Source organism: Sceloporus occidentalis, unplaced genomic scaffold (genome assembly GCF_023333645.1).
Source record: "Sceloporus occidentalis isolate IW3139 unplaced genomic scaffold, rSceOcc1.0.p SCAF_126, whole genome shotgun sequence".
Taxonomy (NCBI): Eukaryota; Metazoa; Chordata; class Lepidosauria; order Squamata; family Phrynosomatidae; genus Sceloporus; species Sceloporus occidentalis.
In genome coordinates this window covers 2272897-2333844 of record NW_028317106.1, presented here as the reverse complement: position 1 = coordinate 2333844, position 60948 = coordinate 2272897, and the positions used below count along the sequence as shown (strand labels likewise).

At 43.0% G+C, this 60948-nt stretch overlaps 4 protein-coding genes across 4 annotated transcripts; all 4 read right to left on the bottom strand.

Moving 5' to 3' along the window:
* Positions 1–3707: 3707 nt before the first annotated feature.
* Positions 3708–8166, bottom strand: LOC149281957 (bMERB domain-containing protein 1-like). Its single transcript, XM_089498763.1, has 6 exons — positions 8088–8166; positions 6036–6156; positions 4846–4919; positions 4378–4492; positions 4094–4167; positions 3708–3832 (listed from the first exon to the last, which is right to left on the bottom strand). The coding sequence occupies exons 1-6, from the start codon at positions 8164–8166 to the stop codon at positions 3708–3710; spliced, it is 588 nt and encodes a 195-aa protein (XP_089354889.1).
* Positions 8167–10099: 1933 nt separating this feature from the next.
* Positions 10100–11257, bottom strand: LOC149281956 (major facilitator superfamily domain-containing protein 6-like protein B). The gene has a single exon (XM_089498850.1). The coding sequence runs from the start codon at positions 11255–11257 to the stop codon at positions 10100–10102; it is 1158 nt and encodes a 385-aa protein (XP_089354976.1).
* Positions 11258–14673: 3416 nt separating this feature from the next.
* Positions 14674–20451, bottom strand: LOC149281955 (phosphoinositide 3-kinase regulatory subunit 6-like). Its single transcript, XM_089498849.1, has 14 exons — positions 20382–20451; positions 19961–20144; positions 19361–19508; positions 18973–19056; positions 18318–18729; positions 17924–18023; positions 17666–17788; positions 17360–17470; positions 16969–17053; positions 16746–16816; positions 16337–16427; positions 15863–15933; positions 15618–15730; positions 14674–14830 (listed from the first exon to the last, which is right to left on the bottom strand). The coding sequence occupies exons 1-14, from the start codon at positions 20432–20434 to the stop codon at positions 14674–14676; spliced, it is 1803 nt and encodes a 600-aa protein (XP_089354975.1). The 5' UTR covers positions 20435–20451.
* Positions 20452–33111: 12660 nt separating this feature from the next.
* On the bottom strand, positions 33112–43870 carry LOC149281954 (phosphoinositide 3-kinase regulatory subunit 5-like). Its single transcript, XM_089498848.1, has 18 exons — positions 43771–43870; positions 41991–42091; positions 40370–40438; positions 39690–39828; positions 38976–39045; positions 38114–38288; positions 37334–37490; positions 36737–36820; positions 35857–36607; positions 35497–35653; positions 35253–35372; positions 34952–35068; positions 34671–34764; positions 34203–34279; positions 33851–33944; positions 33628–33710; positions 33369–33481; positions 33112–33253 (listed from the first exon to the last, which is right to left on the bottom strand). The coding sequence occupies exons 1-18, from the start codon at positions 43868–43870 to the stop codon at positions 33112–33114; spliced, it is 2643 nt and encodes an 880-aa protein (XP_089354974.1).
* Between the last annotated feature and the right edge of the window lie 17078 nt (positions 43871–60948).

Sequence of the window (60948 nt, the reverse complement as noted above, 5' to 3'; positions counted from 1 at the left end):
GCATATATGTATTTCTTTCTGAACTTCCCCATCGTTGTGGTTGGAGAATTCGAGGCGTCTCAGTGGCATTCACAGAAAATATTCCAAACGGAATCAGAATTCACATTTTTTCTGTAAGCCTCTTTTTTTTTTTTATGCAGGAATTTGGCTTCAAGATAACGGCTATTAATATCCTTGTGGACTATGATTTATGGCGTATTTGTTCTGGATGAAAATTCTGCTAATCTAGGATTGTTTCCCAATCGTTTGTCCGTATAGCTTTTTTTTTTTTTCTTTGCGAGTGGCGGAGCTTTCACGGCTGGCCATATATGGCAAAATTAGGAATGTGTCGAAATGCCTAAATTCCGCCTCATTAGGTGGGAGAAATCCCAGAAAAATGTAATTTACATTTCTACAAAATAAGACAAATTCACTGAAAACGTTAGCGACGCTGTATATTATCTGCTCACTGGGGAGAACTGGCACCTTCTGGCCCCGGGGTGGCAGATAATGCCAAGTCACCTTCTTGGCCCATTGCTCCCCCCCCCCCCCATTAACTACCATACACAGTGGCACATATATTTATACACACGGTACCATACAGACTCACACTAACACACTCACTCATGCTAACACACACTAACGCTAACACATACACACTCATGCTAACACACACTAACGCTAATATATACACACTCATGCTAACACTTACAAACTTATACACTAACATACATACATGCATACTCCGGGCACGTCTAAAATATACGTCATGTATGATGGCATCGATAATAACTTGTATGTTCTCATAGGGATTGCAGGTCCGCCAACGCGCACATTGGGCGCCACCTGCAGGCACAACAGAGACATTACACGCCAGTAGCACCCATCTCCCCTTATCTCATTGGCATTTAGAAAGGGTACATTGTGGGTTTATATTTCCAGTTTTTATTTTTCCAGAAATATGAAATCTCTTATTTAGTGAATATTTTACTTTAAAAGAGCCTTATGTTGTGAAGTGTTGTACCGTGAGTGGCAAATCCTGTAGAACAAAAGCGTGCTACAGAACTTACTGCACTTTATAAATAAAGAAATATAAGAAATATAGAATATAAACAGAACTGAAATCAGCGGTTCTACCAAAAAAAATAGTATTTTGTGCTATGACATCCTCACTGGTTGCACCAAAACTGACCACAAGAGGGCGGTGACAGTCAAATGCATCAGGACACACGGGGTGTGGTATTAGAGGGGTTAATACAAAGACGCAAGCAATAGCTACATTTTCAATGTTGGACTACAGCTCTCATCAGCCTCAGCAGTACATGAAGCAGCGTGCTACTCACCTCCTGATACCTAAAGGGTTAATATGGCTTTCCTTTTTTCGTTTGGTTGTTATCGTGGGCTCTCAAATTGCAAAAAAAAAATAAAAATACATTTTGGGGCCTTTTGCTTCTGGATTCACATGATTGAAACCCCTTTCCTGTAAAAATAGATCATTTGTGCTCTTCATTTTCCTGGCAGAGCATAATGGGAGTCTTTAAACCTCTGCAGCCAAGCTGTCTGTTCTCGGCCCCTCTTCTGAATATCTCAGAAAGCAGATTAGAGCCCGATTCCCCCGACTGCCTCCTATCCTGCGCCTCTCTGCCTCCCACTCAATCTGCTGATTATTTACAGTTTATAGAAAATCAAACACAAAAGTGTGACCTCATTTTACAACATGAAAAAAAACACGTAAACGGGCGAATGTAACAATGTAACCAATAAAAATAAAAGCTGATTGGATGGGTCTTTTATTCTCATAGACCCGGTCGGTGAAAGCTCTGCTCACATTTGGTGCATTTTCTTACCAAGGAAGATGCTGTACTTGCTCTTATTGTCACCATGGCAACAGCATCACTGTGATACAAATGACGGTTTCTCTGGGTACCGGTCCTTGGTATGTGAGGCTGGGGGGGGTCTCTATGACTCATTCCGTGTCATGGACATTGCGGTACGCTGGTTAACTATTTGAAGGAAGAATAATAAAAGCTAGACTCGGGTCTCCGTTTTATAGATAAAAAGGAAAATACATAATGAATTTTAGGGCGATTAGGAATAAGGCTTCTCTCGGCTACCCGGTGTGAGGAAGGACATTGGAATCAGGGCTGGGGCAAGAGGGGGCATCTGCCCCAGATGGTGCAAGGCAGGGGGGGCCACCTGCATCCAGACATAGATGTAATATCATCATGGATTGGGACCTCTGACCCTACGCCAAGAGCCCAAGTTACTGAAATCCAGTACATATTCTACCAAGAGACACTGATACCAGGCAAAGCCTTCAGAAATTTGGGGGATCCAACACCCCTGTATGTTAAGTCTACCTGAAAACGTACTGCTCTATTATTTAGTGCATAGTTCCCTTTAGATTGTAAGCTCTTGTGAACAGGGACCTTGTTCTGTATTATCGCATCAACTTTCTTCTCGCCCCCTACTAAACTGTACAGCACTGTAGAAGACGTCTGCATTTTATAAAAACGTTCAAAGGGTTAACACACACATTTGTGTTTTTATGAGTGTTGCTCACTGGTCCAGCATGCAAGAGGTTAAATGGAAGCAGTGTGCCGGCAGCCCCCCGTCTCCCGTGGCGTGATGCGGGACGGGACAGATCTCGCCATTAATATTCACAGGAGGACACGGGTATGACTCACCCGCAGATCCTTTCTCCGAGACGGTCTGGGGCATCTAATTCCGTGTCAGAGGAAGATTAAAGCTTCTGCTTCAATTACGATTACCCCCTCTCACCTGCTGTGGGTCTCGCAGGAAGCTGCAGCGCAAAGCTCAGTATCAAAAGTTAATTATACACCCGAGAGAACCTGTTACCGATCACGGCTGAGATGCAACGGAAAGAGGTCCAGAGCAGAGGAACCGTGCCCTGGCTAGAACTATAGCTCGCCAAGCTGGCGTTGGCTCATACGCTTGTTTCACCCTAGGAGCGGACGGGTCTCTCTCCCTTCTGTATTTGGAATTATTTCTATCTGCAGAGGAGTTGGGTTTAGCTCACAGCCCCCCCCCCCCAAAAAGATGTCGGCATCTGAAGATAACAGCCAAAGATCCCCAGCCGTAATCCCAGTCCTGCTTTGTGCCGGTTTAACACTCTAACACACGCTAATCAACGAGACGACACAAGAGAGGGTATATCCAATAACACCAATCAGCCAATGGAACAATTACATTTGGTTTATTTCATCACAACCGGAGAACATCGCAAGCAACAGAAGAAGAGCGAAGAAACGCCATATCGGAAAACAGATTTTCACCAGAGGTCATGTTACACGACGCAACGCACAACTACCACGCACTTTGTATGCACTTTCGTTTGCTGCTTAAGTTGTAGAATGTCTGAGGAGGCCTTTAACCCATCGTCCTGGAAGATTCTTCCATACGCTAATTGTATGGTTGAGCTACACCATATGTGGCATCGAAGCTATTGGGGGGGAAAAAAATATACAATTGACCATGTTTAGTGGAAGAAATAGCCAATGATCCATCAAAGCAGGACTGTGACATGTAGCTTTAAGATATGCCACGGACACTTTGGCTGTAGAAAGGTTCCACCACATGATACTAGAATGGTGATAGAAGTGAAGGTCATTTTGGTGTCATTTTGGTGTCTTGGTTGTGGCAGTGGTGGAGGTAAATCACATCCAAGCCCCGAAGAGCCTTCATATTGGTGTTATTGGCCAGCGGTGCTACATGATGGAACAGGTGAACCCACAACACTCTTTTAAAAGTGTAAGTCCCGTCTTCGTAACGTAAGGGGTGGAAGTCTGCTGGGCACGGGAGGTGGTGGTCGATGTCTTCTCTTTCCTGGGGACTGAGAGAGACAATCAGTATTTGGGAATGATTGGGACAAAACACCTAAACAACCATGGTACTGATGGTCCATCACAATCTAGGCCTTCTTTGGAATTATCGTCTATTTTTGGAAGGAATACCTCCGGAGCCCAGTTACAGACCCCTATCTGGTGTTAAAAATAAGATAATTTTGCTTTTAAAGGAATTCTTTTTTTCCGATCCTTTGTCTCATAGGGAATTCAGTCAAGGAAGCACACGCTTCTCTTGGTTTGTTCCTCACCTGCTTTCTTCAGGTAACTTTTGGACAATTTGCTCTGCAGGAACTCATCCATTTCCTTGTCTTCTTCTCTCTCCCTGAGAAAAAAGAACCGCAATAATCTAAAAATCGTCAAGGCTTGGATTGGTTAAAGTTATAGGGAGATATTAGGGGAGGAATTATAGAGGACCGGTTACAGAGGGTGTTAGTTTAGGAAAAGTTTTTTGGAACCATATATCCTGCAGTTATTTGTCTAGAAAAAAAGAAATCAGTAAATGGTGTCAAACCTTTAAGACGTACGCGTTTACCTCAATCTCTCGAACTCCACATCGTCGACAAGGAAATCCCGGGTTTCCACTAATTTGTGAATACGTTGGAGGAGATCCTCCTCTCGCTGACGATCCTCGCTGGACTTCTCCTTCTCTGAACAGAATTAGAGGATACTAAATTAACCATATGAATGGTACCTTCACCCCACTAGCTCTCAGGATGTTCCTTCTTCGGTCCGCCATATTCCTCCTAACCATCTCCCTTACATTTTGAATTCATCTTTTCTTTTTCATCTTTATTCTGCTTCTAGGTTCTGTGTTACCATCTACAATCATCTCCTACGAGGAGTTTCACTTCATTTTTATAGATGTATCAATAAGGTTTCAACCGTGTGACACATACTGTTACTTTCTGGTCGCCAGGTGATCGTCATTGGAATTGGGGCTTCCTTTTTGGTCGGCCACCCCAGGTACTGAGGTCATTTAGACCTTTCATCGGAGGCTTACCGGGTATGGAGACCAGCTGCTGTAGCTCCTTTTTAAGCCTCGTTATCTCTTTACAAAGTTGAAAATCATCCATCCTGTCCAAACAAACAGAATACGAGGTGTAAGGCGAAGAAGCTAACATTCTATCCCCTCGGTAAACGTATCAAACCAAAAATGTTCGGTCAATTGCTAATATAAGGCGAATTCTACATCTGGGTCAACTTTCTGATGTCACAATTAATTTGTTTATTAATGGCAACATTGGCTGCTCTCGTATATTTTTTACCGTCGGTTCTTTTTTCGTTTATCCTACATTCTCGCTTCCCTGGCTTAAGTGTGAATGGAGCTAAACAAATACATTAATAATTATAATATTGAGATGGAAACCTAAAGGATTATCGGTTTGTGAGATTGGTCTTTAACGTAGAACCACGACTCGCCGGAATGCGGGTTAACATTTTTTAGTTTTATTTTAGTTTTTTACCCATATTTATAAAAAGTAAATTTGATACTGTTACACTGGGACGCGAGGATAGTCTCCCCCCCCCCCACAGCATTGTGTGGAGCGGTCTAACCCTAATCCCTTGAATTCGAGGATGGACAGCCGAGTCGAGGATGCCCATGGCTTGTCCGCGTTGCCTTGCATCCCGCCTCGTTGCTAAGCAGCCTTTCGAGAGGGACCAGCAGTGACTCATCTTTCACTGACTCAGACGCGTTGACAGCAAGGAGACCGGGATGCTTTAACCCTTTCTCTGCCACGGACTCTTTAGATGCAGCACTCTGAGGATCTACCTGTGGCCCCCCCCCGATAGATTGTAAGCACAGTTGGCCGCACTGCGTGCTTCTGTGTGTTTGCAGACTCTATAATTCCAAGAAATGGAATGTTGGTCACTGATTTTCAGGTGAATTGCTGTTAATTTAAACTTTGAACATAAGTCAGAACCACACAGGCGGTTCCAGACTGAAGGAAACATGTCTCGGCGCTTGGTAGGAGAAGGTCCATTTGGTAGGACTACTTTCTCCAGTAGACAAAGTGATCTGTATCCCAGACCAGAAGGGTTTGGAGATTACAAACTTGAAACCCATCATAAAAAACTGCAATCTGTGTTCCCCTGCGGCCCTTCTATTATCTTCTACGTGTTCCCAAACTAATTCACCTCTACCTGCTTCTCCTGAAGAACGATCTATGTATCCATCACTTTTATACTTACATGTACCGGAGCTCGGACTCTCTCCTCACTAGGATCTCCCGGATTCGTTCAATTTTAAATAACTCATCTTCAATATCATCCACTGTCGTCGTAGAATCTGCCATGGAGATGACATCTTCACCTGGAGAAGAATAATGGATATGACAAAGTGGCCTCCACAAATGTCACAAAGTTTAACCAAGGAGAGCAGAGGCCCCTAATCCATCATTCAGAAAATTTGCTTTCAAATGGACACATTTTTATTTGCCACCATTCCAATAGTCTAATTTATTGGTTATGACCCCAGTTTCTTCATGTACTAAACTCCACACAGACCCCTCTCAAGCCCATAACCCCACCAGGGACCATCATCTACAGAAGCACAAATGGCCAACTCTCCAACAAAACAAATATGGTGCCCTTCCAGCATGAAACCACCGCTTTCACCCGCTTCCCGACCCTCCTTTACTGCGTTGCCTTCTATCCCTGGAGACCCTTGGACCGGCAATGACACTTTCTACCAGATACATATGTTTTAAGGTAAAAAAGTCATATGTGATAGACGTTCATGTAAGTCGCATTGCCTTATAAGATGCCAAAGTAGGGTTAATGAAAAGTGTGATCAAAACTAAGGCTTTTGATGAGTTGTTTTTTTTTTTCCCCTCCGAGCTGAAAGACAATTATTTCAAGCAATTATTCCGAGCCGCATTGAGAAGAAGCATGTGCTGCTTTGAAACCTCTAATTGTTTCTTGTTCTGAAGCATGAGTTTAAATGCATTGATTCTGACTTCATCGAAAAGACCTGAAAAAGACTAATGTAATGTGCGAATTCTACCGACGACTTTCTTCTAATACAACCTTTGTGTTGAGGATTCCGCTAGCTTATTATTTTAGAACAACCAAACGAAAATATGTATCTCTGCATAGAATCTGCTCCTCGATCCGGTAATATGGTTGGTCTTGTTGACTTCTTCTTTACGGTTACCTGTTTACAGACCGAGTCGTGTTGACAGAAGTCGTCCCGATGGTGTGTGTAATTAAAGGCTGCCGAGTGACATTGCTTGAACCGCTTACCGGCCCAAATGGATGATGTATAAAGATAATTTGTCACCGATTGTTCCACAACCCATCTGTAAACTACAACTCCCAGCATGCTGACCATTTGGGTGTCCTGTGATATCAAGCCAGGCATTCATTTCCATTGGCCCCATCACCCATAGACGTTTCTGAAATAGAATTCTAGAGCTTTGGTGCCTGTAATTTACCTTAAGACTTTAAGGACCGGGCTATATTGTTATAGAGTAGGCGCGGCAAACTAATGGTGTCGTAACGTAGTCCTCGACCAGAATGTTTTCATAAGGCATAGTAGACTGCTTACCTGTATTTGGGGGACGTAAGCCCTACATTTTTTTTGTGCAGCACAGCACAAGACCATCGAATTGCTATGTTTTAATCGGCCACTAAACTCTCTAATTTGACCATAGAACTGACCAGAGGTTCTCCCGTCTCCGGCTGCTTTTAATGGCTCTTGGTTGACAATGATAACATCCCGACCGTGAGAGGCCCACGTTAGAATTCCTCCACTCTGCTTTTCCTCATTCATGCCAGAGCTCAGCCGTCCACGCACGTGATTCCGAGAGATCTGTGTACTCAGATTTTATGAATGAACGCAGTCGCGTTGAGTTTGAGATGGCTTCGAAAGCAGATTACCAGTCGGCAGACCAGGAGGACATTCTCTCTGTGCACCCACCACTCATGCTTACACATAGCAAGACCAAAACAGTAATTATTCCTGCTGCTATGTAACCCAGAGGACACGATATCATAATAGAGCTACTGTTACATCAGAGGAGGATCAATCATATTGATCTGTTGCAAAGAAAAACTGAATTAGCCATTTAATAGCCCCCTAAATCCTCTGTATGATTGAGGGTAAACAGACTCTTGTCTAGAGCACTGAGGACCTACCGCCTGTGTTAAACCAGAGGTGGTCTCAGCATGGTTCATGTATGAGGTCTCACTAGAAATCTTACGATAGGCAATAGCTGATGACACATGGACGCTGGCACCTACCTGTAGCTTTCTCCGAATGCTTCCACTTAGTGGTTTCGAGGGAACCGTACTGATTGGAAGCTCTGCGTTCCTTCTCCATTGTAAACAGACCGGCGTCCCCAGGAGGATTTATCTACGGGTCCTCGGCAGCCAGAGTTTTCCTGGATGGATCATTGCTATGGGGGTGGAGGGGAATGGCAACTTATGTCTGAATGGAAGGCATCAGGGGGAAGACGAAGGGCAGTGGAAGGAAGGGAAGGCAGTGCCAAATGAGCGGAGATTTATCAGCTCTGAGATGGTGAAGCGTGTGAAGGAACACTGGCGGCTGGAAGGGGATGCTGTCTGCTGGAGGGTCTGTTAGGCTCCCCCAAGTGGCTCTGTACGGTACAGGCATGCAGAGGTGCTAACGCAGAATAGGTACTGGAAAATGAAGAGTTAACTCTACTGCAGTAGCTTAAAAGTCAGTATATATATATATATATATATATATATATATATATATATTATATGCCTTTGAAAGCTGGGGGTCCGAAGAACTGAAAGGGTTCAGTAATGGTAATAAAATAGTAAGCTTCTAATATTTTATCATACATGTCTTTTTTTTCCCAAGCTGGTCATAATGCTGTCTAAAAGCTTTTGAACATGGGGTCTGCCCTTCTCTCTTTCCTCACTTCACCAACACACCCTGCCCTCCTCTTTCTCCTCCACTTTACTCAAACACCCTGCTCTTTTGCCTCTACATCACTCCCAAGTCCTGCCCTTCTCTCTCTCCTTCTCATCATCCACACAGCCTGCCCTTCTCTCTCTCTCCCATCACCCACACAGCATGCCCTTCTCTCTCTCTCTCTCTCTCTCCCATCACCCACACAGCCTGCCCTTCTCTCTCTCTCATCACCCACACAGCCTGCCCTTCTCTCTCTCTCCCATCACCCACACAGCCTGCCCTTCTCTCTCTCTCTCTCTCCCATCACCCACACAGCCTGCCCTTCTCTCTCTCTCTCTCTCCCATCACCCACACAGCCTGCCATTCTCTCTCCCATCACCCACACATCCTGCCCTTCTCTCTCTCTCTCTATCCTTCGGATCACCCACATATTCTGCACTTCTCTCACTCCCATACTTCACAGAATTCCCACCTCCATTTAACTCCTCCCAGGTTTATTTTTCCTGATGATTTTAAATAAATGTTACGGTTTCTGTTATACTTCTGCAGTCCATGCATTTATTACCCTTTCAACAATAAAAGGGGTTCATGTCTGCAGCAGCCGAATTCCGAGCCCGAGCGTAATTAGTGCTAATTAGGATAATTAACTAGGCGCAGAGATGCGTTCTGCCGATGGGAGCAGCTGTTATGCAAATTTTTGGTTCTTACAACAAGAACAAAAATAATAAAAAGTTACAAGAATTAGTGGAATCTGCAGGCATTTCAGCCCCGGGACCTCCAAAAGTGTTTTTTCAACCAAGTATCCTCAACATCAACCTTCTTATTCAGCAGGTGATCCCTACGGAAAACCAGAATGAAAGTGGGACAGATGTTGGAGAACTTGTAGTGCTTTTACATGATGTGCGTATGAAATTGTATGGTTTAGTTTGCTAGTGATAGAACCTATTGTATTGGGGTAAACCACCATAGTATTGGGGTACTGCATTGAATTTTCAACCTTATAATTTTTTGAGGGGGTATTAGGGTAATTGGAAATATTGTGTCTCTCAAGAGATGTGCCCTTAAGAGCTGACGGGTCCTATACACCAAATCGGTAGCCCCTGTTTAATTCTGCATTCGCATCAATAAACCGACTTTTCACCTTGATGTAAAAGATATTTCAGTATTCGCCAATTTATGTTACACTAACAAACTTTGGTAGAATTTTTTTTTATAAAAAATAAAAAGGACACAGAAAATAAAACATAGTAAAATACACTTTTATCCGTTGGCAGGCAATATAATTTACATCTCACAAGACAGTCCAAAAGCAGCAGATTTGTAAACTCCTTGCAGTGATTATTGCAATTTGACTTGGACATCCTGTTAATTACCACTTCCTAAATTTCGTCTCCTCTTTCATGGCTTCTACTAGCCAGTCCTTATCCTGGTCCTCATCTGAATCGCTCATGTCGCTCTGATCGGCGGCGAGAAGCCGGGAATAGTTGATTTTCTTAACATGGGGAAGCCTGGGCTGAACCACTAAGAATAGGAGGGCCCACAGAAATAAGGCTACGGCGCAAGCCTGGTACAGCGCCGCGAGGCTGAAGCTTCTGATGATGAAGCCGCTGGCAAAGCTCCCTATGCTGGCTCCGCACCCGTAGGAGAGACAGCGGAGGACCATCTGTAGGGATCTTTCTGTACCAGGGGTGGCAACATCATCTACTACTGATAATACTGACCACCACATGGCTCCGTTACTGAGAGCGCTCAGTAGCTGGATGGGCAACACAGCCCAGGAAGTCCACAGAAAGGAATAATACAAGAACTGAATGGCCAGACAAATCAAGCTCACAGCTACGGTCCACCTAAAGGTCAGAGCCTTCAGCAGCTTCGTTTTAAAGATGTACAATGCAATTTCAGAGAGCAGGGCAACTGTGATAGAGAGGCCCATGTAGAGCTCGGTGCTGCCTACGTCCTGCATCTTCCAAAAAAGAAAATTCTGAGCCGTGGAACCTACAGCTCCAATCAAGAAGACCGTGATGGTCATAAGGATGACCCGTCCGTCATTTCGGATGAGGCTCAGCGCTTTCATTGTTTTGTTAGCGTGTTCTGTCTTCTTGGAGACATGGATGGGGTACCAGGGACTAATCAGTAAAGTTATTATCATGAATGCAGAGTAGCCATAGAAATGCAGAGAGAACGGACGGATGTTTGCGGTGAAGAAACAGCTGAGGTTGTCTACCACCAAGGTGATGAAACTAGAGCCTGCGCAAGCTCCCATGTAGCAGAAGATCCAAAGCTTTCCATGCCGGTCGGTAGCGTCCACAAAATCAAGGTATTCGTAAAGGTTGTTGTCAGCGGTCCATTCCACAGGGGCAGCGAAGACTTCCCAAAGGAGTAGCACACCCAAGACAATCAAGAACGTCTTGTGTTCCTCAAAAAACAAATAGCTCTGGTGGGGAATATCGGAGTTCGCATGCCTGGATTTTATCTTATGAGCAGATTTATGAAGGGTGTGAGGAGAAGACGTAGTATGGGCCGCCATGTGGTGAATGTTTCTTCTGTCACCACCAAGGGCTTTCTCCGTCGACCTGTCCACTTCTGTGTGTATATTTAACACACTAGTGCTTATGCCAGTTGTGTCCGCATTCTCCCTACCAGTGACATATGGAGATGTAGGATTTTGGGGTAGACTTGGAATGGATTGTTCAAGGTTGGTGGATGGTCTGGAATGATGAGAAGTGACAATACTGGTTGCTAGACTCTCTGTGGTCCTTATGGGACTTTGTGTCATTTCCACAGGAGTAGTGGAGGCGAGGACCTCTGTGTAACCACTTGTAAGCAAAGTGGACACTGCAGGGGTGGTTTGAGGACTTTCGAGGACTATAAAACTCCAGTTCCTATCCTTCTGCTCCAATCCATTCAGGTCCATGGTCCCCGCCGTCGTTAATCTGTTTCTCCAGGAATGGGTGTCGTTGCAGCGTCTTAAAACAATGTCCTTATCCGCCGGTGGATAAAATGTGAAGGTCAACCCAGCTCCTGCTGACAAGACCAGGGACATCATAATCAGTACCCGTCTCTTTCTTTTCGTCTTGACCAAGAAAGAGGACCCAGGAGTCCAGAAAACTGAAACCAGATGTTTAATTCCTATTATGATGCCAACGAGAGGGGCGCTCAGTCCAAGGTGTCGGAAGTAAATAGTTAGGAAGGGTATTGCGCAGAACTTTCCGATATTATGGAAAAGGTGGAACGCGCTGGCTATGGCGAGAGCTTTGCTGATATCCCATTGCTTGGAGGAGCTCATGCTTGCAGGTCGTAACCGATGCCTTCAGGAGACCTGTGAGGACAACACGACGCAAAGTGAGATCATTAAAATTAAAGCACACCCCCCAAAAAATAACTTTAAAAAAAAATGATGTTTATACAGCAGATTTCTTGTAACTCTTTGTTCATTTTAGATAGAAGAAAAGACAAAATACACGGAATTGCTGTTAAAAGTTTGCTTTTCACATGTTAAAGCACCCAGAATTGATGGGAACAAAACTAATATTGAACAAGCACTCGACGGGTTAACAAAAAACAAAAAAAAAGAATTTCAACAGCAAATATTCGGAGTTGGCAAAGTAAATATTACTAGAGAGCGATTGTCTTAAGAGAGGGATGTTTACAGCTCGGAGCGCGACTTCCTGGTGCGATAAAAAGCGAGGCTCGCGCTGCCATAAAAAAATATTATTTTTATTATTTGTGCCGAAAAAATACGCATTTTTTGGGGGGTCAATGCAAAGATAAAGGCAGCCTAAGACTACATTGAACTATGGACTCTCTACGGATCCCTGTAATCTCTGTGGATCTGCCCCTTCCCCCTGAGGCTTGGGGTAAATCCTAAGAGTTCCCAGGTATGATTATAACAGACCCATAAGCGAGTATTTAGGGGCTATTTTAACCAAACTGCATTACCCTCGTATGCAAATCAATACAAAAAACCCTTTAAATAGGAGGAAGAGGCAGTTCATAGAATTAACACCGTGCTGGACAGGTTGTGCGAGTCTTTCGACCTCCCGAAGAAGCCCAACTGCACAAGTAACCCGAAACTACCTTCCGGGAAGGGCCTGATCTGTAACACAAGATACACGAGATGAATTCTTCAGCAGCCAATCCTGCTACGGAATATTAATTAACTCTCTATTACTGTAAGAATTTAAATAAATAGCTAGATTGATAAGACGGTAAGGGAAGGCAAGGCGGTTATTCCCCTGCAGTACTTATATTGTTCAATCGAGCTACCCAGGTTTAATCTGCGTTAAGTATTTTAACCGGATTCCTTGAGTTTGCGATGAATGTTTTTATCGTTTTGTTGGAATTTTGGAAAGTTATCTGAGGGGTTATTTGTAGCGATCGAGAATTACGACTGACGGCGAGTTGTGGGACGTATGGATAACGTATAGGTAGCGATGTATAACGCTTAGCATGCAGCGGCGACGGATATTCTTTGACTGGGGCCCCTGGGACAAAAATCTTACGAGTGACAGTGATGTATAAGGGGTGGGTGTATTATCTGTGACAATAATGCATGGGTGGGTGTGCGGCGAGTGACAGCGATGTGAAATGGGTGGGTATATGGCAAGTGACAGCGATGTGAAAGGAGTGGGTATATCAGATGTGTCAGAAATCATCGGTAAATTGGAGTGATTGTAACAGAGGGGTTTGTATAACAAGAGACAGCGATACGCAGGGAATAAACATGAGTGGGTATCGTCTCAGTGACAGTAATACACTCTGGGTGGATATGTAATGAGTGGGTATATGCGAGTGTCATTGCAGTACAGTGTGTGTGTGAGTGGTGGTGGGGTATATGAGTGCCCCAGGTCCACAGTGGGTGCAGATTTAATGAGTGGGTTCCTGCTCAGTAATGTCTCTCTGTGGATGTCCCCGTCCCACTCAATGAGGGAAAGCCCCACGCGGCCCACTCACCTGGGTCACGCAGGGAATCCCTGCTCGGTGAGGGGGCTTCTCTCCAGCTCCTCTCAGGACATCCCGGAGCCTCTTGCACCTGCTGGCCGCACCCGCCCACCGAGGCACCTGGCCGGGGAGGGCAGACACGTCAGCCGGCCTCCCGGACCCGCCTACTGTCACAGGTAGGCCCCGGGGCTGGGTCACACGGTTGCTAGGATACAAGTAGCAGCATCGAGATACCATAGGGACGAAGCAGGCAGTAGACAATCCCTGCGGTCGAGCAACCTATCTGCTGCCACCTACAGGAGACTAAGCTAACTGCTCCTCTAGCGGAGATTCAGAGCTGCGAGGCGCGTCAATCACTTACCCAATCCGTTAATATAATTTGCGTTATCACACCTAACCACGCCTCTGACCACACCCCCTTAAATAAACCCGCTCCTGTTTGGCCATTTGATGTTTTGAGGGGTAAGGGGACATCCGGGGAGAAAAAAAAGGAGCAAAAGGACATGCAACCCCCAGTGGGTAGACTGACATGAAGAGAGAGACATATTATGTGTGTGATTTCCACATTGTGTGAGTACCTTGTATCATGTTTTCCGAGCCTTAGTCAAAGTTAGTCTCAAATAAGAGCGTAACCACGGGGAAAAATAATATTTATCGTTTACTGAACCCTAACCGTCAGAGCTGACGATCTACCATTATCAAAACAGGAATTTTGGAAAGTAAAAGTCAGTGAATAAAATTAGTTACTTCAATGATTCTATTTAGAGCTTCAATAAATAAGATACTTAATATCCAGTTTTCTATATACATAAAACGACAATCATATTGTTCATGTAAATGCTATTGAGACGGGGGGTTCCGGATGTCTGCGGAGGTCCTCGGACCCGTTACGCGTCAGGTGGGACTTTGACTGCTCTCCAGAAGATCATTAGGGTGTCCCATGTTCCACGAGGTCTGGATACATTAGAATGAGGAGCGGGGAATATAATCTTTGGTCCCGGGCTACTGGATGATTCCAGCAAACGTGTTGATTGGCAGCAGGAGGGACTTCGTCATGTATTTGCTCAGCCCGGTGTCTTCCTTTCCATCCATGACGTTACGAGATGCCCTCATCTTCTGCAAGCTATATCCAGGCTCCTGACACGGTGTCACCTCTAAGCTGCCAAAATAAATTCATGTGAAAGGGTTAGACGGTTGGTTATCTGCCAATTATGATATAACATTCCCCAAATAAGCCCTTGTCAGTGCCAAGTTTGTCCCCACACAGCTTGCCTGTGCCAACTTTATCCCAAAGCAGCTTCTCTGAGCCACCCTCATCCCCAAACAGCTTGCCTGTGCCATCTTAGCCCTCAAACAGCCTATCTGTGCTATCTTAGCCCCTAAACTGCTTGCCTTGGTCATCTTAGCTTCCCAACAACTTGCCTGTGTCTCTCAGACTGATCCAGCATGGAGGAAATGTATGAGACGTCACCTCCCGGGGCAGGCAGCAAGCAGAGAAAGCGTGTAAGAGATGATGCCGCTAACTGCAGGGGTGGTCTGCGCCCCCTAAAGTGGCGAGTCCTTTGCGGCCCTTGTAACCATGATTTTTATGCCTCTGCTATAAAGTCCTATCTGCTATACTTTTCTAGTAGAGTAAAGCCATCACCGCTCAACCCAAGCCTTGTGTTTCATGGTGTAATCCAAGTTTGGCTTAAACCTGGAACCCCTGAATATGTATACTTAGTTTTGTTCATAGGGGCCTCAACCTCTTACTCTTTATTTATTAAACCCGTGGCTTAAAGAGATGAATACTGTAGCAGGTGCTCATGAAAAGAAATATCGGGGAGTATAATGAATCGTTCTTTCGTGCTCCGATTGGGTTTACTGTTCTTTTATTGTAAATACCGGTAGTTGGTGTCCAGTAATTGATTTTGTGATTTTTCTCTTAAAACGTAGGCTGCGATTACCTGGAAACATTGGTGTACACTCTGCGGCTGTCTTTGTCAAGCTGGAGACTCAAGGTCCTGAGTTCGAGGCTCCTCATCTCAACGGTGGACGCCCTCAGCACGTTCTTCTTGCACTGCAACCAAGAGCAAACGTGTCTCTTCAGCGGGTAAGAGCTTCACCATCAAAATGTGTATACTTTGCAGAATTTCTTAAGGTCCAACTGCCAGCAAAGCCACTAATAAGATACGTCCACTCACATACTCACCGACGGAGAGCGTCCGGTTAGGTTGGTGGACTTTGTGAGCTCATCGATGTAGACATTCAAACACACAAGGTCTGGGTGAAAAAGTGCAATAGGTGTCACAGGAACGGTAGGTCACATCCGTGAGACCTCTTCAGATACTAAAGAGTATTGTCTCACCCAAAATCCCCAAATCCCTGTTATCCCCAGATGAGACCCATTTAACCCGTCTAGTCGCCTGCTGTAAAGACTCAAACCTTAATCAGTCGTTGGCCTCGTCTTAGGTTCAGGAGCCGTATGCCTATCCCATGCATGTTTAAACTTCTTTACTGTATCACCCTCTACCACTTCTGGGTGGATGTTCCACTTATCTCCCACCCTCTAACAGAGGCCTCCATTCTCCCTTTGCCCTACAAACCTCTCCCCAGCTTTTTTAAGCTCTGTCTTATTAAACACATTTTCCATTTCCGGCTCCAATCTCAAAGAGAATTATTTTACCTTCAGCTTCTTCATTGGGTATTGTTTTTATAATGACCCCGGAGGTTTTCAAGATAAGATTTCCTTCCTTTTCTCTGTTGCTGGCCAAAGCCTAAGAAACACAAACAGAAACGTCACCAGCATACACTTTCTATGCAGCCATCAGACTCTTCTCCACCTTCCTAATCTATCTTGTCCTCTACCTTCTCCCGTTGCTGCGGGGTTTTTTTTAAAACCCCATTAGAATAAACACCCCTTTCTCTTTTTTCCCTGTGGATTTCCATACTATCACCTTTTAAATTGTTGGCAGGAGGGGTGAATATTATTATCTACTTCAAAAAGAACTTGCTTATCTAACCCTGCTGTTTATAGTACATATACAATAAAATATTCTCTAAACCCCCATGTCCCCCACTGCAAATGAATGTACCTTTTTGTAATGAACCTGGATTCCAGCCCCTCGTACATCTGTTACAGTTTTCTTCTTACTCAAGTTATTCACTAGACACAGAGATGGTGGTTACTGGTGTCAGAAGGTAGAGTAAGGTATGGCATGTTGAGATCTTTTTGGGTTCGTCATAAAGTTTTAGTAAATGTTGCTTTAGTGGGGCAGCAGGTGATACCCTAAACTTGGACGTTCTACGGAAACTCACTTTTAGCGAGGTCTTGGAACTCAACCTTAAGCTCGGTCAGGAACACGTCTTCTACGGGCTCCAGAGTAGTGTCCCTAAAGTGCATCTGAAAGTAAACGTGGAGGTTAGAAGAGGAAGATCGTTGCCACCAAGCCTCTACCCTACTTTTAATTCAGTCAATTTTAGTAGAAAAAATGTTTCTTTAAATGCCCACGTGAGGGCGCTCGTGACACACAAAGGATACTTTCTTTCTCCTTTTTACCCCCAGAGACTAGACAGCAGTACATAAGAGAACAGGCAGGGGCATCTAAGAAGCACATTGGTCTGGAATATAGTCACGTATGGTAGGGATGAAATGCCCTGGAGCACTAATAGATTTCGGTTTTTGGAGAGGGTCGGTGAAGACTCTGACCTTCACGCTGTAAATCTGAAAGTACACCGGCTGTAGTCCAAAGCGCAGGTAATAGGCGGCGACGTCCAGAATGAAAGGGTCTGAGGTGGCGTCCCGTGTGGGACAAGGCGGCTGCAAAACACGGATCGTAAAGGTTTACATTGTATCTGACCTACGTGTTATATATTACCTTAAACAGAAACATTTATTTTATAAACACTTCTTCCTGAACTATTTGAAAGGACAAACATTTGCAGAACAAATTAAGGCTCAATGAACAAAAACAAAGAATCACCGTTTTGGGCTTGGTTGTCCATGAACCCTTACCATGACTGCCAGTTTGGGGATCATGTCATACAGGGTGTTGATGTTGCTGTCATACCATGGATCCACGCGGCCGAGGTACATGCTGAGTTCACAGGTCTCGCTTATGGTAGGAGGGGGGTCTTCCTAGAACACGGAACGTGATCACATTTAATTTAGAATTCCAAGTGACTGAATTCATAAATGCAGAGAATAGATCGGCGTACAAGGATCTTAAAGCACATCTCGATGCTCCTCAAGACGTGAACGTAGCACACTGACCTTGTCTTGTGCGTTATCCACCTGCTCCTCTCGGACCGGGATACAGTAAAATTGCAGGTTGGCCTTCAGTGTCCTGTGAGGTCTTCTGGCTTCTCTCTTCCTACAATGAAGAGCGGACAACTTTATGACCAGACCACATCTGATCCATGAGAGCGACACAAAACTATCTTGGATTTCCCGGCTAATCCCGGATAATTATCATTATTTCAGTCTTAAAGGTTCGGAACAAAGACTAGCGCTGACCATTGAATAGGAAGTTCCATGTGTCCCATGTGAGTTTAAATCTTACTTTGATCTTCACATTCAGGGCTTACAGTCAATGTTTTCTGATGAAAACTGGTAAAAGTCACAGAAAATACTAAAACTGAACATTCGTCGCTGATCTTGCTAGTACCTGAACGAGTAATAGGATTTGGCCAGCCTCCCCAATGCTCTGTCGTCCCCCAGAATCACAATCCGAGCAGTAGGTTGGTTTTCGGAAGCAGACGGAATCTCCGTGCTCATCCCTGAAAGTCTCTGGAGAGTCCCAACGCGGCTCCCCCTGGGCGCTTTGGTCAAATTTTGGAGCACAATTGCGGAATCCAGGTCAGGACCTCTCTTTTTGATGCAGGGTTTTCTCTGTAACCTGGTCATCTCCTTTTCTTCCATCCCAGGCAGGTCCTTCTCGATTCCGCTGTCATTGGACCACACGGATATTCGGTTCTGCTCTCCGTCCTCCATATCCGAGGGCAACTCCGCGATCCTGAAGGTGTCAGCTTCAGGGTCAGCGCTCTGCGTCTCTCTAGTGAACAAGACAAGTTCCTTCCCTGACATACAAAAAAAAAAAAGGCCTCATTAGTGTTTAGATGTTTAGAATCAGACTGAAAAGTATAACCGCTTGCATAAATATAAATGCGAATGAGTGAGAGCGGGTAACAAATAATGAAGTAGCCTGCTCATGTTCTGATGGACTACATGAGATATACCATACTAATGAGGCCCTGACTGCTCACGCGAATAAGAATCCAAATCAACAGCAAGAAATAAATTGGACGATAGAACTTAATTACATAGTTGGTCTTCGTCGGACCAGAGGTGGACACTGATACTTGGGCTTGGAAGAGGAATCATCTGCAGTCGGATGGTTGAACCCTCTGTAAGAGAAAAAGATTTGTATCATGCGTGCGTCCCTGTGTCGTATAGGGCAAAATAAATCCAGGGTTATCACTTAACAGATTTTTGGTTCTTGTTACATTAAAATGATTACGATTACAGATGGACCCTGAATTGCGTACCACCTACATACTAAACGTACATCTGGAGCTGCGTTAGGGACATGTCTCGGGGTTTAGTAAAACCCATCTTCTAAACGCATAGGGTTGTAGAACGTTCCGCTTACGTGGATCCACTCAAGTCGGGGGCTTTCTGTTGACTGTAGGGTTATCGCTGTGAACTCACCTTCCTCCGATGGGCCGACTATCTTCTTATATATTTCCAGCAACCTGTCATTGTGTCTTTGTCGGCTGTTCCCGCTCCCCTGCTCGCTGGTCTCCATTGCAGACAGCACCTCCTGGAACCACAGCTCTACCTCCCCCGCTGTTTGACCCTGGAAGACAAAAAAAAAAACCCCAAATATTTACACCGGTCACAAATATATATGTTGAATTCTGTAGTTCTGGATCCAGAGAAGCTGGGAAGGTCTGTGAACTAACCCTGCAGCTGTTGGTAGGACCTCCATCACCTTCATCCAACCTCAAAGAAGCCCTTTATTATTATGTCATGTGGTGATACAACGTAACATTGTTTGAAGACAGCATGGGGTTAAAACCAGTTGCAGAGCTCGTTCTTGTGCGTCTTTGGCCTTGTGTAGCGAGTCCATTGAGATCTTGTCAACCACCAGGTGTCAACTCCAAGGACCCTACCTGGTTTGTTGGGAGCATCTAAGCCTTAACCTGCCTCCAGTGACTTTGCCACCACGAGGCCAGCTGCGCCATGCATACCACCGGACAATGGAGATAACGAAGATCATTTTATTTTCACTGATTTCTATTAATTTACCTTTAGTGTTCTTTGGAGCGCGGAGATGTCGCAGTCTCTTCCAAGTGCAGCCTGGATGGCGTTCGTAATCACATACGTCATGCACGATAACGGTGTCTGAGACATCTGAACGGACTGAGTCTCTCGTAAGAGGGTATTGCACACAGCCTCCGAAATTAAGTTGGGGTCCAGGAACAAAAGTACCCTACAAGGAGAAAAGAGTTAAAGCTACGGATCCACCTTAGCAAAACATTAATTCTAGACTGTTTGGTAAAGAATCCTCATCAGATCTGTTCAGCAAAGAAACTTTTAAGACGCGTTTTCAGTTTCAACAGCCTATCAGAATCTGTTTACGAGTCACATGACAATTAAGCATTCCCTGGAAATTTGTGATTGCGGCTATTTAATTAATTGAGTAGCATGTATTCTGCAAAGCACTTACTTGTCCTGATGTTGAGAACTATCCCGCTGCAGATTTTGTTCTGAAATAACCATTTTTTGGTAGGATAAACCTGGAATTCAAAACATTGAGGAACAAGGTATGATTCAAGAACCAATAACCAATACCCTCCCACCCAAAAATAAGTGGTCCTTCTCTTTTGCCAAATTCTAGGTTTCTATCACTTCACATGCAAATATTCATCATTTCAATGAACTTTGGGGGAATTGTCTCCATTTGGTGAATCTGTCTTCTTGCTCTCCATTCCAATAATGAGAAATTACACAGCAACACATACACTCGTTATTCTTCAACGCCCGAAGTTATTCTCCGTTAGGGCATTACCAACACACCCAACAAAACCATCATGCCGTGGCCCCTGCTTGGAACGTTGGAGATTCACAGCGGCGTTCTCATTATATTTAAAGGAATTCTATTTTTTTTTTAAGCTATGCTCACCCCGAGACTCGACTCCTTCAACTCATTCATTTTGTGGCCGTCATGATATCGGATAAAGTTAAATAGACCTTCAGTGCTCTTCGTCTCGGGACATTTCACCCCATCTTATCCCGTACCGGCTTCTCCGCATTCTGTAGGAATTATTTACCTGGAGTTTTCCTCTCAGTCTTTAACTTCTGAGCGTAGTCTAATCCAATCGTGGAATACGGTTTCGGAAGGGTCAGAATCCTCTTACAGAAAACATAAACCCTCTCATACAGTTCATCGGAGATATACGCAGCCTAGAAGATCACAAAATGAAGTGTTACAACGGCTGGGGCGGGGGGGGCTCTAGGCTTTAGGGGCCCCGTAATTAATACTAATAAAAACTTATAATTTTACACAAAAAAGGAACCTAATATTTATTAACGAACAATGTTTTAAATGACATTGCACATCGCAATGATACGGTATGTACCTTAATGATGGCGTACATCAAAGTGTGCAGAAGGGGGATGATATAGTGGAGGTTGGTGCCACTCTCCGCCTGTAAATTAGATTTATAGTACGGAAAAGAGTCATCGCAACGTATAAACAGAGGCGCATGCTCAATCTTTTTCATAATTATTCACATAATGTGCAATATCTTTATCTGGATCCTCCTCCTTTAAGATCCACACATCATCTTTTTCTCTGGACCTCTTTTGAATCAGGGCCGCCATTTTGAATCGTTATAAAGGATAAGTTTACACAATGCTAACCCTGGCTGCTGCCTAGAGTCCCTCGATATGTGGGGTCTGAAACAAGCACCACAACTCCGAAATTCTGTAGGTACTTACAGTGGTCCAACATGGCATGAATTGCATATGGCGGTAGAAGGATGGATAGAGGGCCCTTATACTGAACCCACCCTTGGACCCTTTAGATTTTTTGGATGTCAAATGAGTCTCAGATGTATTAAGAGGGCCTTTGAGAGTTAAGCAGTACAAAGGGTAACTCTTCTCTAAAACCCACAGTAGTTAGACCATCAGGAGATTCGCAAGAGGAAACTGTATTTCTAAATCTTCCTGCTTTTCAGCAAAACTCTCTGTGATGGCCCAACGTGAATTGAGCCAACTTCCTGGCACGAAGAGGTGGTGACGTTTAAATGGAGTCACTTTCATTGGTTTGAACAATGACCGGACCCAAAAGAGTAATATTTCTATGCTAAGATGGCTAAGGTCCCATCTTGTGAAATTCCACCCCGTGTCACATTTATTAGTCAGTTGTATGACTTTTAAGAAAAAAGTTCTTACCCTTTCTAGTTCTTTAATGAGGACACCCACCACAATACCACCACTGCTGGGGTTTCTTTCCAGGCTCTTATGTAGAGTCCATCTTAACATTCCTACAAGACAGACACAAAAAACATTAACGTGGCCGCTTGACCATACTCCGCATCCCACCATCAGGAGAGGCACCAAGCCCAGTCAACATAGATATCTATTAAAAGGGTCAGGACATGTATGAGATCTTTCTAAGAAGGTTATATTCGAGTTCCAAGAGTCTGGGGCTGCTTCTTTAAGACTTTCTCGTGCCTGAATGTCATATTATTTCCCCTCGTAGTTCTTCATTCCATATCTCATTCAACTTGGACTTACTCCAGTACTCCAATCTCTCAAGTTTCTTTGGAAATTTCCATTCCCGTTGACTTTCTTTCCCTATACCACCCACATCATTTCTTTTCATTAGTAAATATCCAACGTGATACGTATTGCCTTTTTTGAACCACCTTCCCTACTCGTTCCTAGTCTCTCCTTCTCACCATGGTCTGACTGCAGCGCCGGGTGCCGTCCATCCAACCCCCTGAGAATCGCCTGTACTTTCTGATGGACCATATCCGCCTCGGCGCCTGCGTGTGTCGAGAAAACATGCATTTTAATTTGTTACATTGTTGCACTTTATCAATTCAGCTGGCAAAAGATTTTTCTTCTTTACGCGCTTTAATAATCCTGACCATTTGAGGAACCACCCGACCTTACCTGAAAGGTCCATGGATGAGCAGGTGAAGGCGGTCGATTTATCATGAAATTATACCGCGTGGCCTCAGTTTCCGAGCACGGTCTTCGCTTCCATGGTGCTCGCAGACGGTAAACGGTTTATGCCTTGTCTGCCGCGATGTACCGGCGCTGAGGATCGTCCATTGCTATCGTTCTACGGGGACAAGTAGGTCATTTTTTTTAAAATTATTTTTTTCTCAAAACATGGAACTCGTGGATCTTGGACTTGGATTAAGGTTTGGGTCTTTTCAGCAGGATAAAAGGTTGACCAGACGGGGGCCGAAAGGGGACCTATGAATCTGAGTGCTAAATGAAACTTCTTCCTCCTGCTACTAGCGTCCGTGTTTTTGTCCAACAATACATTCGTAAACATCCAAATCTGTTTCGACAATAATTTGGCAATTGCACAGAGTTACAAATCCATTCATTCGCAACCCGAGCACCAGGAAAACGACAAATAAATAATTCCCGAGAGTAACCAGGAAATAAAATCTTAGATACGTGAAAGGTAGACGTAAGGGGAAGTCTGTTATTCTCTTTGAATAAAAAATAAAAATTCCATGTTTGTGTTGACAAGAACTCCGACTTCCTGTTTTCGTCTAAAAATATATACATTGTATACATTGGAGTTCCGGGGTTAGAACGTGGAAACCAGTACATTGTCTCATACACAATGCGTTACCTTTTTTAAAAAGTGATGGTTGTAGCATTAACAATTTATTAATGAAAATACTGTCCATGGGCAGGGTTAATAATTAGTCACGCCCTCTCTTGTGTTATGGGGGGCGGGGAAACTTCTTTAAAGGTGCTGTTCCACTTAGGGGAAAAAAAAACCCATTAATTGCACTCGTACGTAGGTTAAAAAATAAATATTAACAGATCTGAGATTTAATGGCGCTAGGAAAGATTTTCTGACGTATTTTAATTACAAAATTATTAAATTCAGTTGAAATTGCGACTTTAACGTGCATGCGAGGGAAACTCATCCTGATTGATCATTATTTTGAGTGTGTAAGATGACTCAGAATTATTCCTTTATTAATTCTTATTATTAATATTATTGTTGTTAGTGTTATTATCAGTGTCGTGGTTGTTGTTGTTGTTGTTATTATTATTATTTTATTATTTTTTTTAGTGTTCTTGTTGTCATTATTATAAGGAAGGGAGGAAATAATGAAATGTTCCTTGCGCTATAAAACCAATCTTTCCGACCGTAATAAATTACCGAGCGAGGGGGGGGGGCGGCGAGAGATCTGCCAGAAGGCAGTCGTGCGCTGTATAGACACGTGGCAGGTATGTCAGCGGTGCCATAGTGGGAGTTTCTTTAAATTGCTATTTCCTGAGAGTTTGCAAAACATCCTCTGCCTCTGAACTTGGCCCGGGTATCCTGTTGTTTGGAGAAGAACGTATAATTGAGACTGGATCCCCCCACGTTCCGTATCTTCTTACAATACACTCAACGCAGATCTTACTTATTGGCTGTTAAGTGGGTATCTGGTCCTAAATCAGTCACAAGGTTTATCAAGCTTGCAACATTATAACCGTCAGAAGATAAAAAAAACACAGATTATCAGAAACGCGCGCAGCGGAACCAACGATATCCATGGCAACTGACGGAAAAGGTATTCCATTCGGAGGTATCCCACTTCCGCCACCATCTCCCACTTTCACCATGACCATTAAACATGTTTCTAGGCAGTCGTACCATAAATATATTCCTAAATTCCTAAATTCTCAGGGTTTTCTCGGCAGGCAATGAGCCTCCTGAGTGCTGGGATGAGTTTTAAAGGTGCTGTTCCACTTAGAGAAAATCTGAATTGTACTGTCTAGTGTGTTAAGTAAATAGACTCCAGCAGATCTGTCTTTTTTTTATTCTTTCCTGTGAAGGTAGAACCACGTAAAACATTGCAGAAACTTTTAAGAAGCTTGGTTGGCTTCCATGGCAGCAACCTATCAGTGCCTGCTGTCGTGTCACACGGGAATTACATGCTAGAAAACATATGGACGATGCAAACATTTTTATGCTAAATGAAGGAATTTCGATTAAACAATACCAGGAATGATGTTTGTAATGCTGAACTTTAAAAGTTTAAAAGGTTTAAAAGGTGTTCGGTTTGGACTAGGTGGAACAGCAGCTTTAATGCATTGCACAAGATTCTAGTTAAAGACCCCAGACAACGGCAAGATGGGAAAAGAGCAATCACCGCTCGACCCGGAAGGGGGAATAATTGTAGACAAGGGCTTAAAGATCCAAAGTTATTCTTCCGAGCTTTCCGCCGTTCACGCTAACACTTCTCTGTACTTAAGCGTTTCCGTCAGATTTCCCCCAAATGTATGTTGTAGGAGAAAATAGCAGGAGGTGAATGGAGAGACGCGTGTAACGAAGGTGGACGGGGGGGTGTCTAGAGGGGGCAAGATGATCCGTGGGGGTGATTGCAGAGTTGGAAAGTTCCACGTCTTACCTTTACGTTGTCTGAAGCCAAGCAAGCGCTCCGGGGCTGGAGGCGGGCAGGCAGTTCGTGGGTAGCGGGATCCAGGGATCCAGGCGAGGATTGTGCATCTGGTGCCGGGGTGACTCACTGGGGTGGGAATAAATGAGAGGGTTGTCTCCGGTTACACGGCACATAAAGGGCCTTTCACAGCCGTGATGAAGGGGATGGTGAACACGCAGCGTTTCTGGGCTGGTGACAAGCTGCGAGGAGCCGGGGCGGGTGCGGGATTCCTCCACATGCCTTATCCCATGTATCTCCCCGGGGGCTCGCGTTAACCCATCGCCTTCCACAGAGGTCGCCAACTCAACGGGATCGCTACGACAAGGGTCACGACTCCAGCTCTGAAGTGCTCTTCGCTCCATAACCAGGCTGGCACTTCACGCCGAGATGAAAGTTATTACATTTTTAATGGCTTCCGAGATCAATACCGCTCTGAAACAAGTCGGCGCATCAAACATTCATGAAGAACGCATCAGGCTTTACTTTCCATCAGCTTCGGCTGAAACCAGTAAACGAGGTCAACTTATAGCGCTTATACAATGATACCATGCCCGTATACCATTCACATTTATTCAGCGTACCTTCCAAGTGCCCTGTTTAGTTTACCAGTCCCTCTTTGGAGCCCAAATCCCTCTTAGCCCCATCCGGCCCCCGTCTAGTCGCCCGTTCCTCCTCCTCTAAAGACTCAAACCTTAATCAGTCGTTGGTCTCGTCTTAGATTCAGGAGCCGGATGTCTATCCCATGCATGTTTAATACCTCACTGTATTACCCTCTACCACTTCTGCTGGGAGGCTGCTCCACTTCTGCTGGAACGCCCATCACCCTAAAGTTGTTTGCTTAACAACTCCATCCTTTTCATTCCAAGGGATTCCATTACTAACAGAAGCTCGGAGAACGTAAGCACGGACATCTTACTCAATGGGGAAAGTCCCCAGCTTGTCATCACTTAGTGAATAACCTCCTTTAATCTAACAAAGAGCTGATTTTATTTCCGAAAAGTGAAAGTATACATCGTCGCCGTTTATTGGCGAGATTATTAAACAAAGCAAAGAGGGGGGGCAGCTACGCCGGAATAACGGAAACCGGAAGACTTACAGCTACGGAAAATGGGAGTTGGACTCCTAGAGGACCTAATCATAAGATGAGCTAAAAATGCACAGAAATGGTAAATTTTGGGGAAGTTATAAAAAAAAAATGAGTGCTAAACAACTTCTTTTCCCCCATTGTGAAACAATTAACCAATTACTAACTTTTCCTTTTTTTGTTTAATTTCACTTATTTTTATGATATTCAAATAAAACAGTCTACCCCCCCATAAACACGTGCCCCCCGTGCTTGATTTTTTTTTTGATTCTCCCAAAAAAACAGAATTTTCATCCCCTTTAGGCTGTAAAAAAATGGCAATTTTTAAGAATTAAAAAAAAAAAATGCATTATTATTAATGACTTTACGGGCAAACGAGATTTAAGATAGGTTTACAAAATGCGTAACCTTGGATTTATACAATAAAAAAAATTTTTTTACACCGTTTTCCCACTCATACGTTGCAAAAGTTACTCATTTTGCGTTTCTGGCCTCGAAATGGGGAAGTAAATTGAGAGTGACTTTCACACGGACATAAGAGACATCTGTATTAAGGTAAAATCAAGCTGTTCTGGGTGCAGAATGTCAGATTTTCGCCATTAAAGGCAATTATTATCATTGCTTATTTTATATAACGCTATCATATTCCGCAGCGTTGTACAACGGGCACAAAACAAGTAGTACACCGCGTACCAATTCAGACAAAAAAACGGCTCATTGGGGAGTGAACTGGGACCCATCATGCAGAGCCTGAGTAGTGAGTGCATTGAAAGTACTCCCAGCAGATGCAGTAATGGTAATGTTTAATGCACCTGATTCATTTATTAAGCTTGGTAAGGTAAAGATAACAGTAAACTTGTTAGAACCTCTGGATAAAACACCAACAAAACATCACATTTCCCCCCCAAAACAGCGGGGTACAGCTGCTAAAAATGCGTTTCTACGGGAGACCCCGCGGCTGATGAGTTAATTAGACACCAGAGCTGCTAATTTTAGTAAAGCGCTAACTATGGACCGCCTCGCATTGTTCGCGGAGAATCTATCGCGCACAAAATCATTCTCCATATACGAATACATATCCAGATGCATCGCTACGATCTATTAACCCTTTTTCTTCCAATAATCCAGTCCGGTTTTTAGATTGCAAGCTCTTGTGGACAGAAATATCCCCGTCGTTTCAACTGGTCAGTATATTTCAGCCATACTTTGTTTTTTCACCCCAAAATTTTGGGATTCAGGTATTCATGATAAATACAGTAAAACATTCTAGAAAGTATATCATTATTACCCGTTTATCGTTACTCCCCATGCTCCTAAACGCTGAAATCCTTCCCCAAAATAACTCTTTAATCGTGCAAACGTTTTATTTCGTTCATCATTTTTGCCGGGAACACCTATTTGTCATGTGACACAAAAGCAGGGTGTGGCTCTTAGAACAGACCCCCATTGATTGACAGGTGTCCCTAAAGCAGCAACCCAAATTTCCCACTAGTTCTGCCTCTCTGTTACTTCATGGAAAATCTGCAATTCTAATCGGATTTTGTTGGATCTTTGTAACAAAATAGGATTTTAAGTGAGAATCTGGCTACATCTCAAATGGAGTAGGTAAGTGGAACAGCCTCCTAGCAGAAGCGGTAGAGGCTCATACAGTGAGGCATTAGGGGCTGATCTTTCGGGAGATTCATTTTAGGACCTACCTGTTCCACGCCGGATCCGTTATCCCATGTTCTGTGTCTTCCACCCTCCCCGCGGGGGCCAACACGCTAACACGGGCGGCGTGAGGCACACACACAGGCACACGCCAACAAGAGTGCGCACCCACTGTGGGAAAAACATCTCACAACACAACGTGTGTGCAACGGGGGCCAGGAAGGAAAGAGTGCGGGGGGGGGGCAGGAAATCACATGAAAAAAATTAAAAATATCTCAACGCCAATTCATAAAAATAAGAACATTGTCGAGTGAGGAGAGCCAGAAAAAAGGCTCCTCTATCTACCCAGAAATGCTGCTTTTTTAGTCCACGAGCACAAAAAATGTGACTTTTAACCACGTGGCTCCCAGGACGGCAAAAAAACCTCTGTTCAAAATTTTTTTTGTATTACAAAATTTTTTTTTTTAGGATTAAAATCAATAAGAAAAAACGAGATTTCGCCTAAATTTTCGTATTATGCGCAAGAAAGCGTCAAATCTCCTGCTCATGACATCACAAAGCACCCGATGACTCTACTTTCTCAAACGTGACATCACAACTGTCCACAGAAACTCTGGAGCCGGTTCTTTCCTCCTTTCCCCGTTTTTAGAACATGGGCAGACATGTTCGCCAACCCCTGCCTTCCCTTCTAATTTACCTGCGTTTTGTTCCAGGTCGTTTTTGGCAATAATAATAATTGTGACTCTTCCGGTATTGTTACCTCTGCCACCTCTACTGGGGCACCACGCCATGTATCCATGGTAACTTATCTATGGTCATTAATAAGGAAGTAGCTCCAGTGAAAGAAAAGTCCCTTTTCTCATCGGTATAATCTCCATGTGGTTTATGTTCAAGTTCCCGTAACTGATCTCACTTATTGAAAAGGAAGTCAATGTTTCTTTGTTATATTTTAAAATAAAAATAAAGAGCTTATACCTTAACGACAAACCGTCGTTTATTGTCCCGGCGGTTGAGTGGCCTCCCTGGGCAAGTAGGCAACGAGGAACTGAGATGTAGGGGGGTTCTGATCGGTATTGTCAGGAATGTAAAGAGGGGCAAGAAACTCTTGTAATGAATGCCCCTCTGGCACCCCCCGGATGGAACTTCTGGTACTGGTTGTCGGATCTAGGGGATTGGGTTACGTTAAGGGTTACTACCCCACAAAACCACGCAGCTCTTCATCTGTGATAATGTGGGAAAATAGTTGGGCATAATAATAGAGGGGCCATTTTTGTATAAGTGCTTCAAGGGGCCCCGAAATCCTTAATCTGGCACCGTATCCCGCGAGATGCTGACGGGCAGACACGTAGAGCAGACTGACAGACACGACCGCGAACAGAGGGGTAATGTGATTCACACACACACCAAAAATATGAATTGGGGGCACGCTAAGGGAATGATATGAAGGGGAAATAATCCTGGGTGTAGAGATGGAGGGCAATGGAAATAATGATGGGGAGGAATATCATGATGACGGTGGGAGGTAAGAATATGGTGGTTGGAGGACATGACTTATGATGTGGGTGGGGGTGATGATGGTCAGGGGCAGCTCTACACTTACACATACACACGCACTCCCGAACACGGCACGTACACACACACATACAAACAGCTTACACTTACATACGTACATACACAGCCACTCCAACACTATTCACTTACACATACATACACACACACACCCTAACACCGTACACACACGCACCCTAACACGCAGATCTGTTACGTGCAAAAGGAGCATGTAGGAAGATAATTATCATGGTCCTGGGAAAACCAACCAGAGGTTGTGGCTTGTGGGGTTCGTCTTCCAGAAGAGCAAGTAGTGTATGTACCTGAATGTAGGGAATGAATCCGTGTGGCGGTAGATCATATTATAAATGCCATCGCAGGGACACACATTAAGGATCCTCGCCAAAGGCCAGCTCACTTTACCAGCCAAATATGTAACCTCTCGACTCCGCATTTAGAAATGACGCGATGTTTTGCTCAGAACTGACATTTGATGTCAATGCCCTGGAATAACGATCTTCCCAGAACCCTTGATTTCTTCTCATTAACCTTTTCTTTTTTGTCTCCCAATTTATCTCCCTATTTGTCTCCCTCTCGTACCCCTTGGTCTCCCCATCACCTTCTCTCTGCATTTCTCTTACTACCCCCTTGCGATGACGCTCCCCACCTCTCTGTCATGTGAATTTCTCCCTCAAGTCTCACTATATTCTATTATATAACTTCCTCTCTTGCCCCTCCACCATCTGCTTCGGTCTGCCTCTCTCCTCCATAATTCTCTCTATGTCCCGCTATACCTAAACCTCTTCCTTTCTCATCTTTCATCCACTGTACGCCCATCTCACCCTTTTCTCCCTTTATTATCACAATTCATTCTTTCTCCCCATGATCTCTCTATCATTCTCCTTTTAGTCCCTGTTGCTTGTTTTGCCTTCTCTTCTTTCCCTACTCTTCTCTCCTGGCCTTCACTCCATGTCCCATCACATCCATTCTCCCTCTGGTCTACTTTTCGATTACTTATTGTTTTATTTAAGAACTCTAGAAGCCTCGTAACCTCATAAACCCCTGTGTATTGTTTGTTACCATCACCTGCGGTTTACTTGCAGTAAGTTGGTTTCCTGCCAGCCCCCACGTTCTTGACACCTGTAAGCAGGGTCTGTTGTTGCTTCCCCTGTCGCTGTAGGGTTTGTCCGGCACGAACCTGTGCATTGTGTCCGTGGAGCTCTCCGCGCACCCGGTGTGTATGATTCAGTCCCTCTCTGCGTAAGCTAAACCAGCACACTCGGTAGGGTTGATCAGGAGCCGGGGAGGGTGGTGACCGGTGCAATTTGTGTACATGGGCTCAGAGCCAACTACCTCCGGAATGCAACAATGTAACAAGGCATTTCTCCATTCCGTACTGACGGAACTCGCCAAATTACTAAGTAGCGTATGGTCAATGTCCAAGTAGTAAAGGCGTAAAACCAAATATCCCCATTATTCAATTTTTTTGCAGCTTTGGAACCTTTAATTCCAGCCATGTTAGGAAAACTTCGAAATCGGAAACGGGAAGTAGATGCATGGATTAGCCGCCCAGCAGGAATGCAAACCCAATAAAATTTCAGCTGGCAAAGGCAGGTGTCGATGTAAAAATCCATCTTCATATCTTGATTCAGAATCCTGCGATCTAAGTTTAATATTTTCACCAGCCACCCAGTTAAATACAGTAAAAATTGTTACTCTACTGGAAAACACAATATCATAGAAACCAGTTTTCACGAAACAAGGGCGATGACGTAAGAAATGATTCACACGTGCCGACCTCATATAATCTCAAATATAGTTTATTTAAACCAACAGATTTGCAAATTATTATTTACAATTCCAATTTATCGAAATAATTTCCGTTCATTAATTAAATTAGCGCAACATTTACAAACTCAGGAGAGAAAATCATTTACATTTAAAGCTATAAAAATACAGGAACGTCAAATTCAAGGATTTCTTTTTTTCTCTATAAAACATCTGTACGATGGAATTCTAAATATTTTATCCACTTAAAATATGTAAACTCTGGGATTAAGCCTTTCCTGGAATGGGGGGGGGGCTGGAGACACCAGAGGGAGGGCAAAATAAAGAGAGGTAGGGTAAAGAGGGTTTATGCATCAAGCTTTAGGTAAATTGAGATATTAAACCTAACCACATACATTATGGATTATGAAGGACCATTTATGTGAATATTGAACAGAGTAAGTCTTTCAACAGGCGCCATCAAGGTCCAGCAAATTGACCTGGATTCTCTTTGGTACCAAATGGGTGACGGCGCATGGTGATAAGAAACATTATGCGATACCTTAATGCCTAGCTTACTGTACCAGACTTTTTACTATATCAACGGCTTGTTAAGACGGGATTCTTAACACCAAATAAAAAATCTAATTACCATCAGTTTGGTTGGTTTATTGGCTAAACCATGAGTTTGAAGGAGAGTTTTGTTGAGATGAAACATCTGACCTCACCATGTAGAACTCACGGTTAAATTGGGGAATTCATAAAAGGTTAAATGTTTGCAGGACCAACAATGGAGACTTTGACCGGCAAGAAGGACCATTGTTGGTCCTGCAAACATTTAACCTTTTATGAATTCCCCAATTTAACCGTGAGTTCTACATGGTGAGGTCAGATGTTTCATCTCAACAAAACTCTCCTTCAAACTCATGGTTTAGCCAATAAACCAACCAAACTGATGGTAATTTGATTTTTTATTTGGTGTTAAGAATCCCGTCTTAACAAGCCGTTGATATAGTAAAAAGTCTGGTACAGAAAGCTAGGCATGAAAGTATCGCATAATGTTTCTTATCACCATGCGCCTTCACCCATTTGGTACCAAAGAGAATCCAGGTCAACTTGCTAGACCTTGATGGTGCCTGTTGAAAGACTTACTCTGTTCAATATTCACATAAATGGCCGCAGGCTGATGAACACCTTGGATAAAAATAAATAGCGTTTTCACCTCTTTATCGAAAGCAGGAAGTTTTAGAAGTTTGACATAGTGCAACATTGTGACAACGGCCAAAAACACTGTACAAAAAAAAAAAAAATACATAGATTTTCAACACGCTTACAGCAATTTTATCAGTGCTGTAATTTAACCAATCACAAGACATTGGTAGAAGTGCATTCTTCTTTCAGCAATAGCATCATTATATCAATACCCAGGGTTGGAAATTACCACTTGGCTGATGGAAAAGAATACAGAATCCTTTAAAAGACTACAATGCAAATTATCCATGGCGTCCATTTTATCCAAGACACTTTGACGATTGCATATAGGTGATCACCGTGTTTTCTTCTGCTCGCGCTCCACCCAGTGTCTTTAATTATCATGCCTTCTGAGTGCGAAGGTCGTACCATGGCACCGGAAGCCTAGTTTGTGGCTTGGAAACCAAAAAGAAAGATGTTATGGAACATAAAAGAGACCTTGGTGCATCATGGCCTTGGTTCTTCTAGATCTGAGTCCCACTGAATGAAGCAATCGGCAGACAGAGCAGGGAGCAGAACTGATCATGGGACGCTGGAGACCACGGCAGCTTCTTGGTTCTGCTGACGTCCCTGCTTCCTGGTTTGTAACACGGTGAAACTTCACACCTGGTTGGAAAAAGATGACAATCTTTTAGGGCCAACCTTTTAAACAATCTGAAACTACTCTACCACCACGAACAATACTCTTTACCAAAATGTAGGAAGAAGAGATCTTTCTTACTTTATGACTCGTTGGAGGATTTTGCGCTCATCTTGGTCCAAGCATAAAGGGAAGGTTCCACCGTTTTGGGCGATTATCTGAGCTTTATCCACTTTGATTTGAGAAATGCTTATCTAATGGGAAGGAGAATGAAGAAAAAAAACTCATTTTCTTGATCCATTTACTGAATGTCGAAGAGTCTGATTCTGAATTTTAGAAGATGCCACCAACTGGGCCATTTGTCCATGATACCTGACTTATTTGCTAGTGAGCTTCTTACCTGGTTAAAGCTTTGCTTGGTCTTTGAGTTCTGCCTTTTAACAACTTCCCTCACGGTTAGATCCAAGCACTCCATTTTGGTATCTAAACAGAAGCACATTATTAAAAAATACAACACAATACAATTTTTTTTTTTTAGAACTTATGTATGTTTTGTGTATTTTATACAGCATCTAAAAAAAAAAAGCGAATGAATGAATATAATCATGAGATTGGCTACATACCCAGCTCTTCGTAGGTCTTGCAGGCTTTTCTGAAGCTGATTGACGTACAAACCTTCTCCCCATTATTCCACCGGCTTCGACCACTGACTGCTGACTGGAAACATCATAGAGAAAATGATCGCTACGTAAATTCCCTGAAGAATTCCTAAGAATCAGCGGTCAAACGTCTGTTAACATGGCCACTGTTCCAGGAAAACTCTGGCTAATTTGGACTATGTGCCAGTCTGTGTTATGTTTTAATACTATCATATTCTTAATAGATACAAGCATTCTTTAATTTTATAATGAATTACAGAGGAACTCATTAGCTGTCATACTCAAAGTCTTACCCTTTGAAACCTCAGATCCTCACCTTGCTATATACAATTTGTAGTGTAAATGGGATGACTTCACGGTCTCCGTCGATACCAAACCTCTTGCAGCCGGGACCTATAAGGAGAAAGCTAATTTTAGGACTCAATGCCTCTGCTTTGTATAAATGCTTCATACCTTTCATTTTGCTCAAGAGAGGCTCAAATGGAGACTAAACTTGCGGCATTCATGGCGTGAAAACAAGCTGGATCTCGTGAGACTATGCCGTGGTTTACAATTCTTTACTGGCTGTAAGCTTGTTTACTTGGGCCCTTGTTTTGCCGAGATGTTCCCTTTCGGTCATTTGAATGATTGATGTAGAATTTGCAATCTAATTTCATCACCAGGATGGAAACCTCTAAATGAATATGTTCGTAAGCTCTTCCGTATAGCGGCTGCTCTGTGTGTGATAGAATAGTGCGATACTTTCATTGATTGCTAAAAAAAAGTGCACCTCTGCTCCTCATACCTGATGCTCTAATTGCCCTCAGGGCTGCTGAATGCCCCAGCTCCAGAGACTGGATAAAGACTTCTGTCTGTTTCATGCCTCCATGGAATGTGATCTAGAAAACAGAGATATTCAGCAAAGTCTGGCCACATAGACCTTCCGAACATGTGGTCCCTTTTTTCTCATACAAGAAACAGCACACAGGTTAATTAATTCCAGTGTTATTTTGTCCCCTTGGGGTATTAGATGCTGCCAAACCCTCACCCAAGAAAAAAAGAATTCTGGATATAATTCACCCTTACCTCAGCCTGGTATAGCTGCAAAAGCATGGAGCGGGTAGCGAAGCGACAGTAGTACAGTAACATGTCGGCCAGGATAAGCGATTTGCATTCTTCACGATTGTTTTCATGTTTGGATGACTGCTGGGGAAGAGTCATTAAAGCAGGTTAACCGTCAGAACGCGAAAAGAGGTTCCAGCACCAAGTTATGGGTTGTTTATAACATATTTAGAACACAAAGAAACATTTGGGATTTCAAGCCTTGACCCCACTTAGGAAAATCAGGCTTTGCCAACTGACACTGGGACGTATTCCCTTTGCATACCTGGCAGAGGACGGGGCTTGAAAGGTCCATCAGACCTTGGATGTTGCGCTGGTACCAGGGATCCATCATGCTGATGTAGTGAGAGATATCGTTAGTGCTTTCTTCGTTTCCATTGACATCCTAAAACAGATACATGGCGTTTTGTTACAAAGCCTACCCTTCTGTATCGCATGACATCATATCGCAAGTATTCATGGAATGTCGGTGAAAAAAAGTGGATTGTGGATTATTTTAATAGTGTCACCTCTATAGAGGACAGTCTCGTCTGAATGGGAGACTTTAGGGGCGATTCGGGGCAGGTCAGTGGTGTAGATGGAGAGGAACGGCTCCTCTTCACAGGGATGTAGTATAACTGGAGCTTGAAAAACCTCGTTAAGAAAGGGCAATTACTTTCTTTCATCCTGGGAAAAGAGAAAACGATAGAAAGCTCGGTGTCAGATTCGTATCTACATGTCAGGGTTGTATATTAGAACACTCATCAGCCAATGGCAACTCCATCTTCCTTAGTCCTATCTTGTGATATGGATACCGTATACATTATATTGCGTACACATAATTACGTGAACCAACTTGAAGTTCACCAAAAAAGGATTACCATAATCACCTGAGGTTGCTATATGCTCTAGCGAGTTTTCCAGAGATCCTGTCTGACCCAAATACGACAACCCTCAGAGTTGACGTTTTGATGTCTTCGTCACAACTCAAAAATGGCCTCTTCTTCAAAGACACATTTTGGTTCTGCAAAGCATCGAAGAACTGGGCAGTGAGGGCGTGCTGAGGGAGGGACTGAGACCTCTTTGACCGAGCAGGGACTCTTCTCACTTGAGGGGTGTACAAGCTGCCAGCCCGACGCAATGGTAAAGTCTGCTGCAAGGAGGGAAAGGGGCTAAACAGAGCATGCGAGGAGCAGGGAGGGAGGTCCGACTTGAATTTGCTCTTGGTTTGGTGATTTTTTGATTTAAAGAACTGGTACAGTTTCTTTTTAAACTTGTGGTTGAGTCTCTCCTCGCGGTATTCTGTCTTTTCTGGATATTCCTGGGAGCTCTCGTCGCTGTCTTCCACGTATCCGCTGTCCACACAGCTGGAAAGACTTGAAACAAAGGAGACGGAATGATGGCTTATGGAGGACATGGGGTCATCCTCCTTCAAGTCGTTAGGCGTGTCCCAATAGACATAACGTCTATAAAGGTTCGAGAACACAGAATCCCGATGAGAGCCACTATCATCGATTTCTTCTTCTTCATCAACATTACCATCATCTTCTTCTTCCTCCTCTTCCTCCTTCACATTGCTCCTCGGAGACACCACCATCGGTTTAAGAGCCTCCTCGTTATGCAGGATCTTATTAAGTACATCTGGCCAAACATAATAGAAATAAAAACATTAGTCTACCTACTTTTTAGTGAGTCCTTTTGGGACATTTTGCTGCAACCAAGTAATGCCAATTCAGTCACCTTACAATCTATCCACTGTAGGTTTCTTACCAAAGTTGTCCTGATCCCATGTGTATGTGTAGCACTTAGCGACCGGCAATGGGATGGTTTGGAATTTGGCTTCAGAGCTGGTCCCTGGTTAGAAAACAAAGTATAAATCCAATAAAAATTCAGAGTAAAATAACCCCAGTAGAAGCACCAAAATCTTCTATGGACAATACCGCCCCCTGGTGGCTGTAAGTGTAATATTACTGAACCAATAGTAAATGTTCTGCAGTGATATCAGGGTATTTAGTTTTTATTCAACTGGGAGCACTGGATTTAGCAAGGGCTTTAAGATGGCCCATCTCATGTCTAATATTTGACTTGCTATGGGTGTTCCATTCTTTGGCCAAAGATTCTAAGGAGTTACAATGTGACCATTTTCTCACCCCACATTCTCTGCTGCATTCAATTTCCACGCAGTAAAGGCAAAAGACCATTAAGAATACTAAGTAGCGACCGAGCTGGTGACATTATAAAGTATTTATTGCATAAGTGGACACCAGATAGATTTACCGTATCCTCCACCCAAGCATCTAGCTTCTATATGAAAACAGAATGGAGCAGAAAAAAAAGATTAAGTGGATTCTGTTTCCTTCTAAATACCTGTATTGCCTTCCAGAATTTTGGCCTGTTCTCCGATAGCTATCAGCTTGCCTTGAAGCCCATCTCTCTCTGTCCAGTTTTCGGTGGTCTCTGCCGCAGACTCCAACACTTCCGTCAAATCGGAATAGAGAGTTTGTAACTCCTCTAATTTTTTTGACTGCAAGCGAATAGTAGAACCAAATTTCCGATTAAATGAGTTGTTGGTCTGATCAGCTCGATTATTGAACCAATAACTTTTAATGTGTTTTAATTATTTAAGGGTATTTGATTTTATAACCCTTTGTTTTTTTTTACAATGTAAGAGTCTATGAGTTCGTAATTTCTTGGGCATTGAAGTCAATACAATGTGCAAGTACAGAAACCACAAACAGAAGGCTGTAAGAGTAGAGGTTTATTTTTCTTCCATTCCATGCTAATGTGAGATAAGGGGCACCCTTGCCTTGTTCCACTCCAACCAATTATGGTTTTAAAATATATATATATATTTTTTTTTATATTTTGCTGGATTTACATTGAGTTTATATTGTTAATAGTGTATGGTTGACACAAAGCTGTGAGAATTTTTCTCCCATGGGAGCTTTCATGAACTCCTACAGATGCCTACTTAAGTAGCTTAAAACATCTGCTTGCTGATATCATGACACATGGGATGACTCTTATTTACTTCCTAAAAAGCCACGTGCAGCAAAAAGTAATTGCAATGAGGCACGCAACTATTTTCCAGTGAAGGTTTACCAGCACATGAAGTCATGATCTTTGAAGAGCAGTGGAGATACTCACTTTGAGAGCATTTCCCAGTTTCGCAATGTCACAGGCCAGTCCCAGGTTGGCTTGGTACATGTGCTGGATCAGGGAGATATAAAGCTCGGACGGGGATTGCTCTGCTCTGCTCAGATGCTCTGTAACCGAAAGGAAGTCTTTGGGAAGCTCTGCAGGGTTCACCAACAGCACCGTGCTAAAAGAAGCGAGAAGATAAAACATTAAGAAATATCTCGCTGTGGAGGAAACTTTATTCTTCTTCCAGAAATGAATGTTCTAAATTCTAGAATATAATTTTTTTACGATATAGATACATATACACGCGGAAAGGCAACAGTGAGATACCTCTAAGGATCATTGAAGCCTGTAGTTCATCTTAACTCCAGTAGATGGCGGCGTTCAGCTATGAACCACCAAATACCACACCTACAATTTTATCATGTTATCCGCTCTTCCTCTCGATCACCTAGAATTCTATAAATAATATTATACTCATTGTGAACATTAGAATGCTTTCATCCGACTAACGCATAAAATACCTAAATGGAAAATTTCCCCGATAAGGAACAGAATTGCCCCAGGAAAGGGGCATTTTGTCATCAAAACAAATTTGCTCCAAATATTGTGGAGAAAAGCATGGTGGGCTATAATAAAAAATCTTTATGTCCGGTAGGGTGCTTTACATCAGCTCTGCTGGAAATGTATTCCGTATATCTACTCCCACTGGAATGGTACGGTGATTTTTAAGCAGACTAGGTGGGCCGATTGGTTCTCCTCTCCCGTCAGATTCTACATATTTAAGTTCTATTTATTACGTTTAAAAGGAACGGCTTCAGCTGGATATGGAGCTTCATCTCATTCTTCCTTGTGTGTTTATACTCACATGGTGCTGGAGCTGCAGGGACTGGTCAGAAGACCCTGCTCAGCTCTCACCAAACGCTGGAAGGAGATTCCTAGAAACAAAAATATTGAAATCAGCTGGAAATTCTGAGCTTCGATTCGTGGATTCATCGACTCCAGGTTTCTAAACAGTTGTGCGTGTTGGGATCGGTCGCCGACCAATGGAAGTTTGAGCACCGCTTTCTACTGTTTTTTTGGAATAACAGGACATTGTGATGCTTATGGGCACCCACAGATGTTTGGCCAATGAATGGGACTCATCTAGTATTACTTTGACAAGTATTTTTTTTCCTCGCTTTTATGCCATTATCATTTTACTTTTATACATTAGGGCTCCCTGGACAACACTCCTTTACACCCCCCATTAAACCAATTAATGAAGCAGAAACCCAATCACAGATGTCACATCATTATATTTCTGTTGAGTGTAGAGTAGCATAGTTTTCAGTTTCATATTTCTGACGCTTTGCATAAAAACCTAAATTTTTGTCATTTTTATTCCCGGAATGGATTTCTCCATCTGGTTGGGTTTCGATTCTTAATCTCCTCAACCCTCCTTGAGACATCTTGAGTTTCGCTATACCACGTGCAACAGCGAGAACAATAGCCCCGGCAGAGACTGCATCATATTATTCTTTACGAGAAACGACCTCCACGCTCAACGAAGTGAAATGCACAGGGATGGCCCTTGGGGTACCTGGAGCTTTTTGTTCCTCGGCAATAAAGCTGAGCATCTCCTGGTAGACGTCGCAATACGGGGTGGGCCAGGTGAGAAAACCGTGGAACGTCTCGAAGGCTTTGCTGAGAAGGTCGCATTCTGGGGGGATATACGGAGCCTACAAAGGGGGTGAAATGGTTACTTGGACGATCCCTGGCAATTAAAATACCGATGACAGGTCGGAATACGGACTTTTTAGCATTTTTATTGTCACATGCCATTTTTTTCACATTTTCAAGTTAATTTCAGTACAGGAACCTAGGCTCTTATTTAATTTGTGGATTAACATTTGGCCGCTTTCACTTCTCCATTATTGAAACACCCGTCCATTGTCTGAGAAGTTCCCGAATTAAAGCTCTTTCAGTCTAACCTTAACGTTGCACGCTACAAAAAACAACAAAATAAGCTGAATATCTTCTTTGTGGTGCGGATGCGCTGTGACTGTATTAGATATTTGCCCCGTACAAAGTGATTTAAACCAAGGCAGCTATCCCTCCGTACATCCCTAGGAAGAAAACCTGGGATGGTGGGATTCATAAGTTGTATTATGCCATTGTACAGCTCGACAGACTATGATGGCGCTATATAAATCAATAAAGAACAAAGGCTCCTTTCTAGGTAACAAAGTAATATGGAAGAGTCCAATCTTCTTTACTTACACGAAGGACCGCAAAGTAAAATATCACGGCCAGTGGGGTAAGAAGGTCATAGTCGCAATTCTCTTGAACCTGGGTAAATAAACAGGGAAATATGTACCGATTCCAGGATTTCTTACACATATAAACTTAAGTTATGAGAACACTGGTTAGGTGCGCCCGCTCTAGGGGTATGTGTTGGAGTAGAATCCAAACCACGTATATTTTTTTGCCCATTTAGGGGTATTTTGTGTAAATTGCTTGCCAAAGAGAAAACGTATTGACCCCGCGGTGCATCTGTTGACCTGTTGCCTACCTATTAATTAACGATGAATGGTTGAGGGTTCTATTGATCATCTGCAGAACCTGGAAGGTTTTATTGTTTGTAAAAAGTCTTATCTTATCTCAAAAGGGCTATCAAATGCTCTTAACTCTTCTACCGAGATGTAATTTTTAGCCTGGTTCCTACAATATCTCCACGTTCTAATTGCATCCTCTTCCTCTCTTCCATTGTTCCTAATCAAATGAATTGAGGTTTCGAAGCGCGATATTTTGAGCTGTTGACCAGCGCATGGGCCGAGGCGCTAATCAGCCAGGATCCCGTGGGTATACTCAGCCTGCGGACCTTCGAAGGTCCGTTCAGGTCAAGTGCCGTTGATAAATTATGTTCATGAAGTGTGAGTTTGGGAACAAAAGTCTCCTTCCTGCCGTAGCCCTTTCTGTGCTATTGTTTGGTGGCCCAGACCTGCTAAAAAGTATAAACTGAGGAAGCGGGACACTTTACGCCGTCTTCAGCTTCTATTCAGGCCGCAGATGTCACCGGGACGTCCTTTCCCGTCCCATACAGGTTCCCACCAAACTCAAGGGATGTCCAGCACCTGACACGCCAACAGCTGTGTGTCCATAAACACTCAGCAGCCACGTTACGGCAGTATAACGGATATAATTGGGAGAGGAAACCCTAAACGACGCGTCAAAACTAATAGAGAAAAAAAATAAACATGTCTTATCGAATGGAAGCGTTACGTCTACCCGGAATTAATAAAACTCTGCATGGAATTATCTTTTAGGAGGTCCCCGTGATAGTTTGAGGATTTTCGGTGGAGGGTGAAATGTTGACTACACTTGGTCTGGATGCGATTGTGAAGCGTTACCAATAACATTCTACCAGGATAATCCATGTCTAATTTAATCATCGGTCAAGGATTATAATCCTGCAAGAATATCAAGTTTAATTGGAAGTCTAAGAAATAGGAACTGGGATTTCTCGCCTGTAACTGCAAGATGGGGGTTTTGTTCTGCTTTGGATCTCCAAACAAAACCAAAACCCGTGCGTTTAGAGAAGAGAAAATGGATGCTCGTCTAAGGTTTTCTGGAAATGAGAATGAAGGTCGTTAGTTTCTGTTGTTCAGTGTTACGATGTAGCATGAACGTCTGACCTATACCGTCATGCAGTATCTTGCTCTAAACATTCTAAGACGCGCCGAATAGCTTTCCTGACAATGTCTATGGAAGAAACCTTTTGGGGAACCCACTTTTTTGGGGATAAGCAAAGAGCTCAACGTGGGAATTCCTAGAAGGAAAACTAGACAATAAGTTGAATTGGATCAACAATACGTTGAATGATGTCTTTTCTCCCACTTACTTCTCTGGTCTTTTCAAGGATTTTCTCTGCCAGAAAAATATAATTGACGGCGTCCCGGCTCACAAGCTCCTCCAGGCTCCAGTAGTTCAGGCACAGCCCGGCTGTAAGGCATAAGGAGGAGATGAGTGACAGTAGAGTGAAGACCCTCCATGGGTGTGAAGACCCTCCTCTGAGGGTTATTGATCGACTACCTGGTTCCTCAACTGCGTTTGGATAACGTGAACCGACCCCACTCTAAACATAAAGCCAAGATTAAAGGAATAAACAGGTGCAATAGATGATTCTTAAATAATCGTTTGCAATTTTACAGTTAAATTGATTGTAAGCTCCCAAGACAAGTGTCCTTTTCTCCTTCTGTCTTAATGTATGTTAATCTTACTGTAATAGAGCTGTGGAATCTGCTCTATAAATTAATATAACAAATATCTTATTTCACTTTCCAAAAGGAACCTGTGTTTCATTCAGGGTTATTACCAAATACATAAAAAATCACCAATAGTTGGTAAAGGGAACCAATCCTATTATACATAAATATAAAAGATATTATACATATGATAATAAACATATTGTAATATATAATTGTAATATTTAAAATAAATATAATATATATTATACACATAGTAAAGTACATATTGTAATATATAAATATAATATCTAAAAAAAGGATAATAGATAGTATACATGTAATAAAATACATATTTAATATATATAAAATAAGTATAATAGTATACATGTAATAAAATACATATTGTAATATATAAATATAATTAATATATATAAAATAAGTATAATAGATGGTATACATATAATAAAATACATATTGTAATATATAATATATAAAATAAGTATAATAGATAGTATACATGTAATAAAATACATATTGTAATGTGTACAAACATATGTAATGTGTATAATAATACATATAATAAAACAGTAAAATGTATCATTGGGTTTTTAATTTTTGTGATTATTTAACATTTTTTTTATGCTTTGTCTAAATATTGCCTCAAAATTCTGTACAAAGCCTAGGCAAAGCGTGAAATAATATTTACACGTTGCCGCTTGCTGGAAACAGCCAGGATTACTTTGCACGTATAATATATTTCTGCCATCTGTATATATTCATTACTTAATAGGCCAGTCCGTACACTTAATCTTTTTTACGTGGTTGAACAACGTGCAGCATGGAGGAAAGGTACACGGTTGAGCCTTGCAGCACAGGCGGTAAGATAAATCTAATATGTACTCTCTTCAGAGAGGTAGTTCCATGAAAGCACTACTGTTTTCTGTTATGCAGCACGATAGCCGGGGCAAGTACAGAGTTAATGAAGCTTTTTGCTTATGCTTTTGGCCGAATTAAATACTTCCTTATCCAGACTGAAATAGCCAGACAAACACAACCTTAATTTCACTTCCTTCCTGCAAACCGAATTACAGATGCACAGAACGCGTTTGCCGTGCGTTTCCCCCTCCATTCACCAATATGAGTTCTACGGCACCGCAGCAGGCGAGTGACCTCGCACTCAACGAGCACTGGCTTCGCTGTCCGGCAGCTGGGGCTCGGAGCGTGTCAGACACCTTAACACGCGAATATTCATCACATGGTTATTTTTTATTCCATGAACACCCATATTAAACTATCAGAAACCAAAAGACACCACGTAGGAAGTTTGGTTTTCTTGTACTTAAAAGAGGAAGTGCAATGGCGGATCTACATACAAACTCAAGATTAGGGGAAAAAACATAGATTTGCCGGTTTCACGGGGGCGCGTATCCTTACCTGTCCAGGTAGGTGTGGAGCCATCCGCCCGGCTGAGTCCGTGCAGACACCTCTCCAAAGCGTGCTGAATTCTGTCCTCTGTGCACGTAGTATTCTGCATTTTAAGGCATGACCTGCAGAACAGGGACCTTGAGTGAGACACACACATCCATATCCTGCCTGCACAATGACATCACATCTCAACATACTTGCATCATCAGTAAAGCCCCTAAAGTAACAGTGCCACAGAGGGTTAATTTTACAGTGCATGTGCAGTGCTCCACAGGAACAGGAGCGGAATCTCTCCTAGATGGACATGTGCCATCAAGTGCACATGGTCGGTGGAGAACATGAGTAAGTCCTCTTTGAGTTGGGTTAAGTGAGGTTTATGTGGGATACAAAAAACATGAGCACAGCCTAAAGACATATTGTGTTACCACAAGAGGAAGGTGATGTTGAAATACAGGTGATGATGTAATAAGGGACTGCACCCCATGCGTATGAATCAAGGACCTGTAACCTAACAAGTATACAACGGCATTAAGAAGTTCAAAAACGTGCCATCTTGTGGAGTCAGTAGAACCTTGGCTCCACAAGGAGGTTGAGAAATGTTTCGGCAGGTATGTATCCATCTTTCTGAGCCCCAGAGACACTGCTGGTTTCCGAGGATGATGAGCATTTCAGTCATTTGAAAAAAATGCTTTTATACCTTGGCTCCTAAAATGGTTTCCACTTGAACATAGTTGGTCTTGATATTTAGGACCATGCGTGATCGATCCAAAAAGAGGAGGTAAGGGGGAACATCCAGAGGATTCTACATCGAGTTCTCCAAAATGTTACTAATATGTAAAGAAGCCAAGATCTGCCCAGACCAAAAGTGTAAAACCTACAATGATCTGAATGTCACGGCATCTGCTGCGTGGACCCAGGAGTTAGACTAAGGAGATATCCGCCAGCCTGTCGAAGCTGAGTTTCAGGCTTAAAACCACGTTGAAGCTTCACTCATCCTGTTTAGCTTTGTGGCTCAGGTTTACTTGGGGAGGGGTGCTTGAGGCTCAGAGATACGGAGTTTTCTATCTGTGCAACAATAAATATTTGCACAGAAGATCAAAGGTATGAAGCCAGGAAATAACACCGCCTAGGTATTCATGATTTAACCTCAAAAATACAATCTGAAGATCTTATCCGTTTGCATGCGTCTTTTTTTTTGGCTGTGCAGTGAGGTCGCTGTGAGTTATCTTCTAAAAAAAAGAAAGCCCAATGCAACCATACTAGAACCTAATATATGTTAAAACACGAGAGACGGGTACAAATGCTCTCCAGGAATCAACGTTCCGGCGGGAGAGGAAAAGTAGCAAGATATTTGTAAATGTAAAGGCAAGAACATTTGGCGTGTCATCCTTCACTAGATAGTACAACCTCTGTGGGTATCAGATATATCCGTTCTTTTCAATTTACGAAGGCAAACTTTGAGCTCGCTGTACTGTAGGGCGGGAGAACGTCATATGATAACGTGCTTGTATCCCTTCTTGATTTCACAAATGTGACGCCAGACAAAGGAACCCTCTATTGGCGCTACTCCCAAAAACAAAAAGTTGCATTATGGCCATAAAAGTTCTTCTCCCATGGCTGGAGCTTAATAAAATTTTTCGATGTTTCCATTTTCTTCCAACCCAACCAAACCCAACCCAAGAGTTCTCCAGAAACCATCTCCTTGCTTCTAATTTCTCCCCTCACTCCTCCACCGATTGGCCCTCTCCCTTTCAACCCCCTACCTTCAACGACATCCTCTCCCCACCCCAGTATTTGCTATCACACATACTTTCAAGAACTGAGGTTTCCTGTTCTGTGTAAATCACACTCCAGTTCGAAGAAAACATCCGATTGTGGAGTTTGGTGAAGATGAGTTAAATTGAGGCCAGAAGACTATTTATTTTTACGTTTCTTTTTTTTTCTTGGAGGGGGGGGTAATTTGATAAATTCTCACACCCTTGAAAATTGTTGTCCAGTTTAGTTGACATTCTATAAAGTGTTAAGAGAGCTGCCAGAGCAAACGAGATGCTAGCAAACAGGTGGACTAAACTACTAAGTGCCGTATTTGGTTAAGATGGATTGGTGAAGTTGGAGGGTCGTCCCTAAAGACCAAAGAATTGTCCGTTTCAGAAAATTACAGAAGTGACAAATCTGCTTTTATGATATCCAACTATAAATATATCACAAGAGGAACGACAAACAAAAAAAACCCAAATGCCCATGAGGACGACCACTTCCTTGCATGCCCTCGCCCGTTATATGTGAAGTACAGGGAGGCTGTCACCCTGGAAGACGATTATTATAAATACATCATTTGCTAATATTTGGATTCCCAGATGTCTTGTTAGAATTGAACGCTTGCTGGATTCTTTTTTGTTTCCATTATTAATTACAGACTTTCCAGTGATTTGCATCTGTGGAGAGCTCTAGTTGATGATGTTGCTTTTCAGTTGAAACCTGATAGTCTCGAGATGTGGCAGCTTTCTGGCCTAAGAACACAGGAAATATTCATTAAAAAAAAAAAAACCCAGCCTGTCACCTGAAAGGAACTTTACATTAATCAGTGGACCAAGAAAAATGGCTGAACAAAGGATCCACACTTATATTCCAAGATGGTCAACTGCTCTTAGGACACGCTCTCTTATTTCAAAAGATTTTCCGTCCAGCTACTTTTTTCTGGACCCCAATGGCTGCTTCTTTCGCTAAGTATTTGTAATTGTTTTCACGAAGGACTCAAAACAGAAGTATAGATCGAGATTCTCCAACATTCCAAGAAAGGTAGACTTACTTAAAGCTAACAATATCGTTTCTCTCTGAGCATTCTGTCTAGGCTTCAGGTGGGCCAAATGATGGGATCTGGTAAAGCTTGTGGAAAAGCCCACTTTGCCCATGTTAGGGTCATCGTCTGACAGCAGGAAAGCAGATGTTCTGGCATTAAATTATATATCCGTCTATCTGTATGTATATATATTTATATGTTGCAATCCTGACTCACATGCTTGTGACTGGGTCAGAGTAACATCATCCAGCTGAGTTTGCAAGTTCATTTTTAGTCTCAATGGTAGAACGAAAGAGTTGCAGGTGGTGGAGTTGGGTTGGGGGACACTGTTTGGGTTGGGGCACTGAGCGTTCGTCGCATGGAGATGATGGAAGGAAGCAGGCGCAGCTTCTTTACTGCGTTGTTGGGTTGGGAGGTTTTATGCAGGCCATCAATCCCACCGAGTGAGGAGTCCATGTGAGGAGCCGTATTCCAGCATGAAAGTCACCGCATTTTTGTAGGTATTAGCGCTCCCTTGTCCTTTGACCACCTGGATGACCCCATCGACTAGACAAGATTTGGATTGAGAGGAGGTCGGAATTAGAGGAGGTCCCCCGAAATGTCCACATTCTACTTTTGAGACATGGTGAAGCCCAGCAAAGAGAGCGAGGAGATAGCGATCATCAGGAGATGCCGCTGATTATAAGAAGCAAGGGCATTACCAGAACATTTTATGACCTTGTAACCTTTTATTTAGGGGCAGTAAGGGCAGGAGTTATAGGCAGCGGTTGCAGGGGCAGTATGGGGAAGGGTTCTAGGGTAAATTCTGCCCTGGACCCATTAATGGTCCTAATTTTCACCTATTTCCCAGTACAGGGGCCACCTCAGCAGGTGCGATCTTGTCGGGAATAGGATCCCAGTGTCGATGGTCATGCTCCAGGTATTTGAATATCTCCGTTATGTTTTTCTCCGGTACCCGCCATGCAAATAGCTTTTTTGTATGATGGCTTTACTGGTCGGCAACTTCTGCTTTTTCCACAATAAACTTGTCACGTCTACAATACACGGGAAGCCTCGGCATGACACACGAAGCCAGGGGTGAGGGGGGGTTGGAAGCCATGTCTGAAATACAGACGGAATCCTTAATTCTAATGCGCCACAAGAACATTCCGACGGTTCCCATGGTGACCGCTCCAAGCCTAGAACCCTAAAATCTTTTTACACACATTAAGAGAAAACACGTCAACGTTAATCACATACAGGATGAGAATAACCCCATAGAAACAATAATACGTCCTTTTAGAATTACAAGATGGCGGCATTAAGGTCCCTTTAACTGTAGGTCCCAGACGCTGCAGTATTTCAGGCCAGAAACCCTTATCAGTTACCCCAAAGGGCAAATCCAAGGTGATCCCCAGGGCAAGTATAATACAACCACCCCAATGGAGCGGCAGAATCCAGGGGCCAACCGCAGCCCTTGCGACTTTGTGATCTGCCCCATGACAGTAAAATCATCTGAAGGGGCAACGGATCGCAAGAGAAACTTCACCGACGCCACTTTCGCAAAACCGTGACTTCCTCTTGTTCGTATTCCGTTGCTGCCATCAACCACAAGCCTTGGCGCGCGCCCCGCGCAGATACGGAAATAGGATTCCTGCAGCTGGGTCTCCATGACCTGCACAGACAACCCTTCTGGGGTAAAATGCCAATAAACATTCTTTGTATTAATACAAGTATCCGACATGCAGCTTCCAGGGATGGGGGAGGGGTACAGGGATTTGGGGCTGAGTGAGGGACTGCCTCACCTAAACAGGGACACTTGTCACAGATATGGTTATCTGCAGACATAATTAATGCTAAAGAATGGAAGACAAAAGGCTGTTGTGATGGTTTGGTTGAGATAAGAGCTGGACAGGTGGAAGATTACCAGCGGTGTTATCTCCTAATGAGAGGCTTATTGCACCCTGCGGGGCAGATAGATGCGGGGCAGGGGGGGGCAGATAGATGCGGGGCAGGGGGGGGCAGATAGAGGGGGGGGCAGAATGAGCTCATACGCAAAGATTTCCCCCAGGAAAGCCCCGGCTTATTTTTGGAGGAGGAAGCCTCCTCCATCCACATGACATTCGGCCCCCGTCCAGTCGCCCGTTTCTCCTGCTGTAAAGACTGAAACCTTAATCAGTAGTTGGTCTCGTCTTAGATTCAGGAGCCGTATGTCTATCCCATGCATGTTTAATACCCTCACTGTATTACCCTCTACCACTTCTGCTGGGAGTCTGTGCCACTGCTCTACCACCCTCTCAGTAAAGTAAAAATGAACATTAATCAGAGACCTGTTGAGCTCTAGTAACAACAAAATACTTTCTAAAAATGTTTTTGCTGTTTTTGCTGTCCTGCGGAAAGGCTGTCTGAGCAAGGTGGGAGTTGTTGTCCTCAGAGTTTGATTTCCAGTGGCACCTGCCATGCTTAGCCGCAGAATCAGAGCTGACTGAGGATGATGAGAGTTGTAGTTGCCAGCACTATGCATGCAATTAGAGATTAGCTTTTGCACTATATTTTATATTCATTTAATATTATAAAATATATTACATTTTGCCCACATATCAGGGTATATACGGTATATAAATATATAGAGAGAGAGAGCGGTGAAAAGGTTTCTGCCCCCAGCAGGGCAGTTCATTAAATTGAACCAGGCTGGTAGTAATTGAAGGTAATTAACATCCCGGGGTGTGGGATAAGAACATACGGTGTCCTGTGTGTCTGGCAAGGGCATGTCATTGTTTGGGAAGGAGTTGTGGATGCGCTGGAGGGCAGCCGTGCGGAGGTAACCCTTCTAGTAATATAACTCACAGACCGCTCTGGGGGCGGCAGGGTCCCGGGTCTCCAATCTGCTAATGAAATGCTGAGAGCCATCGACCGTAAACCATAAACCACGGCCGGAGCTACAACGCAAGCGTACCGTTAACACACTACTACAATACTCCCATCACTCCCAGACGTTACTACCATCGCTCCCAGCCGCGCGCCGTCACTACCATCACTCCCAGACGTTACTACCATCGCTCCCAGCCACACGCCGTTACTACCATCACTCCCAGCCGCTACTACCATCACTCCCAGCCACACGCCATTACTACCATCACTCCCAGCCACACGCCGTTACTACCATCACTCCCAGCCACATCCACAGCCCAGACACGTCTCTAATCACCATAACCCCCCAAACTATCTCTGTATCGGGGGGGGCGATGCCTTGGGAAGTTTAGCATAATTTCACGTCTGATCGTCGCGAGAGACCCCAATGGATTACAGCGAAGGATTTGGGGGGACCCAGGAACCCCCCCCCCCGATTAACAGAGAGAGAGAATGACCAAAAGGTAAGAGCAACAGCTTTCTACCCCCAGGATTTCTTTTTGTTGGGGGGGGTTCTATACCTCGCTATGTATATATATATATATCGGTATAAATATGAATAATATGTTCCGGGGTCAGACATTCACCGCCGAATCGTGTTAAAGAGATTAACTCCACGTTCAGGGGGTCTGCGGGGGGTTTCACGGCAATTTAATGGTCTTTTTTTTTATTTTTATTTAAGTTTTCATGGCGCCGACCAATCAGCACCTGCTTTGGTGTCGCATGACAATTATGTGTTCCCGGGAAAAATAATGAATTACTGAATAAAGTTAATCTGTAAACTGGGATTGATGTTTTTTGATCGGTTGCCCAATACGCTGCGTTTTCACCTCAAACTCAAAGCCGTCGAGCTTTGTCATCATCTACTTGGCTCCGGATTTCTGTCAGCGGCCGGGCCGGCAGATTGTTCGGGGATTTGGGCTTTTTCGGGTATTATTTGGATTAGAGAGAGGTGAGGAGAGGAAGGAGAAGACAGTGGAACCCGACGACGGAGGAATACAAAGGCAGATCTCCCAAAGATTAAAGACAAAAGGGTCCTGCCCTCTGTGATCGATTTATCCTCGGCTTCTCTCCCCACGACTCTTTAGAAGTCTGCTGGAGGATTTGGACCCCGGATGGGCCGTTCAGATAATTCTGGATCCAGAGTCCATTTTGGAATTTCCAAACATTCTAGACTGCTTTGGTTCTAGACCCAGCTTTGGTTCTAGACTCAGCTCTGGCGGTTCTAGAATGGAGTCCATCTGTAATGTCTCTTCTATTGTGTATATTTTGGGGCTGATGTGTAACTTTTAGTTAATCTGTGTCTGAAGCAGCCATACCACGGCTATCATTCAATATCACAGAAAAATAGAATTTGCCGGCCCCCGTTCGGCCCCCGTCTAGTCTGCCCGTTTCTCCTGCTGTAAAGACTCAAACCTTAAACCTTAATCAGTCGTTGGTCTCGTCTTAGATTCAGGAGCCGTATGCCTATCCCATGCATGTTTAATACCCTCACTGTATTACCCTCTACCACTTCTGCTGGGAGGCTGTTCCACTTATCCACCACCCTCTCAGTGAAGTAAAACATTTTATACATTTATGATTGAGAATTCCGAGCCCTCGGCACAGTCACCCCTTTGGCTTCTTCCGGTGAATGCATCTTATATAGTGTTGTAATTAGAGGGGCAGAATGCGTTTAAACGGGTTCCTTTTCTGCACTGACGCGCTCCGTCTCCATGTATGATTTTTTTTTTTGTGTTTAATGTTGATTTTTGGTGATCTGGTTGTGCTTCAAATACCAAAATATGATTAAAATGACCGTAATATAACGAATCGTCATAGAGATACAACGTGTCCCCAATTATTATTTATAATTATCATAAAAACAATAATAATATGTAGCGCCATCATATTCCACAGCGCTGTACGACGGGTAGGATTCCGTTTGAGATCGGTACCCGTGCTGCTAAATATACCCACAGACGATATATCCCTGCACTCAATCGATTTTATTACTCTATAATGGGATACTTACCCCCTGAGTGGCGGTTGTGCAGCTCAGTGACCCCTTCTGCCCTTTATCTGTTAGGATAGACCACAAACACCGAGACGGGGAGATGTCACTCAAAACAAAGATGCTATGTTTACTGCTACCACCTCTGCTGGGAGGCGTTACCTTGTAGCTACAACTCTGTTGCTTTGGATTTGATTAGGGGACGCTGATATTCTGATGAGGGGGTGTTACAATATACTGAGACTTATTTTGACTATTTTAACGAACAAAAATGTGACTGTGACAGTTTTCAGTCACCAAAAACCCCCCTTCCGTCCCCACATTAAGCTGTCTTCCTGTGCAATATGTAGCGCGCGTTCATACAATCGATGTAAATTGGGCGATCAGGGGATCGATGTGACCTGTCGGGTAAAAGACCCCTCCAAAAAATAATAGGATGCATTTTTTTCTGTTTTATAATAAATTGTTTTAAAAATAAATAAATCTAAATAATAATATATTTGGGTCTCCGAGCCTCTCCGGCTTCCCCGATAATCCCGATACGCAGGAATCCGCTTACTTTTTGTCGCCCGTTCCTCGCTGCTCGGAGGATCTCGGCTGCTGGTATAATCCGTGTCACTCAGAGTGTTTGTGTGACGCTCGGTGACTTGCTGCGGACATAGAGGGAGGGGAGAGCCACGGGCCGCACGCCGCAGACCCTCCCCGGGGGGGAAGGAGGGAGTGAGTCATTCTAAAAACATTTTAGAGCAGAAAGCCACCTGTCCTCTCACCGCATCGATACATAGAACTCGCAGGCAGGTCGGCCCCATTTGGCCCCCGTTTCTCCTGCTGGAAAGACTCAAACCTTAATCAGTCGTTGGTCTCGTCTTAGATTCAGGAGCCGTATGTCTATCCCATGCATGTTTAATACCCTCACTGTATTACCCTCTACCACTTCTGCTGGGAGGCTGTTCTACTTATTTTATGAGCCGTGTGCCTGTCCTATCGCACTTCTGGAAAGACGGATCAGAAAACTCGAGTGTCTTAAATCAACCTAAAACTCAGATTGATGTTTTCTTTTTATAAGTTTTTTGTGATCTTTGGAAAGGGTGCCCCCCCCCCGGCTTTTGGTTACTAACCGGAGTGGCAAGCGATTTGTTGGTTACGTTATTGGGACCCATTTGAGATCAACTTTTGTAACCTTGTTACCTACACAGTGTTTGGGGGACCCCTCCAGCGTGTTGGGATTATACAGAACCTGCCCTCAGTCTCCAGGTTTCCGAAAGATAAAGCGGAAGTCCTTCGCGTTTCATAAGCCCGCCGCGGCATTTACTGGAAGCCCCTCCGCTTGCCGGCACGAGGCGATGACTCAACATCCAAGACAAAGTAACACATTCTTGTGCGAGTGTCCATAATGTAACAGCGCGCAGCGTATACCAACCAACGTGTTCATGTATTGTGGTTAATGTGTCAGCCTCTGATACACTTTATTTATTACCATGGATTGGCCAACACCTACTTCGGATGGATGTTTTACTTTCTTACATTGATTGGTAGATAAGTGGAACAGCCTCCCAGCAGAAGTGGTAGAAGCTAATACAGGAGCACTTAATGGGTGACGCTTTTCTGTTACTGTAGCAGCTACATGGCTTATCTCACGTCTTTACAATGAGAGCCATGAGACGCCCGTTCCATCGTAGCACCCCATCTTTATCGCCCTTATTCCTAACATATGGGGTCACTTTAAATAAGGCCAAATTCTTTTTCATCCCAGCACTGTTTCTAATTAAAAGTTCAGTGTGGTCATTGTAATCCTAGTACTAGATTGTAAGCTCTGTGAGCCCACTGTTTCCGCGATACTCCGGAGACTCCCCCGCTTAGACCGTATACTGTGGTTCTAAGGCTGTTGTGGACATAGAAATGCTTTGTCAGAGCAGCACAGGAGGTCGGTTACCCTCTCATGAGATAAAGATTTCATGTTTATCGGCTTTAAAATCCTATACCTTTACCTGCTTCTGTCCCCTTGGCCCTAAATAACTGATAGGGAGAGGGTGACCCCTTGTGGACAGTTTTATGTACTGCAGATATTTAAGAACAAAAAAAAATTCTCGTTACAGTCAGTGTTTGGTAACTTTTCTCAAATGATGTACATAAAAACAGTGGTAACAATTTGGAAATAGATCAGGAAAACCCATGAATTTCTGCCCATAAGAATCGTTTAAAAGACAGAATTACCTCCATGACCACCAAAAAACATCAAAAGCTGAGAAACGATAGTAAAATGTGGAAAAGATGCATTTATTTTCTGGATTTTAAATATATCCTGGAGAGCTAAAATGTTGCCATTAATTAAATATCTAACAATGTTGTATTAATTGTTAAGGCAAGTTCTAAAGGTTTAATCAATTTTAGATATTTCCTTGTAGGCAGCCATTTTTCTTCTGATGGGACACGCCCACTAAATAGTCCTCACGAAGTCACCTCATGTTGGTGCTGGTTGATTCTTCTTCTTGATCCATGGAGGGCTTGGTTAAGAATTTAGGCAAAATACTGCTGAGAATTTTGCTAACTAGCAGACCACTCACCCCTAGCCTGACTATTATGTTTTAATACACACCACATCCTTCCAGATGGCATTCCAGCTGAAGAAGAGACCTCTGAGATCCCAAAAGCCCAGGCTAACTTTTACAACTTTTGGCCCAATAAAAGGTCTCAACTTCAGCAAATACCCCACTAGATGGCAGAACAATCAAGGCTAAAAAGCGAAGGTTATTGAGTTTCCACGTAGGATTTTAGCACACATTTATACATGAGCAGACCTATCCGATTCCGCACCGTTTCTGCGTATAATATTTATTATTATTTATTATTATTATTAATCTGGATTTGTTTCTAGTGAATATAAATGAAACGGCGATGATTTATATCCCCCGCAGCTCGTAACTTTTCTACCCTTGGCAATTAATATCAATCTACTCACCGCACACAAGACATTAAATATTGTTTTATGTATTTATGGATGTACAGCGCTACAGACTTTTAAAGGGGCTGTTCCACAAAAATGCCCCTTCTAGAACGTTCATCTTAAAAAACCATAGCAGATCGGTCATTTTCATCTTCCCTCTGAAGGTTCAATCACATAAATACCACACAGAAACAAAAGATGCTTTTTCCCGTTTCTATGGCAACAACCTGGGAGTACCATTGTTTGTGTCACATGACAATTAAGTGCTCCCTGGCTAAAATGCTGAATGAGAATAAGTTCCACTTGATAAAAGAAATGAGGGGTTTAGGGTTTGGTTACCGGAGCAGTGTAAGTGGAACAGCACCTTTAAAGTACATTGTGTGTATTTTTGGTACATCTGGGAACGGTTCGGTTTACGTCCCCCCTTTTATCGCATGCAGGAGCAGCTGACCCATCTCTAGATGATGAATTTGTCCTCGCTTCATTCTCTTTGGGAAGCAAAGAACCATGAAATTCTCCTCCAAGTGTCTCTCTCCATCCGAGGCGGAGATCCATTCCAGGCAAAGCCCCCTGGCGGACTCCCCCCTCCACAGCTTGGATACCTCTCACGCACGCTCAGGAATATCCCACCCAGCCCTGCAGCAGGTGCAGAAGACAGAGGACCCCTCTTCGCACCGCACGTGGCTTCTTATTGTGGGCAGAACATCCCGCAGGAACCTCATCCTTACTTGGTTGAAAAAGTGACTTTTCCCCCCAAATTCTGGACCTTCACAAGGTAAGAAGTTGATCGAATCTTAATCTTCTCTGATAAATCCTATTTGCTGTTTCTTATCAGAATTTTGCGTAGATTGTATTTACATTTCTATCCAACATTTTTTTCAAATTTAATACGTCAAACTACAAACAGATTAAAATATGTTTTTTTCCCCCATTTTCTTTTTTAATGTTTAATTATTTCTTACCTTCTTTTAGGGTAGAAAAACAAACGATTGAATCCACTTTTTTCTATGGGCTTTGTGCGCATTGATACGTATTGTATGAAAATAAATGTAACAATTTTTTTTCAAATTCAGGATTTTATTCTTTTTTTTTTTTTTTAAATCTCGCTCCGAGTACTAAATGCATTGAATTAGTCCTTGGTAATTATTTTGGCATTTCAGAATACCAAGTGCTCGGGATAATGCGTTTCATTCATCCTCCGCAGCCTAATCTGCAAGAAAAAAGCCACAGAGGGATACAAAATGCTATTTGCTGACAATTCAATAGAACTGTCACTCTAGAAATGAAACGGCCCCGATCGTTTCAAACTGGGGTTGTACTGGGATTTTCTTTAAAAAAAAACAAAACAAAAAACCTACATTTTACTCGGCGAGGGGCCGACAATTTTTTTTCTTTCTTCTGTTTCTATGATCTGTATTTTTTTTTTTTTTCTTGTCTAAAAATAGAAAGTTTAGAATGAAGTTTCAGGCTCGGTAGGATCACCTCTAGAAAAGGCAAGAAACAAGCGTCTTTTATTAAAACGCTGCCCTATGTGATCGGTATCGGCCCGTTTAGGTATCGTTGGGAGCCAACAGGGTCCAGCTGTTCGTTCTTCGTCAAAAATGGCCAGTTTTTTAATTTCTCGAATAAAACAAAGAAAATTTACATTTGGAACTAGAACGAGAAAATGGATAATATGGGGCAATTGGAGGGGTAAAAGAGTGCGTTATAGGGAAGGGATTCTACAGAGTAATGGGCATTACAGAGAGGTGTTATATGGAGTGATGGACAACGGTCATTGAAAGTATTAGAGAGAGAGTTATATGGAGTAATAGGTGGGGTAATAGGGAGGGTGATATGGAGTAATAGGTGGGGTTGTAGGAAGGATAATATGGAGTAAAAGGTGGGGTTATATGGAGCAATAGGGGTTATAGGTGGGGTTATATGGAGTAATATGAGGGGTTATAGGGAGGGTTATATGGAGTAATAGTTGGGGTCATATGGAGGGCTATATGGAGCAATGGAAGGCGTTATATGGAGTAATAGGAATTATATGGAGGGACTGTATTGCATTATAGGGGTTGCAGGGAGGTGTCCTATAGAGTAATAGGAAGAATAATAAAGGGGAAATGCAATATACATACATATATATATATCCACAACCCAAAGAAGTAATTTATTATGAAACCCAACTTTTTGACGTGTTACGGCATCTGTAGACCACCCCAGCTGTACTCAATGTGCTTCTGGCGTGGAAATCTGCTTCCTGATGGAGATCCTCTGGAACATAGAGACCGTGTGCCCTTCTTTTCTCGGCTTTTCCTGTTATACTATCGGTTTATACTATTGGTTATACATCTGCATTCACGATCCTCTAAACAGTTACTAGTTTTATCCCCTACAAAATCAACCCCCCCCCCCTGAATATATATTTTTAAAAAATGAATATAAAATAATCTGATCTTTCTTTTTGGCTGATTGCCTCCAATGTGTTTCCCTTCTGTGAATTATTTTTTAAAGAATGTGTCTGCGCTGTTTAGCCGTCAGACTCCGGAATGAATTTCACCAAGGGTTAAATACTGGAAAATTCTTCTGTTGTCTGTTTGTTTGTTTTTTTGTTGTTGTTGTTGTTTTTTACTTGTGTATTTTGTTAATTATGGGAAGAAAAAAAATCATACTTTATGCAATGCAAGTCTTTTTTTTTTTTTAAATGCAAATTCGATCTGAAATCTAAGGATCCGGGGGATTAGTCCTTCTGGGGCCGCTAATTAATCTTGGTTCTATTTTACCAGTAACCAGGAAAAAAAAAAGATTTAAGTAAATATGATATCCATGTGAAAGACTATTGAGTCCTTTTTATTTAAATTAACAGATAACCGGATCAGAACCATGCGCGATGTATATTTACACGCATTTACCGTCCAAATATACAGCTGATGCCGCCAGGGATTAAAGGCTGTCGCTGTTACAATATTTAATGCCGTGAAGAGTCGGCTGCATATCTGCTTCCAGCGGGGAGGACTAATTAACCTCTTACACGCCTGCCCTCATTAACCATTATGGAAAATTGATGAATGTGCCTTATCTTTAACCGCGATTAGAGTGCAGGGATTTCTATGTAAGAAAACATTTATTATTATTAATTAATAATAGCGAGAGCAAATCTTCACTGTTCTAATGACCAAATTACAGAGAAACGTTAAATAGAAGACATTATCCCCAATATTGTACTTAATGACGTTATTTAACGTGTAGGGTGTTCTATAAAAGCACCCACCTAACCCCGGCGCTCTCTGTAATTTATTTGCTTAAAAATAATTGGACGGATTGTCTAAAGAAGCCCATTCATTCACTTTTTGTTATCTTTCTCTCATTCCTATTTTTATTGAAATGTTTCAATCTTTTTTTTGTTGTGTTTTATAACTTCTTTATTCCTTTCCTAAATATGCGTTTTTGTTTGGTTTTCTCTTTTTACAATGGGCAGCGTGACATCATTGTTAGAGGATATGTTAAAATCTGCCACCAGGTTTTAGGTTTTTTGGGGGTTTTTTTTTTTAGAATTTTTCTAAATTTTCTAATTTAGAGTTTTTCTAAATTTTCTAATTTAGAATTTTTCGAATTTTTTTTAAATGTTTCCCTAGATATTAAATGTTACCGGTGATTTTCTAAAGTCATGAGACAAAGAAAAATATCTTAAATTCTGAAGTATCTAAAAAATGTCCAACCTTTTTAAGCGTTTTTTCTGTATATTATTAGAGATTTACAAGAAGGGCTTTAATGAAACGAGGCTGAAGGGTTAAATGCAACTTTCATCATTACTACATTTTACATTTTTTTTTTTTTATTTTAGCTTTTTTTTTTTTTTTTTCCCTTTCCCCGTTCAGGTCACTCTGTTCTGACCCCAAACATTCCAATACACAATGTAGATTCCCCCCTAATACCTCTAATGCCGGGGGGGGGGGGCTCTTATGGGACCACCGACCTGCATTTCATATCTTTGTCGAACCCGTGGCTCCCTCCCGCATCTTAGTGAATACACCACTTGTGGAAATGATCAATTAATTGGAAGTAACTAGAAAGAGAAGTTTTTAGAGTGTTTTGTGAAAGACTGGTTGTTGTTTTTTTTTTTTTACCGCTAAACAAATCCTCCCAACCCCCCCCCATTTACCCGTCTCCAAGAGGGGTCACCCCGGTTCACCCCGGGGCTGCGCGGAGCTTGGCGCGTCCGCATGATGTGAATTCTACACCCCTTGTCCGCAGCGACGAAGAAAAAGCCACCATACAGTCCCCGTATCAACAGAACCTGACATTCATCCATTCCGCGCTGGGCCATTCATCCGCCATTGTCTCCCCAAGACAAAGTTGTCTGGTTCCCTTTCTCAGATCGATATTAAAATCATTAAAGGCCTTTTCAGTACTGAAATAAGCGCGGAACAAAGGTCAAATCACTTGGTTTCCCATCTTATTCGGGCTGAATATCAAATGGCTGGAGAGGGAGATCTCCTGGCATCCGCTCACAATGGCCAAAAATGGATTAACGGATCGGGCAGAGGAATGGCTGCCTCGACTCCGAGCCGTAAACACCGGGACACTGTTCAAACCAAGGGCTAGTATCATGGTAATACGGGCTATAGAATGCCGCCGGCGCCGCCTTTACTAAACAGCGCGTGAGGTTTTTGGCGGAAACCACTTATTCTTTGACAAATCACTAATTTTTTTATTTAAAAAAACGAAATTATATTTTCTTTGTCATTTTCCGAGCGACGCTTCTAACCACGTCAAAGTAAAATCTTCAAAAGTAAAAAACATAATAATTATAATTACTGCTAGATTAAAAAAATAAAGATAATAAAGGGAAATTTTGTGTTTACACGCAATTAAAGTTTCGGAAATAAAAATGTCCTTTTTTGATATTTGTCTGTGTTTACCTAAAAACTGCAAATTATCCCTAAATCAGATTTAAATAAAAAAAATGAATATCTCCAAATAAAAAGAAAATACTCAAAGAACATGGTATATGGGGAACGTTTTCCTGTATTTGGGGGAATCGGATGCGGCCCCTGGACGGGGCTGTGAATCAGAAATCATTTTTATATTAAATTATTGCATTTTATTTTTTTTAATGGGGAAAATTTTTAAAAAATAGTTAAAAATTTGAAGATATCAGGAAATGTTTTTCTTTTCTTTTTTTTACAAAATGCTGGGGACCGCGTTCCGACATTTGGTTGGCGTTGCGTGTCGGCTCCTTCGGATCTTGCGTTGAGCGATTTGTAGTTTGTGTTCTAAAAATAACGAGGTCTTTGCAAGTGACTTTAATTCCCATCATCGCCCCTTTAGCGTTATACGCGTCCTGCTTCCGATCGTGTGTGTTTACGGGGAATAAAGAGCTTCCTGGAGTTAGAAAAGTGGTCTTATCGCCATAGCAACCCATGTGGGGGGGAAAAGTCTACCTTTCAAACCGGAATCACTTTTTATACATAACCGTGTAGCTCCGTAAACGCATGTGTGGCCTGCTAAACGATGCATAAAGCGTAAGCTCTTGTGCACGAAACTTTGCACAATGCATCTCGGCGGAGAAATTCTAGCCAGTCATTTCCACAGGTGGCCAGAAGAGGTCGCCAGAGCCAATTTATTTTCTTTGTGCATTTGTTACATGTTTTAGCTCCATGCATGTAATTCACATACATGTTTCTCGAGCACCAGGCATACCGGAGTGATTACTTCTGTGTAGATTGCCGTTTTCATGATATTCTCCCATTTTCAAAAGCAAAGCGTCGTTTTCTATCCGCTAATCCAAAAAAATCTTCGGCCAAGGTGTGTTTTGATCTTCGCATTTGCTAATAATTAGTCAAGCACAATGTATAGGTCGCGGCAAAACTTCATTTAAAAGAACCATGTCGGCTTTGAGTGATGGGCTCACCGTATCTAAAACTGACTAAGACGACCCGATGCGTTGGGTAAAGAGGGCCTCGGCACGCAGGCTTACAATCTAAATGTTTTTTTTTTTCTCTCTCTCTCTCTCTCGCATTGAATGTAAAAAATTAGCAGGTAAAACTATTTATTTTCCCAGTATTGGGTGTCTGAATTTCCCAACTGAAACAAGGAGGGTCACAGATTCCGACGCGGATCGCTCGGAGTAAATCCACGAGGAACAGATAAAAAGAACAATGTAAAAAGAAAAAAGTTTTTTGCTGGTCGGAGCCGCAGAGCAGCAGCCAATTCCTTTGTCTAAAAATTTATTACAAGACGTGCTAATTAGGGAAAGAAAGTGAAAAATCCAGATTATAACCTCCCCCCTAATGAGGCATTTGTTTCAGTAACAGGCCCTGGTATAATTGGGGGGGGGGGGTGGCCCTCGCTGCCGGCCCCTATGTATAATGCCACCGTCTCTCGGGCCGGGTAATAGGCAGAACTGTTGCCTGCCCCCTCTGCTTGTTGCCGATTCAGGGGAAAAAGCAATTAATTAAAATTGTACAGCCGTGTGATGTCTGCGGACACAAAGGGAAAACTGTGAAAACGGACCCATGCGGGGTAACCCTTTCCCTTCCTCAGACCTTAAGCAGTCGTTGGCCTCGTCTTAGA

Bases quoted from the DNA above. Each gene is read 5' to 3' on its own strand.
- LOC149281957 (XM_089498763.1), bottom strand. From the start codon at position 8,166: ATGGAGAAGGAACGCAGAGCTTCCAATCAGTACGGTTCCCTCGAAACC. The intron at 6,157-8,087 runs GTAGGTGCCAGC...ATTCTTCTCCAG, and splicing joins GCATTCGGAGAAAGCTACAG to GTGAAGATGTCATCTCCATG. The intron at 4,493-4,845 runs GTAAGCCTCCGA...AATTCTGTTCAG, and splicing joins GCAGCTGGTCTCCATACCCG to AGAAGGAGAAGTCCAGCGAG.
- LOC149281956 (XM_089498850.1), bottom strand. From the start codon at position 11,257: ATGGCGGCCCATACTACGTCTTCTCCTCACACCCTTCATAAATCTGCT.
- LOC149281955 (XM_089498849.1), bottom strand. From the start codon at position 20,434: ATGGTTATTTCAGAACAAAATCTGCAGCGGGATAGTTCTCAACATCAG. The intron at 17,789-17,923 runs GTCAGTGTGCTA...TCCGTGTTCTAG, and splicing joins TGGATAACGCACAAGACAAG to GAAGACCCCCCTCCTACCAT. The intron at 16,428-16,745 runs GTACATTCATTT...TGTGTTTCTTAG, and splicing joins TCCAGGTTCATTACAAAAAG to GCTTTGGCCAGCAACAGAGA.
- LOC149281954 (XM_089498848.1), bottom strand. From the start codon at position 43,870: ATGCAGAATACTACGTGCACAGAGGACAGAATTCAGCACGCTTTGGAG. The intron at 42,092-43,770 runs GTAAGGATACGC...TATGCCTTACAG, and splicing joins CTCCACACCTACCTGGACAG to CCGGGCTGTGCCTGAACTAC. The intron at 35,373-35,496 runs GTGACACTATTA...TATCTGTTTTAG, and splicing joins CGAGACTGTCCTCTATAGAG to GATGTCAATGGAAACGAAGA.